The sequence below is a fragment of the Corvus moneduloides genome, chromosome 8 (genome assembly GCF_009650955.1).
Source record: "Corvus moneduloides isolate bCorMon1 chromosome 8, bCorMon1.pri, whole genome shotgun sequence".
NCBI lineage: Eukaryota > Metazoa > Chordata > Aves > Passeriformes > Corvidae > Corvus > Corvus moneduloides.
In genome coordinates, this window is record NC_045483.1 from 20,176,184 (window position 1) to 20,227,457 (window position 51,274).

A 51,274-nucleotide genomic window follows, 5' to 3' on the forward strand; every position below is an offset into this window, starting at 1 on the left:
GAGGAACTGAGGTAATCACAGGACCCGAGGGTCCCTGCCCGCGCAGGGGAACACAAAACAACCAACGGGGAACGAGGCTGACCAGGGCCAGGGAAACCCTGTGCCTCCCCTCAGGGCCCCTCTGCCAGGGCTACATGGCAGGGGGGAAGGGACCCCGACACTGAGGAAAAGCAGCCTTGAGGCCAGCCAAGATCTGTCATTTGTGGCTGTTGTGTAGTGCTGCTACTGAATCCAGATTTTCAGAAAGAAACCCCAGTGCTGAGCATCAGCACACTTTGTCCCAGTGCCTTCATTGATTCTTCTTGGATGTGCTATGTGTGCTGCCTGTCAGTGGAAGCAAAGCCCACCAACAGCACCCAATATGGGGCCACTCAAAATTAACACATATGTTTTGTCATAGCTGAACTTTCAAAAAGCTCTCCTCACCCTCTAGATCTTTGAGAACAGCACCTGCTTCCAAAGAGCAAACTTGCTGCTTTGCCAAAGCTAAAGAAGCTCTTTAAAACCTTGGAGGTAGCAATTCCTTTTGACTAGCTATGCTCACCTGACACCCTAAAGGTATGGCAGCTGCTATACTATGAGCCAGGTGTTCATTAGTAAAATATCTGAAAACAATTATCATAATAGTAATACTTTTATTAAATTTCTTATGCTTGTATTACAATAGATCCTGGAGTAGAGAACTATACAGTATGTTACACATTATAAATACATTTATTTCTGAAAATACATGAACATATTTAATATAATGCTGTAATAAAGAAGAGTGCTAGTTTATCTTAGTAAAAAAAAAAGCAAACACAAAACACCCAACAAACTTCTAACAGGAATAGAGGGGGTTGTAGAAAATACCAGTTCATTATGCTATGTCTTAAAACACTTAAACTTCAGTTAGCACTGATTCACATTCTGTACAGTCTCTGTAAAAAAGCTGGAGGGATAATGGAGGATGTAAGTTAATGCAGGATTTTTGTCCCCTGTATTTATGGAGATATACAGACTATTCACAGAATAATCAAGTCATAAATCTTTCTAGCTTTGGATGAAGCTAGCAAGATATACAGTGACTAACCAAGTCCTGCAGCAGCAGCTAGAGCTGAAACATTAAACACAGCAGCTACTTTAGGGTGCTAACCTTGCGTCAGCACAGCCTTTTCTTTTTAATGGAGATTTGGGTTCGGCTTGTGGGGGTTGGTCATTGTGTTTGTAGGTTTTTTGAGATGCGAAGTAACAGCAGTAGCAACCCTTCTGAGTACTTTGAGAACCTGGCCTGGGCTACTGCCCTCACTCATCCCTGCAAACTATACTGGCCCTGGAATGGCAGGGCTGAGATGCTCCGAATCCCAGAAACGATCCTGCTCTGGTTTGGAGGACTCCAGTGGCTCCAGCTGATGTGGATGAACAAGGGAGAAGCATCTGTTACTGAAAGACTAAGCTTGCTGAAGTTGATCATTCCTGTCAGCTTGTCAAATCTTGGTTCTCAGGCACGCTGGGGTTGGGGAGAGATTTTTGCAGAGCAATTACTTGATTTGTAATTATATTGTAATTTATAGGGTAGGATAATCCTTTATCAAGTGGCAATGTTAGTTTACTTAAATCTTTACTCCATGTGTATTAATTACTTTGCTAGTACCAATATGAGCTAGTGTGCAGAGACCTTGGCAACCATGGGACGTTCAGAAGCATGCATTGCCTGTTCCTTGAGTCAGGAAGCAGTGGACATGTGGCAATAAGGCAGCCACCATGCACAGTCATAATGTTACACAGTTGTTAGTGTATCCCAAAGAGCACCAGTTTATAAAGGATATATTTGAATTACTTTCCCTTGCAGCCTTGCTCTCCTTCTCACCTTTTCCCAGTAGAGAGCACAGGCGGAGCCAAACAGCAACGTGAGTGCCCCACCTACAGCCTCAGGCCCCCACCTGCACGGACAGAGCACTTACATGGAACTTAAAAGTAGGAATTCAAGCATGGTATCCTGTCCCCCCTCAAAAAAGAGAAGATTGGTTACACAGTGGCTGGGCTGCCCTGTGGGGCAGAGGCTGCCCTAGATGCCCCCCTCCAGTCTCTTGAAAGGCTGATTCCTGCAGTGCTGCTTGCTCTGCTCTCTACAATGAGTGTATACAACGCCAGCTTCTGGGCAGTGTAGCACTGGAGTCCAGGGGCCTCTGCAGAAGGAGCAGGCCCACAGGACAGGAAGCTAATGATGGATTCAGGAATGACCTTAGCTTTACATACTTTGTTTTCCTGTTGGATTCCAGTGAAATGGCACAGCTGCCCATAGGCTGCTCTGAAGGGAGGAGCTGTGCTGGGGACAAACAAAGACTGCAGTTTACGTCCCCCAGATGGGGGAGGCTGTCCTTTCAACAGCCACCTCTGTCCAGGGCAAGGAGTCCCTGGCACTCCTCTAGATGATGCTGTGCCCCATAAAGCTAGTGTTTAGTTCAGCTGGAGAAGTCCCCAAAAAGTAATGATAGTTTAAAAGTTTCAGTGTTTCAGGTAATTCTGTTTCTAACCCAGAGAGGAGGAAGAATTTCCAAATCTTAAAAGTCTCTGTTGGTTGTGTTCCAAGATTTTCAGCAATTTTCATCTGTGGCTAGACTTTTTAAAGTACGTTTCAGATTCGGGAGTGAAGCCGTACATAGCTGAGCATGTATCTGCCCACAGACCCTTCTCAACATTCCCCTTCCTTCTTTCCCTTCCAAAGCTCAATTCAGAGTTGCTCTGTTGACAATTGTAGGATGTAGATTGCACAGAGTAACCCTGGGATTCTTGATTTTGTGTCCTTTGGTGTTCTTGCCTTGACTTTCTGAAACAGAAACATGCAGTGAATGTGAGATTAGAGAGAGTTTCTCTGCATTTAGCCTGTGGGCTGAGTTGGGAAGGTGGGAAGATGAAGCTGAGGCTGGTTTTCTTTTAGTCTTTATTATGGACAGATTGTTTCTTTCCCAAGACATCTCACTGGCTTATTATTTGGAAGTCTTTCAACCAACTGCAGAAAAATGAATTTACTGCTGTTTACATTTTGTAAAAAGGCTGTGATGTAGCCTGTATGACTACGGTTGCCTTTAAAATTGTGGGTTAAAGTAAAAATAACCCAACAAATCAAAAGCTGGGTGACTATTAAAATGAAGTTATATGGGCCAGTCCTCAGTAGGCATTAATCCACATCATTTGAACTTCAAAAATTGGACATGTTGCTGTCTTTGCATGCTGGAGTGTGTCTGGATGAAGGAACAGGACTGCCTCATTTTTGTGCCAAGAAGAAGTGAAAAACCCCAAGCCAACCCACAAAGAAACACACACTGCTGTACTTACTTTACTTTGCTCCATTTGACTCAGGCTATCAGAAAGGCCACACGTTTTCATTCTTTGTATTTTGTCCCAGAACAATCATGGAGTTCCTCTCAGTTTTCCTCAGTTCTGAAGACATAATATCTGGCCTTAACAAATGGAAAAATACATCTGAAGTTGACGGGCCAGAATGCATGGCTGTGTTTTTAACATTAATATGCTGTGTATATGTATCTATATCCAATGCAGCTTCCCCCTCTCCAGTCTGAGATTCCATAACAGATGCTGTCCAAATATTTGTGGCAGCATCCAAAAAGAGAGAGCCACACTGTAACGGATGGACACAAACATCATTTTGTTCAGAGCAACCAGTATTTTCTGCTTAGCTGGAAGCTGGGGGATAGACTTATGGTTGAATGTCACAGGGAGCTTAAAATTTCTGGCCTAAAATAGTAAGTAGGAAATGAAGTGCTTTGAAGAGCAACACTAAGCTAGCTGCTGTAGACTGTCTCCAGCTTAAGTTTTTGTTTGTTATATATTACATATGATTGAAATGAGTATAATACATCCTGTTTGGTTGAATTTACTTAGCTCAGGCCTCCAGGACTTATGAGAGACATAACAAACCTTTTGAAATACTTTCTAAACACATCTTTGAAATAGGTTCTGTTTAAGAAAGAAAAGCTGTAGTTTGTTTTTGGGGGGGTTTAAAGCAATATTTGAAAGATATTTACAGAAAATAAATAGCTCATAGCTATTTACTTCAAATCTTTGATTTGAAAAATTTTCAACTCAAAGTCCTGACTAATGTGGTGCAGACTCTTTATTTTGCAAACTACTGTTTTCAGGTTGTTTTCTAAATGTTGTACATTTTTATGTTTTGTTCTGCTCTTATTTCTTTTACAATGGACTGGCCAAACTTCTGCCTTGACGTTCTTTAATTCTTTGGTGGTTTCTCAACCCTGAGCACAGTGTTGAGAATACCTTAGTATTAATATTCCATGTGAAAGCAGCATTCAGACCTGGGTCTGAGGTTCTCGGGCCTTTTTCAGGCTTTACTATACAATATTGAAGATGGGGTTTTGTAATGTTAGAACTGCACTGTCCTTCCTAGCTTACGTCACCCTAACCACAAAGTAGGCGTCATACAGCAGCAAGCTTTTGGTGGCTTCAAACTGAAACTATCATCTTTATCATGAAAAATACTGTATTTGAGGTTAATTCATGCCCGTGCATCTGCATTAAAGCTGCAGCTCCCATAGACACCCAGGTGGGTATATCTGCACAGGAATGTCAGGAGGGGATTGCCCAAAGCTTCCTACATTAGATCCTGCCCTGGAAAGTGGAGGACCATGTGCTGCCTAAGTTCATAACACCATAATGAAGTCAGTCATCAGTTTGTTCTGGTCCTTTGCACAGAATAGATGTTGCTTTGCAGGAGCAAATGTATTAGCAGGAAAAAGAAAATGAAATGAAAACCTGAGCCTGTTTAGAACAATGTATGACAAACCACTGAGTCTTGTGCCAGTCTGTTTACCTTGGCAGGCCTCCCCTCTCTCCTGCTGGAAGAAGAACCAAGTTCTCTCTGCTATGAGAATTCTTTTGTGGATGTTAAAAAAAAAAAAAAAAGTCAGAAAAGAAAAGCAAAACAACCACCCTGGAGCAGATCATTCATCATACAGAGAGTGGGAGCATGAAAGGGGTTTTGCTTTGACCTAGTTACAAAAACAAAGAGACTTTCTCTAATTGCCCAAATGACTCAAGTGGGACTGGGTGTCAAAAGCAACAAATCTCTGCTTCCTTCAGAGCTGTATGCTAATACAGGGCACCAGGCTCCAGCCTGTTCCAGTGCAAGACCTGGAGCCCAAGAAAGCCTGGGTAAGCAAAAGCCAGCCAACTCCGTATGTCTGCATGTACAAACAGGACCAGGAGCCAGGACAAACATGTTTCATAAATTATAACAAAGACAGTGGCTTTAAATGCTGTGAGTAGCAGGGCTTCAAGGTTTGCTTTGCCAAGAGTTGCAGATGAGTGAGACTTTTTTGCTTTACCATTCTGGTACTGCTGCAGGAAGGGTCTGTGTTACTGTCCAGCAGCATTTGCTGGTCTGTCGTTGATCCACTAAGCTTAACTTTTTACTTCATAGGAGCCTGAGGGCAACTGCATATCCAAACTGCCATATGAAGAAGGTGCCCAAGTTTTCCAGGCACCGGTGAAAAGGACAGGGTTGGTACACTGCTATTACTGGGTTTGGGGTAAAAGAGCAAGATCAAATACATATAGGGCTGGGGAATAAGAGCTAGAATGCAGGAGAAAAGGGAATGGAGGGAGATAAGGTGCATGAGTAGAAGCAAGGGGTTTATGTAGATGTACAAGAGAAGACAGTTAGTAGAAGAAAAGGCCATTCATCAGCTACAGAAAACAGCCCAAAAAATCAATGTACAAGAGCTCTGAAGATGCCTGGATACAGCCAGGCAAAAAATTGTCCGTTTGGCATCTCATTGTACAGCATTTCCACGACAGTTGTCCATTCTAGGAGACTGATTTCTAGGGAGCTAGAATTTCTGCTGGGAGCTATTGGGCTGACCCTTCATTGGAAACACATTAATTTAAGCAGCTGAGGACCTAGCCTTCAATTCTCATGCAGGGAGTGCTGGTGCTGTCCTCTGCGCTACAGAGATGGGGCAAACAGAGGGTTAGAGAGACAGAACTTCTCTGAAACCCAAATAAAAGTGCTGGTTCTATTAAGGTTTAGCAGGAAGGTTCACAGGAGTTTGTATTTTTTCCCCAGCTGGTTCACCATCTATTTTAGATGGAACTGTTTGATCTCTCTCTGCTTTGTGTTTCTTTCAGTTTCCCAAACAATAGGAGGAAGCTCTCCTGTTACATGTACTTGGGCCCCAACCAAACTTTCCCAGCTGGAAAAATCACTCCATGTATTACAGACAGGTTTTTTTCCAGCTGTAATTACAAGATTCCCAGTTCCCTTATGGATTTTGTAAGGTAGGTACAGGCTGTTTTAAGGGGAACAATAGGACATTCCTGAGTGCTTAAACGTTGTTTCCCCACCATCACCCCCTCTAAAACCGGAGGAGGGCTTAAGCACATTTGAGCTGTTCCGCTCAAGGTTACTGAGACCTCAGCTGAAAAAACATCCAGGGAGGTGCACAGCTCCATCTAATGCTCCAGCTTTGGTGACTAAGATACCCAGGCTCTTCCTGTTACCTGATTATATACACAAAACACTCCAAATTCACCAGACTAGCTGGGAGGATTTGGCAAGTGCACAGGGAATATCTGTGCAAGGGGTAGCTGGCAGCACTGTCAGATAGATGTGCACAGCACGGTTTAGCTCAGAGGCAAGGCTATAACCAGCCTGGTAGACAGACTTCCCAAGGGAGCAGCATGGATCACTTAATAGAAATAAGACTTCATGTTTGACCCAAACATTCATCTACAGCAACTAACAGGTCCCACCCATGAGCACACATTCAGCAAACTTCATCTCTTCTTCCTCTGACAAAAACTGTCCAGCTGATCCTGACTGTCCCATCCCAACACACATCAGCTACAATATGGTTACTGCCCCACTGGATGAAAGGTGGGAAAGCAGACAAAGGAGAGCATAAATCCTGACTGCAATGCTTCGGAGGGAGCAGAAAGACAAATAATTAGGCTATAGAACGGCTCTGGCTAATTGTCATCATCCCTTGCCCTGCTGGGAGAAGCGCCTTGTTATAGGGACCCTAATGTTTCCATGATTCTCACACAGGTAACATCCAGTTGGGAGCATCTGGGTACTAAGGAAGCAAATGCTGCTGCTAGTCAGGAGCAGCATATGCAATGGAAATAAGGTAAGGAGTGGTCTTCTCCAGGCAGCAACAACCAGAGGTAAACCTTCTACCACCTCCTCTCAACACTAAGTGAAAATCTCCCACAGCATAGTCTCACCTATACAACTGTGGGCAGGACCTCTTCAGAGCAGCAGAGGACAGCCCCAACTTGTTCTGGTTTGTCAACCGTGTCTTCCTCATAAGATCTCTCATTTTCCTCCAAGCATGGCTCTCACCCTAGGGAGCAAAAAGAAACCACAACTTAAAGGACCAGAGGCAAGTTGCTGGCAAGTCACCTGGCCGACATATGATACTTTGGGGTACTCCAGGGTGGTGGGAGGAGGGAAGTTTCTTTATTTCAGACAGATAGGGGTCAGGGCCCACAAAAGAATTTTCAACACTGTGCAATGATGCCCAGTGGCCAGCCTGTGCCTGTACAGGACACAAGGAGACAGGATTGATGAACTGTGAGTTAATACTATCTTTTTTTGTATTTTGTTTGGTAACATTTCTCTGCCTAGGACTGCTGTTCTTTCTGACCTTAGGATTTCAGAGAGTGAGGACACCTCACTGGTGAATGCTGAGTAGCTGCCTAAGGGCACGTTTTACCCTATTGTTATGCTGTACTAAAGGAGAAGATCGGTTTGGTTTCCTACCTACTCACATGCAGGCGGGGGGCCTTTACAACAAAGCCCAAAAAAGCACTTTGACTCTCTTATCCTTTCTATTAGGCCAGGTGCATTGGTATCAGCTTTTTTTAAGGTGGTAACTTTTGTGGACCATGAATTAGAAGAGATCAAGCCTTTGTTTCCCGGTCAAGTCCGCAAGCCACAGCTATTGGGCCCTTACATTTGAAATGCTAATAGAGATTATCAGGAGGTCAGGGAGTCTCAGGAGGCATCTCTAATGTTTGTTCTCTCCAGGACCGGCTATCTGGACCCCTAACTAAATGAAGCTGTGAATCAAAAAATTTAATGGGTTTTTTTTCCTATATTGTTTTAAATTTCCTAAAATTATGACTGGAAAACCTGGGGAACAGAACAAAAATTATCATGTCCCAGAACTAGCACAATGGAGAGAAATTATTCCCATTTCAGTGAAGTTTTCAGACCATTGTCACGTTCCTGACATTGTTCTGCCCTGTCCCGAGGTTCCTTCTCCCTGTGTGCTGGCGCTGGTGTGCCACCAGCAGAGCCAGTACTACAGGAGTTGTGGCCACCTTGAGAGCACAAGCTGGCAGCTGCCCAGCCACACTTACAAGCCCCAGCAATGCCTACTGCAATTGTTCTTGGGGATATCGGAAAAGTTTTCAGTTCAAAACTTCAGATAAGGTCGTGGCTCAGCTGAGAACTGCAACACCTGATTCAGTGCTATTGAGTTAATTGCCTGTAAGCGAGACTGTTAACTCATGGAAATAGCAAACCTCTGTGTTTACAGCTAGGATTAATGTGTGTTGTGGAAGGGGTTTGAGGCCTCAGCAGTTAGTCCTTCGTTATGCTGGTGTTGTCTCAGACAAGCAAGCACTGCTGATACCGCAGACAGCCTGAGGAGCTGATGCTCCTGTCCTCCATGAGAGTAAACTTCGGGGGTGAGCAAACCTCTTTTGTTCATACGGTGCTATGCACTACACGGGCTTACTCTGTGATAATGTAGACACAAGTTAAATATATTCTGCAAAGGCAGTACATACCGAGATGTTCTTGCTGACGTCCAGAGCCTAGAAACAAAAGACAATTACATTGATAAATAACAAGACAGCGAGACCATTTCCCAGAGTTTGCAACAGACTAGGCTTTGTTCGCAGCTCTGCCTCGGAATGTACCCATAGCCTTGGTCGAGTCCTTTATCTCTTTAGACTCAGTCCCTCACACATGTGATAATCCCTTCTTTCTCCTTCCACCTCTTGCCTCTCTTTTGTATTTAAACTGCCAGTTCGTGTGTATCATACCTAGTAGCCTGGGGATGAGTGTAATGGACAGAATTCCCATACAGTACCGGCACTGTAGGAATAAATGGAGCATTTCATGTTCAGGGTACAAAATCCAATAGTAAGTAACAATACTAAGGTGTGATTTAACAAGAGAGGATGAGGATTCAGTTTAAAGAGCATGGATCTTGGTTCTACGGTCCTGTGAAGTCATCAGAACTTCCCATGTGCTTAAAATAATCTGGAAGCTGGCCGGACACAAGGCAGAGCATGGAGCACCTTTCAGGACTCAGCCTTAATTTGGGTTCTGAAGTTCACTGAAGTGTTTCTGACCTATTTGCAACTTTGGGGTGGAAATTTCATGAGAAGTTAAATTCTTTCAGAATTTCAAAGAGAAGTGAGTCTTTCCCGTGAGAGACCTACTCCTTCCTCTTTCCTGTTGGGCTGGGAATACTCTGATTAGTCTCTGCTCTGGCATTTCAGCACTTCTGATCCCCACCGGAACATGAAAGTGCTGAGGCAGACACAAACAGTGGGAAAGAAAGGGAGAGGAAAGCATTCATCCTTGCTCCCTTGGCCTCCAGTGATACAGATTTGCTGAAACATATTCCCTGGAACACGCTTTGAGGACTGGAGCTAATTACATTGATATGCTGCCAGTCTGGTAATTAAGTGTGGCCAGCTAAGGATTGATCCACTAAAATTTTTGTAAGTGGGAGCGAATGCTTGGTTTAATCTCACTAGCATCAGTAGTGGAGATACTTATGACAGATTCCACACAATGAGTTATTTGGAGTTGGTGAGGACTAAACCCCATGCTGCTGACTGCAGTGCTCCTCTCCCCTGCACCAGTGATCCATTTGTGCCTTTCTTGGCATAAAGGCATAGTCCTTCTTCATTTAAGGTTGGGAGCAGAGAGACACAGACCCCCCTGACCCTCGCTGGCCCAGCTCCGCTCAGCTGCAGACAGGGTTGGCTTGCTCTCCTGGCACCTCGCTCTGATCTGCCTGAGCAGAACTTCTCTCTGCTTCTCCCACGGGTTCCACTCAGAGTCTGGCTCCAAGCTTATCACTCACCTTTTTTACTGCAGGGTCCTTTGACAGAAAAGCCTGTCCCTCAGCCATACTCCCAACTTCTCTGAACTCATTCTCCTTGTTGTTCCTATTGTTTGATGACTTCCTGAGCCCTACCATTGGCTGGCTCTTTCCTGATTCCGGGTATCTCTCACTACCTGCAATGAAATGCAAGGACTTATTTCTTAGCAGTGTCCTGCTAGGATGGTCTCTGGGCAGTGCTGTCAGCAAGTTACGACTTCAGATGGGATGAGAACCCTAAGGACCTAAAGATGGGTTAAGACCCCATGTGATCCCAAAGGCTCTGACTCAATCCTGCTAGGAAGTTGTTCTGTGTTTCACCAGGTATTAGAAACAGGCTTAAGTCCAAGGTTTGAAACAAACTAATCAGTCTCATTTAGTGAGCCAGTTCACATCTAACATTGCATCCAGACCTTTCATCTGGCTTTATCATCAGTAGGCTGAGCCCAGTGTTTCTCAGCCTTCTGGAAAAGTTGGTTTCTGGATCCAAGCTTTACAGTTGGGGCTTATTTCCACTTGGTCTATGGAATAAGTCATCCTCCAGGAATGTGTTCTGTGCCTACTTGAGAGGGTAGAAGACTAACAACAGGCATAAGGCTTTCCATCTTAGATCAAATCCTACGTTGCGTGGGGGAGGGGGTCTCCACTGATGGTCCCATTCAGGCATGCTAAGTTTCCAAAAGAGCTATTATATAATGCATTTGTCCTAATCTTTACAGACACAGCTGCAAAGCAAAAACCCCAACTCTCACACATGAAGCAGCCAGTGTTACAATCCTAGGTAGAGACAGAGCATTTTAAATTGCTTCTCTTGGATTTCAGCTAGGGTTTAGTTCTATTAAAACCTTGCTCTGTCCCCAACTGTCTTTCCTGGGGAAAAGAAAGTGGCTGGTCAGCTTGTTTGACCAAGTGGTGGCAAACGAGAGGGCAGGTTAGAGGTATTTGAACTCACCATTGCAGTTGCTCAGCTTCTCGGTGTTTGCTCCTATTTCTGGGATGATGGAAAGATCAGAAGAGTTTCCAGTCTGAACCAAGAGGCTGTGAGGTCTGCTCCTCCCAGCAAAACTTGTTTTCATGTCTTGATATGGGTTAAGGAAGATACTGGCAGCTCCACAGGAGCAATGTTGCAGAAGGTACTCCTACACCAGACAAAAAGAAAGTATACAGGCTCTCAGGCTGCAACAGCCCAAGGTAATGGGTGGTGCGATGGTACAGAGAAATTGTAAACATTCCAGCCCGGGGATGTCCGTCCTTGTCCTGGGGCCCAGCAGAACCTGGACAAATTATTTAATTCTCTAAAAGGCTGAACAGCCTGTAGTTAGTAATACAGAGCTCTCATGGCTTCATTAACATTTAACTTATATCACTCAATACTCAGCATCTTTTCAGTTTGTTTCCCAGAAGGAATTGAGTACAAATTTCTAAACAGAGAGCTGCTCAGCTAAGGCATTAGTGTAAACAAACAGATCAGCTATAACAATGACTCATATTTTAAGATGTTATTTGTTTTGGAGCATGCACAGACAACAATATCTTGTATTTTTATTGATGGGATGCCATCGTTTTCTTGTGTGATACCAGCCAGATTGACTGTATGTGGTACGTCAGCCAGTGTACTTCTGCTGTTGCTGGTGGGGTGAGGAAGGGGAGATTTTCTACCTTGCACAACCATATTGCAGAAGAGTTTAGTAGGGCAGGAAGGAAGGAGAGCTTTATCCAGCTGAAGCAGAAAGGGAACCAGACTGTTCATTGGTATTGGAACCAGGACAGGCCAACACTGGTTTAGCACCTCTGGAGACCCCCAAGCAATTGAGAGTTTCAATGTCACTTCTCATCTGAAATACGTTGTCACAGCAGTGTGGAACTTTGCATTACCTATACCTTTGGCAGATGCTTTGCAAATCTGATGAAACATGCTGGTTTTGACACATGCTATTATAGATTTCCCTGTAAAGCAAAGGATGTGGAGCAGCAGTGCTCCCTTTGTGTCCCAGGATGAAAGCTATCATTTCAGTGGTGATGTCTATGCACCTCTCAAGAACAGCATCAGGAGCACTGGTTATCTACAACCCTCATAGCCAGCTCTTTATACCATGCTAAGCCATCTCTGTTTTGGGGGCTGTGTCTTCCCTAGCCATGTCTGGGACATGGAAACCTTTCCATGCTCGTAGTCTATGGTGATGGTTTGTAAAGGAGCCTTTGGACACCCTCCAAATTGTGGATGGCAATCTTCACGTTTCATGGCAAATGGGGTAGCAGCATTCCTCTTCTGTTCAGAGGGGCTGTTCAGAAGAAAAAAATGGTGATGAGCCATTTCCTATATGGCTCACATATTGGAGATGCAGGCACCACAGGATACCTGAGAGCGCCCAGTTTTGTAGACTACACTGCAAGTGCTGAATGTTACATCTGAGGATCCAATTCCCCACTGAACAGTATGAGACAAATGCATCTGAGAAGACACTGCTGAGAGATCTTCAGAAGTACCAAAAAGATCAAAGTTTCAAATATTTAAATGAAAGCACAGTGCCTTTCATTTCAGTGGGAGCTGGGGAGGGGGCATGTACACCAGATGAGTTTGCAGCTTGGAAGAGTTACTTCAAGCAATGACTCACAGTTGTAAAGCTTCAGGAAATGCGTTAACAATTCCCAGGCTCTATGTAGGAGGCTGCATTCCTCTGAGCGTGAGAGATGGGCACATGGAAATGACAAGCTACTCTGCTCTGCAACATGACTCACAACTTGGGTTTGGCTCTAAGGAGGAGTCGGTCACCTACTGCAGATCCAGTCCCAGCAGGTGGGAGAGCAGCACCAGGGGAACAGTGACGCTATCGGGAGAATAAAAGAGTCGCCACAGCACCTCTGGGAAGAAATAGCTGAGTGTGACAAACCCTTTCTGTTCCTTTGGGGAGTGATAAAATAAACAAAAAGCAGGGGAGGAAAAAAAATGGAAATCTGGTGTGATTGCTGAAGAAGAGGTGGGGTAGAGCTTAACAAAATATGCAGGGGCTAAAAAATGCTGAAAGAAATGCTAGGAAGACCCTGAAATTATTTGCAAATTTCAGTCAAATTTTCCAGCTAGCTCTGGCTGATAAAAATGACAAATGGGAACACTGAAATGTTTCATGTCAGAGATTCTTCATCTGGCAGCTCAGGAGCACAGGAAGGGAAAAAAAGCATGGAGCCGCGTCATGGTATCACTGCTTCTCTTTCCCCTTGTGTCTGTTTTGTGAGGAATTCTGGGATTTTGAAAGTTTGAAACCAGAAGGAAATGAAAGATCTTATAATTCTAAATACAATTGCTAAGGAGCTCTGTGGATTTTGTTTTGACAGCACTGAGGAGAGATGTGTTCTTGGGAAGTTTACAGCTGTAGAGAAGAAAAAGTTACTGACTTAGAGCAGGCCATTGCATGAGGCGAGAGGGATGCTTTTTAACTCAACAGAAGCAAGCACATCTGGGAAACCAAATGGAAGAACAGAAACTCAAGCCCAGCCTCAGGAAACTAAACCCATTGTCGTGGGTGAGGCCTCCCTGAAGACCGGAGTACCCATACCAGGTGGGTGTTGGATGTGGTAAATGGGCATCTTCCCTCACACAGAAATTTCTGTTTGGGCCTTGAATTTATTACTCAAGATACATTACTCTATTACTCAATGGAAGATACTATGGGTGTCTGCTTACCTCTTTTATCTGACTCATCTTCTGCTCTTTCTGTAAGCTGCACACTTGTTTTTGGAGACGTAGGTTGTGCTCCTGAAGCTGCCCAATCTTCTCAATCAGTTGGCAGATGTGTTCCAGGTATCCCAGACCAGATCCCAGGGCTTTGCTGTTACCTTGGTTCACCTGCAATGACAATGCATCTTGGACCATGGAGTAACAACAGAGCAATTCTTACTAGGAGCTGAGAGCCCTGCACGCTCCTTACAGTCATGTGCTGTGATAAAGTCAGGCCTCCTCTTGCAAGGGGCTTTGGTCTTACCACAGATTTGAGCTACAGCATCACTTGCTGAAGCTCTTTTTTCAATTACTCAGCGATTTCCACTGTCACAGGGATTCTTCTGACTGATCACAGGTTGATGCAGAGGAAAACCTCATGACAGCCTGTTTCTAGTTCCACCTCCCAGGCTAATTTTTGTCCTTTCCTGGCCGCAGAAGCCTTACAAACAAATATGGTTCTACTGTATGCTATAGATGGCTGGGGTTATTATGGCTCACTAAGCCCACAGTCCTTTGTGCAGAGTACACTTCTGTGTATGGAAGCTGAGCTCGGCTCCTACCCAAAGGCACATATCTGCAGGTAGCATTAATGTGCTGAGTTGTGACCAACTTGGGGGTACACTTTGTGTGCTGTACCCAGACCCTCATCACTGGTGTGTCTATGAGAGAAACGTACTTGAATCAAGCTGCCAAAGTGAAAGAACATCTTTCCTCTAGTCTTTAGTAGATCCCAGCTTACATCCCTGCTGCTGCTTTCTCAGTCTTGAAGAGATGCCTGAAGAAAGTCTGCAGGATCAACTTTGTTGTCTGGCTGTGGAAGGATAATCTCTACCACCTATTTCTCTTCACCCAGGACCTGCCAGCATCTCACTGCTGCTCAGCCAAGGGCAGTGCTGGAGACACAGAGTAATCCTATGGCAGAAGAAAAGCTACGATGCTTCCCAGCCTCCTGCTCTGCACCTCACCGTCTCTGGTGCCAGGACTTCCCCATGCACAGCGAGTGTTCTCCCCTGTGCCGTGATCAGACTGTGTCGAACGTGCTGCTAACAAACACATGCAGGGGCTCACTTCCACCTTGGCGCTGCCTGCTGATGTGCATGTGATATCAGTGAGTAAAATAAGCCTCGATCTTTACAAAAGCAGTGCTCTAAGTTTATCTTACTTCAAAAAATAAGTTCCCTCTACAAAAGCAGGAAGCTTACTCTGTCTCCTTTCCCACAACAATCTACATTTTTGGGGAAATGCCAGCCCTGGGACTCTTCCTGTCTTTTCATTATGTCAGAAAGCTCATGGTGTGTTCAAAAATAATCAACATTAGGATTTACTTCTTTTTAAACAAATGATGATACAACGTTATTTATAAACAGGTATTATTAAATCCAGATGCTTTTGTGTCTGAAGTTGGGACAGAGGTTGTTGACTCCAAGTCAACCAGTCATTCATTTCATGACTTTTATTTTCCTCTCAAGGAGAGCCTGCAAGAAGTGGTGGCAAGACAAAAGTTACTCAGCCATAAAACTGAGTACTTACTAGGGCTGTGCAGTGGTAAGGGGCACAGCCCCAGGACCCAAAGGGAGAACAAAACCTATGTGGTATCTGGTGGGAAAAGCTTGAATCAAAAGCACTATAACCAACACATCTGAAAGCAACCAGGGATTTGAGCGTGCCCAGCTTCAGAAGCATAATTTTCAGAAAGTACATGGGTATTGCCTTCTGAAAATTTGGCCATTTTGAGCTGTCCCAAAATGAACAGTCATTTTTTGTACACTGTTCCAATGGATAGTCAGAAAATACAGGCTTTCTGCCACACTGTATCCTCTTTTTGCACATCTAGCAACTCCCCTTCCTGCCAGTATGCTACTGCATGACTGGTGGCTTGTCTGTACTGCCCTAAGGAGACACTGAGCCAAATCCAAGCCATTTATAGCTATGGAAACACAAAGGGAGGCTACAAGGGACAGAGGAGGTCTTGGAGAATAGGATGAAGTAAAACATTTGGGTCTAACTTAGATTGGAGAAAAAGAACAAAGAAGAGACTGTGACCTCTTTCAGTTAGAGACCCTCTTTTTGTTCCATATTTGTTCTGTGCTTAATGTTGTACGGTCCTGCTTCATGTCCATGGCTGCTGGGTTTGTAGGGCAAAAAGGGCAGGGGGAAGAGAAGAGAAGGAGAGGCCTTGATTTTCTGTGCTCTGTGTCTAGGGCTGAAGGCACTGGAAAGCAAAGGTGTGTGTTTGGGACAAGCATGGAGAAAATCTGGCTTTTAGCAAAAGTTAGAGAGAACCTCTAAGTCCTGAGAGTAAATACAGGTGCCCAGAAAATGAGAGGGAAAATGTGTAGAGTAGTTGCTCCAGGTCTTGGGGCAAGGTGGATCTAGCCCTGTAGAAGGACCTAAACCAGACTGAAGGTTGGACTCAATATGCTGAAGATCCCTGTTTCACAGCCAGCCTTCAGAGGCTGCTTAGGGCAGTTTGGGCTATTTAATAGCAAATTAATCTGCATTTTACTGAAGTGATCTCAGAAAGAACAAGTCAGGCAAAGCCTCCGGTGCTGGCACATTCCTGCTGGGCCAGCCTCCTCTGTGGACAGAATGCAATGGTAAAAATTTTTAGGGGTGTGCTTCACCCTGCTCACCCTCCACAGGGCCTGTTAGCATCAGGATTGCGCAGAGATGGCAGGTGTTCTATACAGAACATTTGTATTTAGCTGTAATTTAGCTGGTTGCCCCCAAAACAATTGCACAGAGAGGGTCATTCTAGGAACCCTTCAAGGACTTTGGTTTTTTATAGACTGGAAATACCTGAAGAACCCTGGCTATCATTTGGTGTTGCCAAGTGCAGCATAGACTCTGGTCTGTCTTGTTCTGGTCTAAATATTTTCCTCTCAGCACCTGTGAGACAGTTTTATGCAAGTAGTGATGAGTGAGCAACCACAGGAAAACTGCAAACATTTTACATTTTCTCCCATTCTCTGTCCTCCCAGCTGAAGCTTCATGACTGAAATTTGTCCTATTCTCCACATGGGAATTGTCAAATAGTTTTGGAACAAAAGCTGCGTGCCCATTTTTGAGTTGATAAAGCCTATGAAGAAGGAAAAACATCTTGCCTACTTTTCTGTAAGGTGAAGATGTGAAGGATCATACAGACAATTTATGAATCAAATGGTTAAAGCTTCTCTAGGAAAGTAAGAATGTAATATATAATAGGTGCCAGATTTTGCTTTTAGGTACATGAGAATGAGCCAGACCCTCATCTGGAAGAAACAGAGTTAAAGGCTCCCAGCTATGCTATGCTCAGTTACTCACATTACATTTGTCTCACCATGAGGAGTTAAGGTGCACTACATTGACTGTGTAACTAAAGAGGGATCTCTGTCCTTGTCAGTGCTCACTTGACTAAGTTTTGGGGACAGGTTTTCAGTATTTGTGTCCCTGGCAATAAACCATGACAGTTGTGCTGGCCCACAGATTTCTTAGGAAGCTTAAAAATACAGGATCAGCATCTGCACTGGGAACTTTGGCTTATCAAGAGCTCTCTAGTCAATATTTTGATTGGTGTAAATCACATTTTTCCTCTGAGGCTACCCAGCTCACAAAGGCGGGAGCCTGAGCTCTTGTCTCTGGGGAACATTGTGCTCACTGCAGCATCTGAGCAGTACGAAGATTTGAAGTTCAGTGGGAGCTGCAAGAATGAGAGTTGCTTTCAAGCCTCTAGTCCAACCGATGTATAATCAAAATCTGCATGTCTGATCATCTAGTTATCACTTTGTCCTGCCTCATTTCAGCCATTATCTGTTGCTTGGATGCAAGTGATGTGCTTTTCTACAGTCGGGCTCAATGGAGAACTGTCCTGTACTAGACCTGGCAGCAGGAGCTGAAGATGACGGGCAGTTTGCAGGGGCAGCTTTTCTTCGTTCAGACAAATGCTCACTGATGTATCTTGCATTGCCTTACGTTTCTGTGCTTCACACAATGCTCTTCGCTTTTCTTGTGGATAGTTTTGGGTTATATAATTTTGGGTTATACTATGCTCCATCCTGCCATACATCCCTCACTGCATGCTCTTGCCATGTGAGCATGGCCAGTACAGGCAGCACGGTCACTGCGCCACTGGACAGGGAACATAATTACAAACCTCCCATCACGGGCTCAGAGCAACCAATTGGTGATGCCACAGGCTGAGCGGGAAGCATTTGTCACTGGCAGCTGACAGCACCAAAAGGCTTGTGAATAACAGGAAAGAGAGGGATCGTGCTGTGTATTTCTGACGGCTCCACCCTGTTGTCCAGGAGGGGCTGTGCTTGCTGATAGCTTCTGGTTTCCTCTGGCACAGGCTATGGAGCTGACCATCACAGGTAGCCCTATCCTTGCCCTGAACAGTACCACTCTGTAGAGAAACATTTTGACTGCTTTGGCCCAGGATAAATAGCACTGCATGAATAATGATTTATTTTTTCATTTAATGATGACAGTGCTCTCACCCTCTTTCTTCTTCTAGCCATATGGGCTGGGCTGACTTTAAATGTAAACTTTATGGAGTGTGAGGAAGTGTTTGTTAAGGCAAAAGCATCAAAAGCTATGTATCTTCAAGCTTAAAAGGAAATGCTTTTATTTAGGCTTCAAAGTTCTTTCTCTTGTTGTTTGACAGCTTCCATTTTCTTTCATCTTTCAAAATGTAGGCAAATTTCAAAATAACAACAGTTCAAAACAAAAGATCAGAAAGCTTTGTCTAAAAGTGCTGGACTGAAATGATTTGATGTATATTTTCAGCCAAAGCCATTCACCAACTGAATCCAAATGGTCAAAACATTCAGTCATTTCCAGTCTCTCTTTTTCAGCATTTTCCTTCCTGTTCTCTTGGAAGTGGCCTCAACAGCAAGGGATGGTCAGGAGGGCATCAAGGGACAGCTTCATCCAGAGACTGAGTCCCTGTTTGGCTGTGGTGAGCCAATAAGCACAGTTGGCATCGCCACAGCCAGCTCGGCTGGGGAAACTCAACTGCTCTTCTGTTACTTGAAAGCTCCCAAAACCATCAACAAAACTGAGGAAGAAGGTGTCACCTATAATTAAATAATGCTTCCACCTAGCATTAATTATAAGCCAGTGTAAGCACTCTTGCATTTCTATCAACATTAATGCAGCAGGAATTGATTTGATGGAGCAATTTGGTTTGCCATGTTCTTGCCAAGCAGGGTGGGAATATGCTGTGCTGGCCTGCTTTCTTTCAGACAACACACTGATTCATTTCCAGGGGTATCTGAGTCCCTCAGAAGACAACAGGCCATAGCAGAGATTGGTTTTTAAGTACCACGTTGTGTCTTGGACAGGTTACAGGCAAATGTGAAAACCACAGAGAAAGCCTGGAGCAGAGCCTCAGATGGGATGAACCAAGATGCACCTGTCAGCTGTATGATGACCAGAGGATGATCTGTACATCACTTCTGAACAGGTCTCTGTTGCATGACAGTGAGGACAGGTCAGCCTGGTGCAGATTTGGTGAGGGCAGAAGGCTCTGCAACTACCAGAGGCTGTCCTGGTGCTCTGAGGCACACAGAGCAGCAGCAGCTGCAGGGCTGTGCAGCAGCCCATGAGCATTTCTTGTCCCAGTCAACTTTGCTGCTACCTGGCATCCCAGCAGTTTGAGGAGTGCTGCTCTTGAGATACAGCAGCCTGGAAGTGTGCTGTGAAGAGGGGCAAACTTCCCCAGCATCTAGGTCACAGCTGTATTTATACAGCTCAAAAAACAAAGACAGAAAAGTGCTCTAGGGCACAGAGCTTTAGCACTCAGCCAGTGAGGATATTAAAAAGGAGGGGAGATAAGCCACCAAGAGCTTCATTTCCTCTTCAGCTTCTTTCTAATTTATTCTCTTGTTTATTTAAATGCTCTGCTTTGGGAAACTGAGGCTCCATTTCACCAAGGATTTAAAGGAATTTCATGGGCATACAGAGCTGTCAGACAAGACCAAATCTGGCTGCAAACTCTCCAGAGTGCAACAGAGAATTTAGGTACCTTTTTATGAAATCTCCTTATTATCAGATTCTGCTGCTCTGATCCTTTCTTGAACTCTCTGCCACATGGCCAGGTCTGTTTGGGATCTGTGCAAAATAGACATATGTCTTCTGCCATGTGTGAGACAGCTCTGGGGAAGAAAACACTGCTCAGATGGATCATGTGTTGCTTGTATTGCTTTGATATGGAATGTTAACAGAGAGGGGACATCTCTGACCTTCCTCACTGCTCAAGAGGGTTTGGCATGCTGCAGAGGAAGTCCAGCGCCCGATTGTTCAGGGCAGCAAGGTCATGGTTAAATTATATGCACAGCACACATCACTTTTTACCTGCCTTCCTCCCACCCATCTCCAATTCCAGTTCATCACTATTACCACAATGAACGCCCCAAAAAGAAACCCCCACTAGGCACCATTTGATGCTTTTGTGTGTTTGTGTGACCCTCTTCACCTAGTCTGCCCTTCTCCTTTCCCTTTGCTCATGGGGTTCTTTGGTCTGTCTCTGTCAAGAATCAGCTCCCCACTGAGATCTTTGCTTTGCTGGTTCCTGGAATCCACTGCAGTGTGCAGGCAAGGCAGTGATCTGTCTGCACTTCAGCAGCATGAGGCTTCAGGTAAAAACTGGGGGGAGTGCTTACCAGCACCCGCTATGGGAGAAGGTGCACAGAAGGGCTTTTTATTCTCTTGACAGTGGCACAGGGTACCCAGCAAGGGGGAAGAGATGGAGTATGGAGTGGGACCTCCTGCTGAAATTATGTCTTTGCAGTTTGGGCCTTCACAGCTATGTTGCCAAGTTAAAATGGCAACTCTAACTCCAGCCCAACAAAAATCTGAATATGTGAATTAGCTTCCTGCTTATGCATTATTTGAGACAGTTAACAGGACACAACAGCCCTGGACAGAAATGAATTATCCCTTAGACAAGTTCTTTACAAATTTCAGGGCCCGAAAAGCAGGCCAGCTGTTCCCAGAGACAGGAATAACCTGGTCTTGAAAATAAACCTATGTTCTGACCCCTACCCTGCGTATCAGAGGATGATGACTAACTTCATAATCTTCATTTTGAGACCAGAATCAAGTCCATGCTCTAATCTAGGGCTTTTTGGAACACCAGATCTCCATGAGTAATTTGTTATCCTCACCCAGACCTGATATTTACAAATTACTTCAGAATTTTACTGGTATGAAAAGAAATCTTGAAAATCAATTACCATTTTTTACTGCTTAAAACAGTTTCAGGGGAGATACTCTAAACTCACTCAGATGTGTTTAGTTTGTGACAAACAGGACTTGAACACTAACTGGGGTGTTTGGACAGGCCTAGATTTAAGATTCAGTCTAGGTGTTTCTCACCTCACTCAGTCTACAGCATTCATCCATGTATTCATCCAGACTGTCACTTGTGGGGTACTTCTTCAGCTGGTGTTCATGGATCTGAAGGTCTTGCATGCTGCCAAAATTCTCTGGGAAGTTGTCAGCAATTGTCTTTGGCTCTTCTATGGGACCTGGGGTGGAAAGAGTGCTTTCCCTGAAAAGGTCCATCTCTGGGGTAGGTTCCTTTTCTGGACACTGCTTGTCTCCCTGGTCAAAATGTTCATCAGGACTTTCTTCCTGAGGGACGATGAAGTCTTCAAGGGAAGCTGTAGGATCCTGTACAGCATCTGCCTCCTGACTGTAGTAATCAGCTTGCTTTTTGCTCTCTGGATCTTGGAGGCTGACTTTTCTGGCACGTTCTTTACATGTTCTCATTAACTGATGGTCAATTTCAGGAGAAGAAGAAGTGCTAAGCACGCCTGAGTCACAAAACGAGTCTCTGCTGGGAAGGACAAAGCTCTTCTCTGAGCCCGTTGGCGTTGATGGGGAATTAGCACCACTTGGCAACTCAACCCCTGAGTCCTCAGATTCAAATTTGGAGAATCTGTGAAGCCGGCACTTCGACTCGAAGGCACTGAGGTCAGGCAGGGTGGCTACATAGTCAGTGCTTGCCAGGCCATCCACATAGTCTGGATCTGCTGGTGCAGCTGCTGCATCTGGACTTCCCAGGCAGTCTGGTGGGAGACTGGTACTGGGAAGATGGGACTCTTCTGTGCAGGCTGTGTCAGCTGGAGCATCTGGGATTAACCCTGGGTTTTGAATTCCTTCATTGCTCAGTATCTTCATGTGTGTTAACACAACTTTGTCCTCAGCAGGTGGGCTCTTCTTACCTGCTTAAAAGAAAACAAGTAGAAGGTCACAGGAGGCTACAAAACGCAGTGTCTAATGCATCCCCTGAGGGATGTGGAATGTAAAACTGCCTGTACCAAGGCGGTAGAGGGGGACAGCCCTAATTTGTTTTCCTTGAGCTATATGAAGCTTTCTTGTCGGCTTTGCTGCAACAAAAGCCGTGTGTTTCATAGCCTCAGAGTCCTTCAGGGGGGCCCATAAAAGCACAGTTCTGATTTGGTAGATAGGTAGAAAACAACAAACGTAGCCAGATGACGTTTTAGTAATTACCTGCATATAGATGGAGAGATGTACATGTTCTTTCAGCCCGATAGACATTAATTTAAGGCTCAAATATTTTCTCTGATTAAATGTATTCTGAACCAGCAGAAAAAAGAGCAAAATAAAATCAGTCTTTCAATGGGCTTAAGTGAATTTTCAGTGGCAACAAGCAATTTGCAAACTCTTTTGTATTTTCTCCAGTATTCTCTGCTCACATACAGGTGACAAAAATCAAGTTCTGATAAGAAAAGCAAATAAGGCACTGTAGATCTTTTTCTTATGGTTTTAGCTATGAAATAATATTTTTAAGTGAACTCTTACCTTATTCATAAAGACAAAAGAGATGGGGGCAGTCTTGTTCAAGAGCTTTTTGCACATGGACAAAGAGGACTTGTTTTCAAATCACAATTATTTTACACAGTAATGTGATAGAACAGTCTCTGGATCAAAGGCTGATCTTCAGGAGGCAAAGATCTGCCCCCAGGTTTTTCTTACTGTTTTTCTGACTATAGTATTTCATAGTGCAGACTTCTGGATCACGATGGTATGAGAGCCAGTGTGGAAGTTCTGCATCTACCCTTTAGCAAACTACAAATCTCAGTTCCAAATACATATGTCTGTGGATTTGGAACAGGGAATTGATGCAGAACAAAACTTCAGTTTCTCTGGTATTTCCTCCCTTATTTAGTGCCTGACCCAGAGCACCTCAGAGGGCTACAATGCATGCACTTTTCTGGATGTCTTACTTTCTACTTAATTCCCCTCTTCTATTTCTTTTTGCCTGAATCAAACCATCAGCACCTTCGCAAACTCGCTCCCAGAGATGTAACTGTCCCTAGGTAGGCAGGAAAGCCTGGGATCCACCCCACCAGTGGTGGATCATGGAGAGCCCTGCTGTGCAGTTCTCCTTCACAGCAACCCAAGAAGCTCTGAATTTCAGAAATAACCCATTTTCCAGCTTTATCTCCTCCAGCTTGCTTTCTGCAATGCACTCAGACAAGGGAGACTTTTACTCATTAAGGCCAAGCTAACTCTTACATGGATCATTTTCTACTTTATTTGAATTCCCTTCATTTGATCTTGAGAATTTCCTGGGATACCACTGAAACATGCTCTTTGCTGTTCACAGACACCCACTGATTTAATATTTTATACTGGATTTTCATAAAGGGCAGTGAATGATAAATAATCTGATGGGCTTTTTGTGGCACACAGCGCTAATACCCCTTATATAAGATTTGTTTATCATATACAGAATTGCAGTGCCTCCCTTAGTGGGATTCACAGGCATCTTCCCAGTGCAAAGAGCCATGTTTGGGACAGTCAGTGCCAGACCTCAGCAATACAACACCAGGATGTTCCTGTGGTGGGGAGCAAGAAAAAGACATTGCCCTGGAAAGCTCTTCAGGAGCTGCCTGTGCTGGGCTGTGTTGTTATTCTTCCACTTTTGGGATAAGCATGAGGAACCCTGAACTGAGGACAGGGAACAGGGTGGCTGGTCTGCAGCTTCACACACAGCAAAACACCAGCTGTAAGAGGAAGCTGTGTGCCAGGTCTTGGAAGGAGGAGGTGGAACTGAGTCACTTTGATTTGGAGTCAAGAGGATCTACCTGCTCAGCTGCAAACACCTCTTGGCATCGAGAGACAAAACTTTGCATCTTCATGAAAAGTACAAGGCTTACAGGCTCTTCTGATGGCATCACTACCCCAGCTGGCCAAAAAACCCACTGAGAGTCAGGAGGAGAGCAGTTGCATTCCTGCAATTATTTTTAAGAACAAACCATACAGCTGTCACTCTTACCAGGAATTACTATATGCAATGATAGTTCCTTGCCACAGACTGATTGCTTTCACTTACTAATCATGCCATGCTTTCCTTTGACTGGAGATTCTCTCACTTCTTTCAATCTGCCCCTTTTTTTTCTTGCTTAACTGGTTTCACCCTGGCCTACACAAATATTTCTTTGTCTAAAATCAGGAAGCAGCATATTAAAATGAGGTCTTGCTACTTACAGAAGGAGATGTCAGATGCTTTAATGCGTATCTTTTATGACTACAAAAGCTGCAATGTGAACAAGAAGGTTTGGCTGGAGTAGAAAAAGTAGGAAATAAGATGAAATCTTTGACCCTCTGTGGGATGGCTGCCTTGATGCCAGCAACAGTTCTTTGCTCTCCCCTTACTGTGATCACTAGCAACATGTTTCACAAAAATTGTTTATCTGTTCTAGGCTGCAAACCATTGCTGTCAGCACTATCAGGTCCTGCTAACCACAGTGTTTGAGCATTTCTGATTTATTCTTCCAACACCCCGTGATGATGCAAAATGTTATCATCCCCCTACCACAAGATCAGAATAGTGGCAAAGGACAACAGGATTTTGCAACACACTTAGGTATCTTGTCCTCATTCATTCAATAATACTTTCCTGTGGTCAGTGAAGTCATCTGTGCTACAGCAGAAAGACCTCCAGTGATTAAGGCAGTGACCTGAAACTCAAGTTATTCTTGCTGCACCTCACTGACAGAACAGTCTCTCTTCTTCCTGTTAGCTAGATTATAGAATCTAAACTGTGGGGCTTCCAACAAGCAGATTGTTCCTGCTACAGATCTCAAAAGAGGCATACAAAACCACTCAGCTCTTTCAAGCATACTGCTAACAAACATCAGAATGGTGCAATTAAAGCTCATCTGCGCAATTACAAAAAAAAAGTGACCCAGACCCTCAGCTGCTATAAATTAACTTATTTCCAGGGCCCTTAACAGAACTGTGTCAGCTAATTTTGGCTGAGGGCTTGGCCTCTAAGTGCTTTGTTCAGCAATACCAGGGGCCCTGAGTAAAGCAAGGAAGTAAGATAGCTCCTGCCTGGTACTGGAGGGAGCGTGCTGCAGGGGTATGGTTACAAACACTCCCGCACAGACGCTTCTGAAAGGAGGTGTGAAGAACTTCAGAGACCTGAACGGTGGCATTAACAATGGTAAGATGTATTTACTTGCGCTGGAGGCCAGCCAGATTTCACACTGCTGTTCCTGGGAATTCAGCCAAGATTTTTGTTGTTGTTTTTTGTTTCTTTTCCCCTGGACTGATTTTCTACACCCCTCCGGGGTGGGGGTAAGGTAGCAAATGCTGTAGCTTTTAGGAAGCTGGCTGGTACGCTAGTGTGGCAGCCAGGGAAGGAGTGGAGTTTCGTGTGTGTGCTTCAGAATCAGTACAGGTTCCTGAAACATCTTCAACATGTGTGCCCAAGCCAAACATTGTCTCAGGTTAGCTTGTGCTACTTGCCTAATAGCTCTCTCAAAGAGTTATATGGCTCTGTAATCACCCTAGAGATGAACAGAGTTCCCTGGATTGAAATCCATGCCTGTAAGTGATGGTAAGTGATCATGTGTAGCCTTGGGAAGATGGGTTTCCTGTTCCTGTAAAGCTGGAGAATCAGACTGGTTCCTAGCTCACAAGGAGGTGGTGACAGTGAACTAGCTAATACCTGAAGGTAACTAGTAGGGAGTGAACGGAATGGATGTGTCCCACCTAAGTCTCTAGAACTTTGCATCATTTCTGAATTGTTTTCTAGGATATTTCTATGTTGCAGTTAGCATAGCCTAATAGAGAAACTTAAATCTTTCAAAGGTAAATACCCTCCCATCAGCTCCTGTCCCAAGGCTTCCCTTTCTTGGGACTTTTCAGTCCAACTGCATTTTTCCAGTTGCACAATAACTAGCAGCTGCCAGGACTCAGCCTGGCATATTAGTACAGAGATCTCTGAACAGGAGAAGGAGAGCAGATACCTAAACATAAAATTACTTTCAAGCAATTTCTTTATCCCAAGTAAGTTGGATGCATGAGATGAACTCAAACAACTGCCCAGGCAAAACTCCTATGCATTTCCAGTCCTGCTCAAGCCCAATTCCAGCAAAAGCTCCCACCTTTCTAGTAAACCAAGCCAAAGTCTATATCCAAATCCCTGTGCTCCAAAGTACAGAAACCCATGTTTGATTTTTTTTTTCTTTTCTGCATCTATGCCTGTGGCTCAAAGGTGTGTTTCACTGGCAATTCCTTCAGCACAAGACCTGTTAAGCTCTGCTACATCCCCGAGAGGGTCCTTGGCCTCTGATGCACTGACTTAAGTATCCTAGCACATGGTCTTCTCATGTATGCAACTAATGGAAGCGCTGGTGGACAGGAAGAGGCCAGGCTGGCAGTGGAATGAGTGTTGCTACTGGCGGTAGAGAGACATGCCATACCAGCACTGCCCTTTCTTGTTCTCCTCCCTTCCAGTCTCTGCCCACCTGTCTCCTCAAAATGTTCATCCTGATTTGTAGGCTACTTGGCATTGGGAGAATCTCTGTTAAACATGGCACAACTGGAGCCAAAGCTTTGCCTGTCTCCATCTGCCACTATCTTACAAAGGATAGGAGAGTTAGAGCCATGGCAGTCTTCTGCTTGTCCCCAGAACTGCTGCAAGGTCCATGTGCACAGCAAACCCATCCACAGTGGGTGGTGCTGGCAGGCTTGTGCAGGGTGAACAGCTCAGAGTTACTTAGAGAATCTATTCCTCTCCCCACTACTCTCTGCCACATCCTGCACATGGAACATCCTGCACACTGCAGTTCATAAGGCCAGTACTTTCCAAATTTACTGTGCCGCCAAAAATAAAGGGCATCACCAATGACTTGGGTTGCTGGAGTAGCAGGGACTTTGCACAGCTGCCCTGCAAAGGAAGACCAAAGTCAAACACATCACTCCTACCAATCTACTTAGCCCTGAGTGCAGGAGCGAGGTGCACATGCAAAGTGCCAGAAAAGGTTTTTTCAGCATCCTGTAGAGGACACAGCCTGCCTAGTAACTCCCCTTGGCTCCAGCTGTGCCAAGGATTAAACCCTACCATGCAGGACTGGTTCTGTGATGTGGCTGTGGCCTCCAAGTAACAGACTAAGAGATCATTTTTGCCTTTTGAAGAATTATTAGGTAGTAGTGAGTAGTGCACTGGAGTCAAACACATGACCTAGAAATGAAAGGCTGCCTCTCCCATTCAGTCCTTGCATTCCCTCATTTTCCTTCCTTCCCTTACAAAAAAACTGCCTTAGTTCTGTCACTGTGCCACATTCTCTAGCACTGCTGGCAGTACGGCTCAGGTGGTATTTCCCTTTCATTTCGAAGAGGTGGGGTTTTTTCTCACCAATGATGAGGTCTCAATTTCCCAGCATTTAAGAGAGAAGGGGTCACTTCCTTTCTGAAACAATAGGCATTTTTTGCTGATGACTTTTCCCCCTTGTGTGCTGAGAGGTGGGGCTGGGCGCTGGGGCTGTGCTGGCACCTCCTCAGCAGCCCCCACGGAGAGCCTGCGGGAGCCGTGTCACCTCCCTGGCTGGGAAAGAGCTGTCCCTTGCATAGCCCTGTGGGCTCAGGCAGGCGCTGCATGGACAGGACCTCAGTGCTCACAAGGATTGAATTACTCTTACGCTTTCAAAAAACCCAAACCAACCCAAAACCCAAAAAAAGTCCCCACCCCAAAAAATGAGTAACCCTCAGTGAGAAAAATCTATCTCCACACCGCTTTGCCATGGATTTCCACGGGGTGGGGATCTCCCGACTACCTGGCGCTTTGTTGATCCCAGTCCTGGCAATGGCAGAGGTGCTGCTTGTCACCAAAAGTCTGCAAACTGTCTGCCTTCCCAATGCTTTTCAAGCAATGCAAGCTGAGTGTGCTGCTGGATCTTGGGCTGCCCAATCTGCGCAAGGCTTCTCCTAAATAATTAGGACAATCATGAGCTGAAAAACTTATATGGAAAGCTTATCGCAGGGTCTGGTATCTCCAATGCACCAGTTACAATTATCTACAACAGCAGGAACTTGTGAAGATTTGAAAATCACTGCCATAGGAAAGGTGGGAGGGGTTGTTGTTTTGTTTTGCTTGGTTTGCTTGTTGTTTTGGGTTTTTTTTACTGGAGCTGTGACTGAAAAATTCACATGCTCCCATGCTGTAACAATATTTGTATGATGAGACCCGATTCTCGAAACTTCAATTTATTCAACTGGAGAAGTGAAATGCATGTGGATTTCACGAATGTACATATACAAATTGATTTGCTCAAAATGTTGAATGCAAAGGAATAGTTATGACAAAGCTGAGATTTCAGATAGTCCTTGAACAAAAAGCACAAAGTACTTAGATCTTTTGGCTCCAAGGTGGTCTCTAGTCTCAATGATAGTTAAGCATGTGAAGCTCCTTAGGATCCTAGTTTGGTAATATAATGTGACCAGAAATGTTACAGGTCCCACAGCTGCAGCTGGTAATGATAAGTCCATATAAAGTAGATGCCGAGAGAAAGATAACAGGGTTCAAGGACTCTGACTGAGGAGACATTAATTGCTTTAGTAGTCACGTTTTTAAAAAGAGGAGATAATTATAGCTCTCTTCAAGCATTTGAGGAGGAATGAGAGGGAGATTGATTGTTTACTGATTGATATAGTTGGGTGAAGTAAAGAGGAAATGGATTTCCAAGTAGAGAGGCCACTTGACACTTTTACAGCTTGCTCCTATTCATTCCAAGTGACCTGTGAAGCTTTCGAAACCAAACGACAGGTCTGATAGATTAGTGACCTCTGGCAGAAAGTCCCGGGGCACAGCAGGTCCCCCTCAGACCACCTGGTTTATCAGTTACTTGTGTAGGCTGCCAGTCACCAGTTTTTAGACCAACACCTGACCCTGTGCATAGCACCAGCGAAAGCGCTGCTCCCACTCATCTCTGCATTTACCCTGCAACTTATTTCTTTGTATCTATGATCCAGTGGGAAAACCAGGCCAAGGATAATTTCGGTAAACAAGGATCAGTGCCCAGCTCTGCAAAGTAACTAGTCATGGTGGCTGGGGGAGGGAAGAGGTTCAGCTCCTACAATCACCTGTGGGCTTATTTGTGAGATTTTTTTGTCAGGGAGATGACAGCTGTCACTAAAGACCTGCAAATCCTTCTCCTTTGAAATTCCCATGTGTTCCTCCAGGAGAAAGATTCAAAATCTTACATAAAGGCAACAGTGCTTTCATGAGCAGCCCTGTATAACAGCAAAAGATTATTTAGCACAGAGCTCACTGATGTGTTTGAGCAGAAAATTAAAACAGTAGAAACAAATATATCACACATTGGCAAAAACTGTCTAATTTTGATCTTCTCCTTGTACATCTGATCTGCAGGCTGCCTTACATTAGAGAGAATTATTCAGCCAGAAATTAACTAGGAGACAGGAGGCCCTTTGGAAGGATGGGACATGCCTCCCAGGGATGACAGGTATGTAGTAATTCAGGTTTTATTGCCTATAATAAGCTTGGATAAACAACTGTTCAATAGCCCCAAAGACCAAGGCCGTTTAGACACCAGTGCTTCAACTGAAGCCAAAGGAACTCGAGAATTGTGTTAGAAAGGTCAGTGTTAATACATTCTCCTTGAGCAGTCATTGCTGTCCCTTGGCAAAACCCTGGAGAGTAGCACTGGACAGGTGTAACCATACCCTTGTGTGTCTGAAATCTTTTATAGTTGCAGTGAGAATGGTGATGGTTTTTGGGGTTGTTGCACTTGCTGGGGCCACACAGGGCCCTTGGTGAAATGATGAGGAGATGGTGGTGATGCAGAGTGATTCTGTAACTGCAGAAAACTGAACCTGCAGGTACAGGAGGTCCTTGCCACCCTGATACTTCTGCTTTAACAGCCCCCTCAGGGTGGAGGAAGGCAACATCCAGCCTAAATCCCTGTTACTGAGCTGCCACTTGAACAAACCTTTTTTTTTCTAGTTTATATTCTCTATCTTAAGTTGCTGTTGGAGGTGCAACTTTTAAGTCCCTGCCACAAAGATTTCAAGAAAGAGCCAAGAATGCTCTTTCTGAATAGAGATGGGGTCCAAATCAGGACGCAAATAATATTTGGTGCCTTTTTTAGCTGAGGTGATTAGAGAGTGCTGTTTCTTATTTGGAGAAATTCTAGCTGAACATCTTTTTGATCCCTTGGTGCTCTGTATAAGTGTTCCCCCACCAAAGCTTTCACCTACCCCATTAAAATTCTGCTGTGTCTGGGTGGTGAGAGACACTTCCACGTGGAAGAGCAAGCTTCTTTTTGCCTCCTAACCCTATCATCAGGTTTGCACTATATATCATGGAGGAAACATGTTCATGGTCAAATTACATCCAGGGCAAAAAGGACCAGTTTCCACCATACTGTAAAAGACTCCTCAACCACCCTTCACATCTTATGGAGATACTGGCATGTTCTCACAGCAGCATTGCTCTAGAGCCCTTTGTGTTGTTGGGTAGCAGCTTCCAGACTGAACCCAGGCAGAGAAACCTGCTTCAGCAGCCTTGCTGGCAACAGTGCCCAGCAGTTACCTGCTAGGGCACCTCAGAGAGACTCCAGCTCACACTGAGCTCTAAGTAGCTGCCCCAGACCAGGATAGCTGGGGAGCACAATCCAAGCAGAGAGTACCTGAGTGGATGCTCAAGAATGTGGCAGCTCTGATGGGAACAATTGCTGCAAGCAATCCAAGGAGACAGGAGTTTGGCATAGGGATGCAAAATCAGGACCCCAGCAGGTATAATCACCCGAAATACAGTGTTTTGCAACATTTTTACCGTCCTGCTGTTGCACTGCACACTACATTTACACTCTGACAAACCCTCTCTGTAGCCAGCTCCATGCCAAGCAAACCAGCCCAGTGCAGTGATGCCAATGAGACAGAACCTGCCGATCTCGTTTACAACTGCCACAAACCAAGCTAAACGGTAAACAGGGATGCTAAGAGAATTCTGCTACATGGGGCTTGTGATCCTGCAGCTGATCCTGCAGCTCTGGCTAAGGAATAAAACAGTGACCCCATTATGCCTGAAAAAGGGATACTGAGACCACAAAATTTGTTTGCACAACAGGCTTAAAAAGTTACAGGTGATCAACTGCAGGACCACAGCCAGAGTCACCTCATCTGCACAGGAGGGAGCAAGTAAAACACTTCGAACCCGAGACAATCCCTGCAGGATGGGGATGCAGTAGCCTAGGAAGCAAGGCGATGTCCATCGCCCGCGCCGTGACGGGCGGAGGGCAGCCCCGACCCGCCTCACGGTGGTGCCGGACCCGCGCGATGCCGGGAGCAGCCGCTCCGGTGGGTGCCGGTCCCTGGGCAGCACGGATCGCTCGGAGCCACAGTGCTCCCGTCTCCCCTGCTTCTCTCTCCCAAGCTTTGCCACGCTTACCAAGGCGAAATAAGTCCATTTTAAGAGGAAATCAAACCGGTTCCTAAAGCACGGTCTTTGTCCCCGCCGGCCCCGGGGCTGACGGGCCGGAGGCTGAAGCGAGAGGGGACGCGCTTCTGGCAGCCTTACCTGCGAGGGGACAGAGGCAGCCGGAGAGCAGCGAGCGCAGCATGGGGCCGGGGCGGCAGCGGCGCGGTGCCCGTCCGGCGGGGCCCGGGAGCAGGGCGGGCCGGGATGGGCTTGTCCTAAGTATCGTCTGCGCGGCCGCGGAGGGGAAGGAAGGGGGTGGCGGGGGTGCGGGTTTGGGGAGGTGTTGGCAGCCGCCGGCTGGCACCGGGGGGGCGGCGGACTCACCTCTCTTCCAGGGCGCTCCCAGGGTGAAGCTCCGATGCCAGCCGAACATCCCGGCGGCAGCAGCCGCCCTCAGGGGCGGGCGGGGGACGGGGGTGCCATCGCTGCCGACCCTCCCCGAGCTGCTGCGCGTCCCCCGGCGAGCGGGCCCGGGCCCGGGCTAGGGCATGGCGGGGGCAGCGCGGAGCGGGCAGCGCTGCCGGCGCGGAGGCTGCGGAGCGGCGGGCGGGCGCCCGGCCAGCAGTGACTTATAAAGGGAGCAGCCCAGAGGAATGTATCTCCTGTGGCTGATAAGCCTAGATGACTGGAGGGGTTTGAACTACCTTTGCAACCCCTGGAGCAGAGAGGGGGAGAGAGGAAAAAAAGGACAGGAGAGAAGAAAAAGAAAAATATTTCAGCACTTGCATAATATCAATAAACAACTCCCCTCTCTAGTGGCAGGGAAGGCTGGAATGTTTAGGGCGGGGACGAGAGAGAGTAGGAGAGTAGAGTGGGTTTGTTGGTTGTTTGGGGTTTTTTTTTTTCTTTTCAGTTTTTTTCTTGTTCTCTATTTAAATTGCATGTTATGTGTTTACAATGCAAAACTGCCTTGGTTGTCACTGGCGATGCAGACTATGGGTAAGAAGGGTAAGAACGAAGTGTCAGGACTGTCCTGGGTGCAAACTCCCATGGGCAGATTCGCAGTGTCACCCAACTGGAGTGAACTCCCAACGTGCAAGCCAGGCGTGAAGTGTTCTGGGATGCCCTAGGCACAGTTGAGCCCACTGGAGTGTTGTCCTGGGAAACGTGTGGGAAGTTACTCCTAGGCTAGGTTTGAAGAGTACAAGTTCCTTACAACAAGCGGGATCTCTGCTTGCTAAGAGAGCACCAGTCCCTGTATGGCTCCCCCATCCAGACTTCTGCTGACATGAGCACTCTCAGAAGAAAATGTGCTGCTCCACCGGTTAAACCGGCCTAATTCAGTGGGCTTCAGCTGTCCATAGGATCAGTGGCCCCAAGGAGATCACAGAGCCAGTGGTGCTACAAATGCAATGAGAAACTGAGTGAGAGGTGAGCTGTCAGGGGAGATCAGTCCAGCTGCTCCATTGCTCTGCAGGTGCCAGCCGTCCTGTGCCTCTGCAACACACACTTCAGGCCAAGTATCAACTAAAGTGAATTCACTTTTTGGTATAGCAGTCACTGGAGTTTGCTGATTGGCACCAGCCACAATTTAAAGATAGGGTGTCTAACTGGCCCCTTTTCCCACCACATTGCTCTTGTATTTAATTATTAATTGCTCCCAAATTTGTGTCATCCAACAAAAGACATCCTTTCTCCCCAGGCTGGGAGGATTTTACTGCTCCCCCCTTTCCTCCCACTGCTGTGAGACAGAGTTTTTTTGGGCTGCATCTGATTTCCTTGAAACCCTCCAGGTACTCACTGCACCCAGTGCCTATTCCTGTTTTTCTGGGAAACCAAAGAGTGTGGTTTGTTGTGTGGACAGAGCCAGGTTCTTCTTTGGCCTGGTGAGAAGGAAAGCTGTAGGTTCTGAAGGAGGTTCCTGTTTCCTGCACTGAGACGGTGCTGTGGTTAGTGCTGTGTGCTTGGTGTGTGACATGCTGCTGTGCTGTACCCATGCAACCAGCTCAGGCTCCCCTCTCGGCTCCCAGCTGCAGTGCACAGACTTAAATTATTAGAGCAGCAAGAGACTTGTGACAGATGCCTTAGCATGAATTCAACAGCACAGCCAAGGGAATTCTGGGGACAAAGTATCAGCCTCTCACCTTCAGCTCTGCTGCCCATACACCATTGCGCTCTCCTTTCTTCTTGCCATTAAGCTCCATTGTTTTGTACACTGCTGAGCACACTCCTATACTACCTGGAGGCTCTTTTTTTTTAATAACTAGTTTGGAGAAGAAGAAAAGCTACAATGCTGATGTTTGTAAATAGCTGCAACCCAAAGTGTTCTGAAAAGTATCTAATTTGTAGTAAGCAAAGTGTTTGATGCTGTCAGAAATCTAAGTTCCTAAGGAGTCTCAAGCTGGCTGTTTCTAAGCTTGGTTTACCCCCTTGTGTTCAACAAATGCTTGAGGCCAACAGAAATGACTGTGTTACCAAACATAATAAATAAAACAACCCACTGACAGTAAGCTTTTGAACAAGAATAAAATATCCCCTGGAATGTGTACAAGACAAGTACTCTAGCCCTGGGCTAGGGCAAACATGGAATGAAAATGCCTGGCAATGAGCACAAGACTTTAATGCTCTAGGTACTCTCACAAGAGTGTGTGTATGAAACTGATAATTAAATTGGAAATGCCCTGTGTTGACACAATATATGACAATGTTCAGAGTCTAAAGGGCTCCAGAAAGCTGTTGTTAGTTGTTGTCTGTGATTATTTTTGTCTACTCTTGAAAAGTTTTAGTAGCATGACTGTTTTTTATGTATTTTTTCAACTCAGGTTTATTTGCTATATTAGTATCAAGATGTTTTACACTTAAATAGCTTAGCACTGAATCAGGAAAAAGCATTAGCATGCTTAGGGCTTTTGTGCCAGTGTAAATGCATCTACCTGACGGGAGATATTACCATTTTGTTTATATTATGAACAGCAGTGAAACCTTCCAAAGGGTGGACACCGCCAATTCCAGCCCTCATCAAAAACAGCCAACAGGCAAGAAACGAAAGTGATGCTTGGTTTTGGTGTCCAAGCTAGAAAAAAGTGCAGAAAAGGGAAACTGATTATGAATGTGCTTTTGTCTAAACCTTGTGAACACCCTTGACATGGGAAAGGTCATATTACTTGTGTATATTGAGCCCAGTTGCTGCTGTAGTACAACAAGAAAGGAAAGATGCCTCTATCCTGCAGTTTCATCTCATCTGGCAGTGAAAGTGTTGCCAGATCTCACCACTTAATTGGGAGTTTTGAGGAAGATTGACTCCTTTTCCTTAAAGTCCATCTCGTTAGTGAGGGGAGCGTGGGGTGCTGGGGTTGAGCTGTACATTGCTGTCCTGGGGCAGAGCACAAGGCTAGGGAGGAACCAGCCAGGCAGAGAAATGAGCTGGGGCCACGTCACCAGGTGCCCTGTGGCTTTTGGCCCACACTACATCTGCCCTTTTCCTGCAGCTGCCAGTCCTTGTGCTGGGTCTCCTTCCCATTCACCCATGTGCTGAGAGTGTGGGATGGGTTCTCCAAATCTTAACTGGGCAGGAAATTCCCTCTTGAGCTGCAGAGGATGTAACAGGAAGAGGAAAAACCTCTTAGTCAGCACCAGCTTCGTTTTTGATGGATGCATCAATTTCCTCAGTCATGAGAAAACTCTCCACCCAAAGAAGTCCACAAGTGTGGAAAGTTGTCGTGTCTCTGGATCCCTTGGGTGTACAGCTGCATCCTATGTTTCTTGTCATCTTTGTCAACTTGGAGCTTGTGGGGAGCATCTTCAGAGCAGAGGGTACTTCCCTACTGTGGAGAAGTCAGGCACAAGCTCACAGGCAGCTACTCACGCCAAGGCGGGTGGCTGAGGGGGTTGGGCAAGGTCTGTTTGTACTACAGTTCCTAAGTTAGGCACCTGTAAAGCAAGAGAGATGTATTTAGTGGTGACTCCTAAAACTCTTGTGTTCTTTGGGCCATTGTGTTGTTCCCTCATGCCCCAATTACTACTGTGCAATCCCAGATCTTCCATTAAAATGACTGTTACAGTGTCCATTGAGATGCTCTGCAGCTGCAAAGGAGGATGCCTGTCAAATGTGAGCCTTGTTTCAAAAAACTCCCCAGGAGCCAAATTATGCAGTAGCAGGACAGATCCCTGAGCAGATGCAGCTCTGCACAGGTGAGCTCTCCTGGCTGGGAGAGGTGTTCCTTTGCTGTTTGGCTTTAGGCATGCCCCACATGAAAATAACTTCACCTCCTTCTGCCACAGCTTGTCTGGGAGAACAGGATTTTTGCAAGTAGTTTCAGGGCCCATCTTCTTTAAGTTGTGCAGCCCCCAAAGCACAGGATTTCTCATGCATGTAAGAAGTCTCTCCACCTGGTGTGAAGTATTTGTGGTGACAAAAAACACATTCCAGTATTACTGTCACTGTGGTTTTCACACTGAAGCACACAATGAAATAACTGTCAACTTTTCATCATACGTATATATTGGACCTTGTTTTCCATCCCATTCCCTGATCCCTTAGTTAAAGGCTGGATCTGGACAGATTGCTTGATTACCTCCTGGTTTGGTTTGTACACCTGCAGTGTGGCACAAAAGGACTCTGTGCAATGCAATCACCTTTTTGACTTAAATATCTTTTCTTTCACTCTGGTACAAGCAAGGTTTTGGGATGTAGCGGGCAGAGGGACACTGGATATCTGTGTGACAGTGTGGGAAAAGGGGTGTATTTAATGCTGTGTTATGGGGGCGCTCCCCAGCAGCAGAGAAATGACAGGGAGGATATGTTCTGTGCAGCATCCATCAGGGTTGGTTTGGACCTGTCCCCGGTGGATGACTGTATGGGGTTTTTCTCTTTTTTAGGTTTTAGCTGCCTTTGCCTGGTCAGCCATACCAGCAGCACAGTATTAATGTCATGTAAGCGAGGACTTGCAGCACCTTCTGCATGAGGGTGTCAGTCTGGAGGCAGCGTGGGGCTGTTGCCTTGCAGAGCCTGGTGCCAGGCAGGGTGCCTGTGGGCATGGCTCAGGGGAGCCCATGCTGCCTCAGCCAGCAGCCCCTCACAGGAGGAACAGGTCAAGGGGAAAAAAAGAGGTGTGGGTTCCAAGAGGAATTGCATGACATTTGCATTCCTGTAAACGGAAGTTTCCAGAAGACTCCAGCTTCCTGTGAAATGGTTCTCTTGCTAACTTGGCAGTGGCCTGCATGTGTACAGCTTGTCCAGGTGAAGGTTTGGGGTCACATAAGAGGAAGTTGTTTCACTGCAGTGCACTTATGGTGCAAAAAATAGCTTCTTGGGTAGTGAGCAGCTCTTGACTCTGTTAGAGGTAATGTGTTAACTCCTGCAAATCTTGTGTCTTGTTCCAGACACTTGTCTTAAATACATTTCAGTTTTTGTTCTTCCTTCAGGGCATCTGATATACTCAATTCACACTTATTAACACTTAATACTCAAAATGAGCAAACCCTGTCTGTACAAGCAAAACCCTTTTGCATCTTCTCTGCCTCTCTTATGGATGCTGCTGCCCCAGGCAATTCCCCAAACAGAGCAGGAGAAAAAGCTGCCACCTAGCTCAGTACTAGTTCTGCTTGTTGGTGTGTCCACCAGCCTTTTCAGAGCAGAGAAGGCTCAAATGCCTGGTGTGCTTGGATCCTGGAGCAGGTCTGTGGTCCCCACTCCACCCTGCTGTGAAAGAAGCCCTGGTGAACCACATGGGAAGCAGCTGCCCAGAACACTGCCCTGGGAAGTCAGGGCCAGTGGCTTGCCAGGCACATTACTTCCTCTGGTGTGCAATGGAAGCACCTTTGTGCTCACTGAGTTGGGCTGAAGGGCCAACTTCAAAAGCTGTTAGAAGTGCTTAAACCCTGTCACTGCTCTCTAGGCCTCCAGAGCAAGGACCACTCCCCTTTCTGCTTTCCTGCGGACTACCTGCCCTCAGGGTCCACACCTTTCTCTGCCAAGGGACAAGCTGGCATACCTCATCAACACCTTCTGAAGGTGGGCTGAGCTGCATTGTACTGTGCTGTGCTGGCTGCTTTCTGGGTTATGGCACAACCCAAACCCTCTGTTTTCCTTCTGTGATGCTGCAGGCTGAATGGTGGCAATGCAGGCACAGAGCAGTTCCCATCAGCAGTTCCTCACCCCTGCACCCCTCTCCAACAGTGGTTTTAGGTCAGCTGTCTGAGTCAGTATGCACCAGGTCTCAGCCAAGAGAGGACGGTGCCTGGTTTGGGGCAGGATGGGCAGCAGAGAAGTGGTGAGCACCTTGGGGCCACACACTGGTGAGGCAGTCAAGTGCGAGTGGAGGAGAAGAGGGGAGTGATGCTAGAGAGCTGGTGGGCAGCAGGAAAAGTAGTAGAGGTACTTGAGGAGCAGTGGCAACCCCCTAGGAAGGAAGGAAGGAAGGAAGCTTCTGAGGAGGAGGTGCCTTACTTTTCTGCTGGGATTTTGGTGTCCTAGGGGTGCCAGGGGGTTGCTTCTGTGGCCCTGACAAAGGACAAGTCATGATCAGGGTCACTCTGGAAGGATGGAGTATTTTCATGTTCTGCTTTGTCATGAGGACACTTGTAAAACTAAGTACAACAGAAGAGTTAGATGTGACTTGCTAAAACATCACCAGAGTTTAAAGAAGTACAAAAAGCACTTAATGAGATCCTGGACAATTTGCATTGCTTTTCCCCTGAATATATGTGCACTCATCAGTAGAACGAAATCTTTTTCCTGTATAACAATTTAATTAGAACTGATTAAAGTAAGCATGTCCAGAATGTTTGCATATGATAGTAATACTGCATTATAAATGTCATTTTGATTAAATAATGGCTTCTTTGCTTGAACAGGATAGCTATCCACCCGAAACACAGAGGTGAAACTTTAGTTAATAGTAAAACTCCCACCAACTTCAATAGAGCTATATTTCACCTTAATTGCACTCATAATTGCACTTTCACAGTTTGATTACAGAGTTTACTGTTTCCTGCTTGGAGGGGGTATACACTGTTGTACACTTTCTAAAAAAAAATATATGGGAACAGAAAACTGTTGACATGCAGTACGTGAGCTTGGATTTCCCCCATTTAGTGAAATGATGGAGCTCACTTCTCCCAGGATTCAACAGAAGCACTAAGAATTGCCACATGGGATCTCACTAAAAGAAGATACTGTAAGCTTGGCCTTGAGCAGCGGTTGTCAGTTCCTGTGGATCTGGCTGCTCCAGTACTGGGGAGGAGTAACTGAGGAAAGCAGGCTGACTGTTAGCAGATTTAAGTGCCCTGTATGAGACCTGACCTCCACTGGTAAAGTATACAGGGCCTTCCCAGGCTGAAAAATGTTTAAAACAACTGTCCTTGATGAGCAGATAGGTTCAGTAGTCAAGGACCTGTCTGGATGACCTCAGGACGTACTTTACCAATAGCATGTGTTTCTGCAAACCTGTTATTTAAAAAATCTCTTGCTGAAGCCAAATCAATGCTCTTTCATTTGTGTACAACTCTGATATCCAGTTCCTGGGTGTGTATTTCCTCTGGACATCCCGGAGGATATCTGTGGCTCCACTGTTTGTGAACTGAGGTTGGTAACATGACTGTGTATCTTACACCACAGTTTGTGTATGCCTGTGTGCAGCAGCAAGTGACTGCTGCTGTGTGTCCCCACGTCTGGCACCTCTTCATGTGACAGAATGGGCACAGGAGCTCAGATATGGCACCAGCACTGAGGTGCTCTGCCTCCTCAGCACATTGGTTCAGTGCTCTGTGCTTTTCATCTCCCTACCTGAAAAAAAGGAAGTAAACTGTTTCCCTTTTGTAAAGCTGCTTGAACATTAAAGTTGCAAAACTGTATTAAACTATTTCTATGAGCAGAAAGTGACCATGGCTGCCCAGAGTAACTAAAGCAAGTTCATCATGAAGAGACATTTCTTCCCCTCCAAACCAACTCCACAGCAGGGCTCTTCAAGGTCCAGATGGGAAATGCCAGTGATATATTCATATTCCCTCTGTTCAGATCTGATCTAAGCCCACTGTAAAAAATTACATACTACCAAGGACTTTCAGGGGTTGGGACCTTTGTGATTTTTATCTTAGCAGTGCTATTTTTGCTTTTATCTATAAAATTCTACTTCTGTTTGTATGGTTGTTTAGTGTGGGATGACTGGAGACAGTCTGCTGTTTTACTGCAGACTTCCCTGCACTTACTAATTTAAGACTGCTGCTCAGACTGAAATTTCCAGGTTGGCTCATGATGAATCCATAGTCTATATACAGCACTTGGGAGATATTTCCGTATCCTGAAAAAACAGGAGGTTTGTAGTAGATCATTTCATGACTTTGCGGTGCTCCCTGACTCATGGGATGGAGGACAGATGTCACTAAACTGTTGTATACCAGAACAGTCACTGCACAACTATTCTTTTTGAAAGCCAATACAATTGAACTGACACACAAGTTTCCATGCCAAGTAAAAATAATGGGCATATGATTTTTTGTGGTTTTGTACAAAGAGGGCTTTCTTTGGTATCTTCCACGAGTTCTTGGTAGTGCTCTTTAAAAAAAAAACAAAAAAAAATACTGACCTCCAGATGACCCAACTTTGAAGTTTGGTGGACTAAAGTTTGGTAGCACAATATGCTTGCTCCCAGCATAGTTTCAATGTAAAGGAACAGGCAAAGACACAACAAAGTATTGTCCCAAGTTTGCAAACTGAATCAATCAATTCCAGTCCGTCAAAATCATCAGGGGCCAGCCCTATCCTTGCCCTGATAACCTGCACTGTGCAGGTTGAGGAGGCAGCAGGAAACCAGTGAAGGGCTCAGTAGAGATGCAAAGGGCTGCAGAGCAGATTTCATGTGAGCTTGGCTTCCAGGGAGGCACCAAGCTACAGTCTGACTTTTCAGAAAGGCTACACATCTGTTCAAGGGATACTTAAAGTAATATTTTCAAAGCACACCATAACAAAGAGTCCTCTTGGAAGAGCTGGCTCTTCTGTTAGTGCCCAAAAGTGCAGGCTAAGCTGTTCTGAAGACCTAGCTCTGTTTGTGGCTGCTGAACTGTTTTAAAAGCCAAACCCTTTTTTCATATAAACACCAAACTGCCTGCTGTCAAGTCAGGTTTGCAAGATAAGAGTGCTTCAGTGAGGAATAAGTGGAGGAGATTTTATGGAAACTGAGTTATTGTAAATAGATAGCATCAAGAATAAGGGGGGTTTGTGTGGTGCTACACAGAGCAGAGGTGGATAAGGGAGTGAATACATATTTTTTAGAGCTGTGGCAGAAGACAAAGAGTGGGAGGTGAGGGTTCCCCCACCCCTCCCACTGCAGTGGCCAGGAACCCCATGGCACAGGTCTGAGCGAGGGGATCTGGAAGCCAGTGCACAGCAGCAGCACAGGCTCAGCATTTCAGAGGCAAGATCAGAGGGCGATGAGAGGAATGGAGGGAATGTGATAAGGCTGGGGGTGGATTCAGTAAGGGAATGAGCAGGGAAAAGGAGGGGGTGTGGGGAAACCAGGAGTGCCCCTTTCCACTGTCTCCCTGTTTCCCCAAGCTGAAGGCAGGTTTGGGACCTACAGCTGAAACAACAGGGAACTGCTGCACTGAGGGATGTCCCTGTTACTCTTATGGATGAAGCAGATACCCTGACTAGTGTCCTTTCAGCTATCCCTGATGCCAGGAACAGGAGACAGTGTACTGCCAGCAGTCACTCATCCTGGCCACCAGGAACCTCAGAAATAGCAAGCCTTTGTCATTGTCCTTGTATTTGTAGGTGACTTGGCCCAAGCAAAGGTGAAAGTCAGTGGAAATCTCTAAGATGCTGTGGATATTCCTGTGAAGACAGAACAGATCTACAGGATCATACTGTAGAGGGGTTTTTTTAATGGAGAACTCTTGCTTTTTGAAAAGATGGAGCAGTGTAATTCCACAGCACAGAAAAAAGCTCAGGGGATCACAAGTGGTTATGCTGGGAAGCTGCTGAGCTGTGCTGGGTGGCTGGGGTGTTCCTGAGTGCTGAGGGCAGAGCAGCCACAGCAGTGCACTCTCACTCCACATCAGATCTGGTGTAACGTTCCTGGCTCCAGCACTAACCAAAGTGTCTGCGCATTCTTATCAGCAAGACTAGCAGGTAGCATTACGTGTTTGTCCACTTGGAATAGAAATATTCCTTAACTCTGAACATCCCTGGCCTTTCTCTTCATATGCTTGTCTCTCTCTTGGACAATAGATTGATATATTTATATTTAACCTTTCTGGCTATATAAGTTCCTGACTGCAATGACTCACAACCATCAGAATTCAGAAAAAGGGAATTAGAGAAAATCTGTCATGGCACATGTACAGATGATTTTCTAACTCACGCATGATCCCAATACATGAGAGCTAATGACCTGGTAGTTTTGATACATGAACATAACCCAAGCCCTATATCTGAACAACTGAATATTTTCAGATATTTAATACAGACTTGGATTGGGTAGCTCATTAATACTTTGAGAAAGCTCTAGGAGAAAGAGAGGTAATCTTTAAAGCCGTGGGTGGAGAAAAAGGGATATAAGACAGACAAAGCTAGACAAGCTTAGTTTAGTTTAGTAGACAAGATAGAGAGTTTGGTTAGTAGCTGACTGTGATTTTTTTAGGATATTCTTTGTCATAGATATAAACTTTTATTGTTAATTGATCAGTTTTAACTGCTGGTTTCTTGCAAGCCATCATACTTGTAGCTGAAAGCTCTAGAAGGATGGTGTTGGCCTCCCAGACTAGATCAGACTTCTCTGCTGGCACAGAAAATATTATGTGGAAAGAATTGTGGTGAACAAAAGATTTTGCAATGTCAGTAATACCCAGAGGGAGGAGGAGGTGGAGCTCTCCGTGAGTCATATGAGGTTTGGTACCAGCAGGTTTAAGTATCGCAGATAAAATTTGTGATTTCATCCTGGTATTTTGGTGAAGACCTGGGCACCCTGCTTTCTTCTCACAAAAAGAAAGGAATAATCTTCCTTCCTCTGTTATTAAGATGCTGGTCTCCTGCAAGGGAGAGCTTTACATCCCTGTTCTCGGTCCGTCCCACAAGCCACCCGGCAGACCAGCCTCCTGATTCTTATAGTAGTGCTTCCCAGACATCTCTTCCTGTGTTGAGTAGGTACATCTTGGACAACCTCTACTCTCTCCCCACAAAGAGATTCAGACCCCCCCACCACTACACAAACTAGCCATGCTCTCTGCTGCAAAACACACTAACAGGGGTTTAAGTCAATGTCAGGTGGGTCCTAAAATGTCGCACCTGTTGAGAAGGAGGCAGCTGAATTCTGTTTGTGCTGCAGCAAAGGGCCATGCACATGGATCTCAGTGGGATATTTTTATCTCAGTCAGATGATGTGCTGCTGAAAAATATATGTGATTGGTGTGCTCTCAGTTTTGAGTTGGAGGAGAAAATGGCAAGGAGCCTGCATTAATTAGTATTAAACCACACTTGGCAGACACTAAGTCCTCCACAAAGTATCTGTTGCTAGAGGGTATGAAAATATACCTGTTGAGTTGGATGAGTGAGGTGCAGAGACAGTGCCAGGAAGCAGGACTTACACCAAGACAGTGCAGAAACCAGCATAATGTTCTTGGGTGAAAAATCACTTAAAAGCAAATAGTGATGTCCATGACTTACAGCCTCCCTTTCACTTGGGCACTGATAGTCAGCCAATGTTGAAGAGAAAATGGTTGGCCTGCTCTAGGCAGGAAAATGCAGCTGTGATGCTCAATGTCTGAGAGCTCTGGGGAAAAAAAGTCCCAGCATATGGAAGTGACAATATTTTTCTACTGCTGTTTCACCAGTAGATCTCAATATGTTTTGAAGCAGAAGTCTCCAAGGTTATTTCCACTATTCCCTGGGGAATACAAAGTTCAGGTACCTGAGGCACAGGGAAGGGAGGACAGTAAGGCATTGTAGTAAACCTGCATAAACTGTTACCTTCTTCAGGAACATGATAATTAAAACAAACATACAGAGAGCCTTTGCCTGGCATGAGATCTCAACAAACTACAACCAAGGTACCTGCAATTTATTGCCTTGATTTTGGGACAGTCATTTGAGTGTAAGAGTGTGTCTTCTACAGGAATGGGTAATTTTTTTTTCCTGTTTACCTCTTTCCACCATGTGAAAACGAGGGTTTCCAATAAAAAAAAAATGCAAGGTACCAGCATAGCTGGCAATGGCGATAATGCCCTGGGCTCTCAGGTAGGTCTTCATCTATTTGGAACTTCTGCCCCCAGTCAGCCATGTGGGTGTAGTCAATGTTCATATTCACATTCTCATGAGTTTCAGGGGAAATAAAGTGTCACTTCAGCTTTTTTCCCCATAAATCTTTGGTTTTCTCACCACTACCCTAACAAACCCTGAAAATAGATCGTTAAACCTAAATTGATGTGTTCTGTACTACTGCCATACAAGTAAAGACAATTTCAACACAGCATTTTAAAATATGTCACCTTCACTGTAGCATTGTACGGGAACTGACATGACTTCTTATTTTGTTTGCCCACAGAAGGGAACTGTCATTTTCTTTGTTAAAGTATTTTTTCACTGGATGGAAATAATTACAAGTGAAACAAAACAAAATGTTTTGATTAAATACAGGGCTGGTCTTGTTTTTTCCAGTAAATGTTTCATGTTTTCAATTCTTTTCACCCTCTCCCAGAGGTAATATAATGAATAGTTAGAGATCACCTTCCATCTCAGAAGATTCTAGATTGCACAGGGGTCCCTCCTCTGCACTGGAATTTTGGTACCCATGAAAAAAACACCAGTGAAGAATTTGTTCCATGGGGTACCACAGTGAAGGTGAATCATCTGTTGCAGAGCAGGGGAGTTTTCAGGAGACAAGGTTCCAGTTCATAATTCGTGCCAAAACCAAGGGTTAACACTGAATTGTCAGATCTGGCTAGCCCATGGCTGAGGAATGAAAACCAGCAGCTGTCTGAATTCCATGGATGGTGCTGGGAACAGCTACAATGAAACAAAGTCCCACCAACTTTGATCTTGGATCTCCTGCACAGGATTAAAGGAATAACTGAGTTTGGGCCTGAGGCACAGACATTTGGGGAAGCAGCAGGGGGAATTTGCTAAGTTTTCATGGGAGTTTACTGAGCATATGAGGGTAAAGCAAAGATAATTCTCTTTTATCATCGCAATCCTTTTCTTTAAACTGTGAGTGCACTTCGAAGCCCCAGCGGGATCACAGCAAGGACATCAGCAGCCTTGCAGTGCTCTCTGCATGGTGCTGCTTTGTTTGGGTTGAAGAGGTAATGTTTTGTCCTGGATCAACCTTATAAATAAGAATGGAGCAAGGTAAGATTTGTTTGTGCAAATCCAAGTATTTTCCTCATTCTCCACTTTTTCCTAAGTTTGATGACATCAGTTCATATGCCTGCCATTTCCTTGGGGTATGAGCAGCTGCCAGAACCCCCTCTGGCTGCTGTCAGTCTGGCTTAGGACACCTTTGCAGGAGTGGCTCCAAGAGAAGAGAGTGCAGTCCATCCAGATACAGCATTCGATCTCCACTATTGTCAGAGCAAGGAATCATATTTCCCTCACCCCTGCCCTCTGGGTAAAAAAGGCAAATGTTTCATAAAGGTACCATAATAAGTCTGCTAGAGTTGTCTTTGCAGCCTCTTTCTCCTCCCCAAACTGGAATGTGCCTAAGCTCCTTCTGGTCTGCTTATTCCTTTTTTCTAGCAGCCCTTGGGGAAGGTACCTAATACCTTTTCACAAACATTATTTATGGACTCAGAATGCCAGAAACATGTCTTTACAAATAGTTTGCACAATGTGTCCTGAACCCTCCTACTGGCACCTACTTATGTCAGTCCCCAGTGCTCAGATTTCTTTGTCTTTTTGCTGTAAGCCAGATTTACTGATGTGAGGGTGTTTCCACATGAGCAGTACTATAGTGACTGATGAGCTGCACTCATATGACTTGCCCAGTAGTGTCCCAATTGTTCATGGCTCCTGGTGATTCCTGCTTAGGTCCTAGGGTCAATGTTTAGTGTTTCTGGAAGAGAGAAAGGTCAGTGCTAGCCCTGCAGTTCCTGTGTTACATTGCACAGCACCCTAGGATGCACCACAGAGGGTGAGCTCCCTTGATCAATAGTGGACCACTACTTACCCAGCACTACTCCCTTCTGCGACGTCTGTATTAATTAAATGCATGTGGGTGCTCTCCCCATGTACCCAGCACTAAGGTTAAAGAACAGGTTTGTACCAGAGAACCAGCTGTATGTACACTTTTCATCAAAACCACTTAAAAACCTTCCTTTGGAGGAAAATCACTGGCTGTGTTACTATTTCTGCCTGTTCAGGATCAAAGCCACAGCATAAAATCTTCTGAAAGATGCTTTAGTAGGTTTTGCCTCTTCTCTTACCTAAAACAAAGAGGAAAAGGCTGCCCTTTCACACTTTTATAGTGTTTCCCATTCCCTGTGAATCTGGAATTCTTTATAAATGACGTAGATCTTGGTCTCAATATAACAGTATTAAAGGAAATACCTCACTTTCAGTCAAGAGTTTAAGACAAAATGGAAAACAGTGTGTCCAACTGAAACCATAGGGCAGGAACTGATCTGAGCAAGACTTTTGTCTGGGTGCAAACATTAACGACTCTGTTATTTAGTGAATACTATGTGACTCTTAATGACTGTAGTTGCATAAAAACTTCAGTTTGACATTTAAATCCAAGTGCAGTATCTCCACCAGCATAGTGTAGTTTATCCTGTGTTATTTCCATATGTGGTTTTTACTGTAATACTTTCTGTGACTTGGGGGTTAAAAAAGCAGAGCATCACTAGGCTACCACTTACCATGGCTTGCCTTCTGCTCATCCCTTATGTTGAGTCATTCATTCTTGGACTGTACAGCCTGACTGGATCACAAAAGAAGATTTCATCAACAGCAGACTCTAGAGGTGCAAAAAATTTCTGGTGAAATCCTGAGAATTTTGATAGAAATTTGGTGAGGAAAGAATATAGTCTGATGGGGCAAAATACTCAGTGGGTTCATTGAGGTTGGGATTCCATCCACTTACCCTTAATGGGCCATCTCAGTCCCTCTCCAAGGCCTCACCTACAGCTACTCCTGAAACACTGTACTTCTTGGTTTGTCTTTAAGGTACAGTCTGTTTTCTAGACCAGTGTTTTCTGAATGCTGGCAGAAAGGATGTGATTTGCTGACTTCAGACAAGATGCCAAAGCATGCAGAGGGGACTCTACTGTAAACAATCTCTTAAAATTCATTTTAAAAGGAGAAAGGGAGGAGAGGAGGAAAAACAAAATACTTAGAGATGCTGACTTGCCATCTACGTTATCCTCCCTTGCTGGTGATTATTCATCTCCCCCTTTGAGCCCAACAGATCAGATACACACATTCCTCATTTTCTCTGTTGATGGAAAAAATTTGATTTTTGGCATGCCTTTTGTAGGATTCAAAATACCTTTGTGCTGTGGTGAGTGTGAAGGAAGGGAGTTTCACTTCTCAGCAGATATGGTAAAAGCACGTATTAAGGGCTGGGCTCTCCACCCCACCAAGGTTGCAGGGAGCCATTTGTGGCTGCCTGATCCCACATCTCTGACACATGCTAGACTTACCAGGCTGGAGACTCTGTGTCTGTGTATGCTGTTGCCTGTTGCTGAAGATCAACATACTCTTGCATAGTGGAAGTGGCCTATAAGTCAGCAAAAACTAAGCATGGAGGAATCAGAAGGAATGGGATTTTAAGTGAGATAGTAACTGTGCTGTCTGCTTGCTGTGAACTAAGTGGATTTTGGGTCCTATATTGCAAAACACAAATAAATCACGTTAGTAAGTACAATTGCAGGCAAACCTTGTACAAAGTAGATTCCTCTGGAGACAATCTAAGCTTATTAATGGTGTTGACTGTCCCTGGGAAAAAAAAAATTCTTAATGTCACTGACATCCCTCACCACCATGGCTGTAGTTCTAGAAACCTTTGAGAAGGCAGTGTGAATGTGAATCTGGCCTTCTGTTTGCTGGGGTTAAACCATGGGTTTGCAAATGGTTCAGCATTTCCTGATATTTTTAATGACAGTGAAATGAGTAAAAAACATTAGCTGGTGATAAGTATTGTAGCTAGCCCAGTTCTGAAGGAGTTACCAAAAGACAAGACTGATTATCTCATGCAAACCAGCTGTCATCGGATCCAGCTGAATCCCTGTGATCAAAAGCCACGAAAGGAGCTGATTTATTACCCATGGACAGAGTTTTGTGAACATTGCGGTGCTTCGATCACTCTTGTATGTCATAAGTGCTGGGGTTTGCCTGTACATATATGTCTCCCCACTCTGTGCTCTCAACCTGTAGTAAGATTTCAACATGCATGTTTCGTATACATTGAGCTCATAGATGTTTGTGCTCTTCCTTTGCCTGCCAGCAAAAATTTCACAAGAGGGTTTTTTTTTCACCATGACTTAGAGGCCATTGTCTCATGTGACACTCAAAAATGTAATCATTCCTGGTTGGAGCTGACTCTGACTGTGGGGAGAAGCAGGGAGTTGGCATGTTCAAACCTAGGTGAGGACTCCCTGAGCTCACACCTCTGTGGGTTGCTGTGCAGCACATGCAAAGCTGCATCCTGTGGTCAGCTTTTCCAGATCCCTTAGCTTGTGAATTCCCAATATCCAGTGGGTCACAGATTGCACTTGGAGGGATGTTAGGATCTCCAGGCTTTACTGGCAAATTGGCAAGAGTGATGGGCAGGTAGCAAACTGAAGCACAGAAGAATTTCTGTGCTCTTCCTCTCGGCCTCAGCTGTAACATTTTAACTTCTTGCAGCCATAAGCAAAGAAGTGGTTTACGTACCAGGCAGGAGCTTTGTGCAACATGGTTAGGTGCCTTCCAGGGTTTGGTTCTACCTTACCTTCCTGGGGTGCCTGGAAACAAGATCTAAGCTCTGATCCTAGTATGTATACATGTCAAATGGGAGCAGAATGTAATTTTGAAGCCGAAGATATTAGGGTGACTACTGTTTCTCATTGTGCATAAAGTTGGTGCCTGTGTGGATGCACAGGCACAAATCATTGCAAAGAGCCAAACAATTATGGGCAGAGGAACTAGAAGGGGATTTTGTGACAGTTACACAAATGTAAGCCAGGGAACACACTGCTGACAGAAATTATGCTTGCAAGATTTGGACTAGGTGATGAGCTGGCTAAAACTGTCGTTTCTTAGCAGATGTTGTATAGTCAGTTGCAAGCAGAGATGCTGAAACATCCAGACATGGTCATGGTGAGAAAACACAAGTAATCTTTCACGTAATATATGAATAAAAGTTGTGTATTCAAACACCAGTTTAAGGGGTCGCTGAAACTGTCAGAATTATGTGGTAATTATTTTGTCACTTTCACAGCATCTTTTAAGGAAGGATCCTGCCCCCCAAGAGAACTGATTACCTGCTGAAGCGTAACATCGTGCTATCTATCCTTTTCCCTGACAACCTTAATCCTGCTCTGTCTGGTCTGGGCTGCATGCTGCAGCAGGAGCTAGAAACCTGAGAGCTGTATGCTGGAAATCTTTGGGATGTTGATGAACAGAATGGTGGGTGGTATTATTTAGATGGCCTTGTAAACAAACAAATATGGCTGATTAAAGCTGGATGGCCACAGAGGTTTCTGCCTCCCTCTGCATACCCCACCCTTTGCCTGGCAGTTATGGGGTATCAGATTTCTCAAAAGGCCAGGTTGGAAATGAGTCGTCTCAGGAGTTGCTTCACATGTGGTTCAGCTCCCGGTGACAGGGACATAGCAAATCTGGAGGACGGCTGCCCCACCATAGTGTGATATTCATGTTACTTGGTGGGATGCTTAAGTCCAGCTGTCAGCAAATGCCATTCCTGCAGCGCTGCCTGCCAGCTCAGAGAACTCGATTGCCTTCTAACAGAGAGGGGCTGGCACACAAAACACTCTGCTGATCAACACGTCTCACCGTGTGTATTTCAGGTGCACAAGCTGCAAAATCAGACTTGCAGTCAACAGAAGTTTCTTGGAGACTGTGCAGCCATCTAGTGTTATTGTATATACAGCATGCTGGTTACTTGCTGAGACCCCAGACACTTCCCTACTTTTTTCCTACACATCTCCCAGCTTGATCTATAACTTTTAGTTATAGGAGTTTTAGTTAAACTTGCCAATCCACTGGAGTTGATCTCTGGAATTTCTGACCACCTGAAGGTTGTGCTTGTGGATGGAGAATAGAATCCTGCTACAGTATTTCTTTTAGTCATAACAAGAATGTTTGTTACTATGAGGAAGAACAACCAGTCTCCTTGGCTGTGTTTTAGCAGTTTTTAATTCTTAAGGAAACAAACAAACAAACAACAACAAGAATGGAAAAAAGAGAAAAAAAACATTTAAATTTGAACATCAGTGAGGAAATGTCAGGGATGCTACTGCTATCTGCTAGAGTGCTTTGGAGACTTTCTCATTTTATTAGAAGTAGGAAAGCTTTGTACATATATTGTGAAGGAATAAGACAAGGACAAAATAGCCTGAATTTGTATGTCTCACTTTTCTCATCTAAAGAAAACCATCTTGTTTCAAAGTCCCAGCTTCCTCTTTGGTCATCCAGCAGACAGGGCAATTAGTACAAGGAACTACTTTTATAGTTTGTTATAAATTAATTAGGTAACCTGCGAAGGCAAGGAGCGTGATGAAACAACACACATTCTTGTATTGCATACCAGAGTGACAAGTAAAATTCAAAGGTGACAGCCCAGGGTTACTGTGACTTAGCAGCAGCCACTTGGCCAACCTGAGAACAGAAACACCTTTGTTTACAGTCTGCATTTTTCTAACTCTTATCTGCTCTCTTGCACTGTAATTTCCCCCAGCCCCCTCTGTGCCACTAAGTTCATCTTCAACTTGTGTTAGACTATAGCAGTGTCCAGGTGTGTTACAAGGGACTTTCATCTTCTGAAACAAAAGTAGATGGACCGGTGCCTTTCTGCACTGCAGTAATAAGTCACTGACTAATGAGGTAAAATCAATTGCTTCTGGATGGAAGCTACATGTTACAACTTCTTTGCTTGGGCTAAGCAGTGAATGAAGATATATGCCATGGAGACATATAAATTTTTGGATCCTGCTACACTTGTGGAAGGTGCTCTCAGCTCTGTCCATTCAATATCCTTTGCTGGAGAACTAGCCCTATTTCAAATTCCTAAGAACCCACCCCATGAACAATTTACATAAGCACTGCCTTATTCCCCTTGTTACCTCAGGCTTTTAATACCAAATACTGATGTCTCAGTCTTGAGAGCTGTTGGAGAGGAGCAGTGACAAGCAGCACATACTCAGTCCACAGTAGTGGGATCTGGTGGATCTGGAGAAGGATGTTTGTCGACATCACCTTACTCACGGGTGCTAAGCCAGGCTAATTGCCCTTGTCTGAAAGACTGGACATGAATCTTTTGCACGCTCTCCTTCTATGTGTCTGTCTGTCTGTGGGATGTTAAAAAACAGACAATGGTATGTGTCCAACAGGTTTCAACCACAACCGATTGATCTGGTAGCATTTATCTGAAATATTTTTTTTAAAGGCATGTTTTACAACGCTTTCACTGCATCATGTTTTGTGGGTGTTGGATATAAGAATGTCACCAAAGAGATGGCTAATTACCATTCAATAATTTTTTTCCTGATGACTTTTACCAATAAAGCGGG

At 45.0% G+C, this 51,274-nt stretch overlaps 1 protein-coding gene across 4 annotated transcripts; it reads right to left on the reverse strand.

The window, feature by feature from the left end:
- Positions 1–615: 615 nt before the first annotated feature.
- On the reverse strand, positions 616–32,137 carry LOC116447304. Of its 4 annotated transcripts, XM_032116396.1 has the most exons (9): positions 31,937–32,137; positions 21,226–22,079; positions 13,831–13,992; positions 11,101–11,287; positions 10,131–10,285; positions 8,818–8,844; positions 7,246–7,364; positions 3,319–3,443; positions 616–2,809 (listed from the first exon to the last, which is right to left on the reverse strand). In XM_032116396.1, exons 1-8 carry the CDS (start codon positions 31,983–31,985, stop codon positions 3,347–3,349), a joined length of 1,650 nt encoding a protein of 549 aa, XP_031972287.1. In that variant the 5' UTR covers positions 31,986–32,137; the 3' UTR covers positions 616–2,809; positions 3,319–3,346. The 4 variants fall into 4 exon arrangements, with proteins under 4 accessions (XP_031972287.1, XP_031972289.1, XP_031972290.1 ...); XM_032116398.1 differs by lacking the exon at positions 616–2,809 and having other exon boundaries at positions 21,226–22,076; XM_032116399.1 differs by lacking the exons at positions 616–2,809; positions 31,937–32,137 and adding an exon at positions 31,712–31,830.
- Positions 32,138–51,274: the final 19,137 nt, after the last annotated feature.

Excerpts from the sequence above, each read along its gene's own strand:
- LOC116447304 (XM_032116396.1), bottom strand. The coding sequence starts at position 31,985 with ATGTTCGGCTGGCATCGGAGCTTCACCCTGGGAGCGCCCTGGAAGAGA. Across the intron at positions 13,993-21,225 it reads AATGCTGTAGACTGAGTGAG|GTGAACCAAGGTAACAGCAA; the intron begins GTGAGAAACACC and ends TTGTCATTGCAG. Across the intron at positions 11,288-13,830 it reads AGATGAGTCAGATAAAAGAG|GAGTACCTTCTGCAACATTG; the intron begins GTAAGCAGACAC and ends TGTCTGGTGTAG.